Here is a 72089-nt window from a genome sequence, read left to right on the forward strand (position 1 = left end):
GAGACAGTTGTCTCAAAAGTGCTACGGGCTCAATGGGGACAATACTGCCCTCTAGGGAGCATTTTGGAAGTTTGTGGGTACTTTTTTTTTTTTTGACACATTGGGGTGAAACTACAAAACAATGATAAAGAGAAAAAAATAAAATAAAAAATATATATTATATATGCATATATGTATATGTATATATGTATGTATGTATGTATCCATATATGTCTACATGTAGACATATATGGATACATACATACATATACACATACACATACACACACACAGTTGTGGAGGCTGGCAAGTCCAAACTCTCCAGGGCAGGTCAGCAGGCTAGAAAGCCAGGGAAAACTTGCAGTGTTGAGTCCAAAGGCAGTCTGGAGGCAGAAATCTTTCTTCCTCAGCGTAGGTCAGTTTTTTTCTCTTAAGTCCTCCAACTGACTGGATAAGGCCCACCCCATTACAGAGGATACTCTGCTTTACTCAAAGTCTATTGATTTAAATGTTAATCATATCTAAAAAATACCTTCCCAGCAATATCCAGACCAGTGATGGACCAAACACTGGGTATCATAACCTTGCCAAATTGACACATAAAATTAACCATCACAGATGACAGAGTAAAGAATCAGTGAGCTTGAAGATAGATGAATAGAAATTATCCAATCCTAAGAACGGAAAGAAAGATGGAAGAAATTTAACAGAACTTCAGGCCTGTGAAAAAAATATCAAAAGGTCTACCATTTATGACACTGGAATCTCAGGAGAGCAGAAAGAGATTAGTACAGAAAAAATATTTGAAGAAATAATAACTGAAAATTTCCCAAATTTGGAGAACGACGAGATTCAAGATCAGCAAACTCACAAGATACACTCACCAACAAGGAAAATTTATTCATTCTTCTCAGTTATATATGAATCATTTACTTTATAATGACCAGATATAAGTGACAAAGTAAGTCTCAACAAATTTCAAAAAACAAAACAATATTAAACAGATCTCACTCTCTGATAGAAAAGAACAATAATAAGATATTTTTTAAAAAATGTGTAGTCAGTTATACCTCAATAAAGCAGAAAAAGTGTTTGGAACACTAAAATGCTACTAACTCATGGGTTTAAGAGTAAATCATGATTTGGCAAAGGATTCTTAGATATGATACGAGAAGCACAAGCAACAAAAGAAAACATAGATAAATTAGATTTCATCAAAATGAAAAACGTTCATGCTTCACAGGACACTATCAAGACAATGCACAGAAAATCCATACATTGGGAGAACAAATTTGCAAATCATAAATCTGATAAGAGCTTTGCATCTGGAATATATAAAAAACTCTTACAACACAATAATAAAAAGGCGACCCAATTTTTAAAATGAGCAAAGGATCTGAATAGACATTTCTCCAAGGAAGATATACAAATGGCCAATAAGCACATGAAAAGATGTTCAACATCATTAGCCATCGGGGAATGCGAATCAAAACAATAATGAGATACCACTTCATACCCACTAGGATGGCTATAATAAACAAGTCATAATAAGCAACAGGAGTTCTCATTCAGTGCAGGTGAGAATGTAAAATGTACAGTCACTTTGGAAGACAGTTTGGCAGTTTCATACAAAACTAAACATACTCTTGTCATATGATCCAGCAATAGCGCTCCTTCATATTTACCCAATTGAAAATTTATGTCCACGTAAGAACTTGCACATGAATCTTTTTTTATAAATAAATTTTATTGGGGAATATTGGGGGACAGTGTATTACGCCAGAGCCCATCAGCTCCAAGTTGCCATCCCTCAATCTAGCCGTGGAGGGTGCAGCTCTACTCCAAGTCCAGTCGCCGTCGTCAATCTTTAGTTGCAGGGGACACAGCCCACCACCCCATGTGGGAACTGAACCAGCAACCTTGTTGCTGAGAGTCTGCACTCCAACCAACTGAGCCATCCGGCCGCCCTTGTACATGGATCTTTATAGCAGCGTATTCATAATTGCCAAAAATGTGGAAACAATCAAGATATCCTTCAACAGATGAATGGATAAACAAACAGTGGTATATTCATACAATGGAATGTGATTCAGTGATAAAAATGATATTCAGTGATATCAAGTCAGGAAGACGTGGAGGAACCTTAAATACATATTGCTGAGTGAAAGAAGCCAACCTGAAAAGGCTATGTACTGTGTTATTCCAAGTATGTGACATTGTGGAAAGGCAAAACTATGGAGACAGTAAAAAGATCAGTGGTTGCCAGGGACTCAAGAGGAGGGAGGAAAGGAGGTATGAGAGGTGGAGCACAAGGGAATTTTAGGGCAGTAAAACCATTCTGTATGATAGTGTAATGATGGATATATGTCATTATACAATGAGCAAAACCCATAGAATGTGTAACATAAAGATTGAATCCCAATGTAAACCATGGACTTTAGTTTTAAGAAAACCTGCTTTAGAGTAAACAATGTAAAATAAAAAGAACGTGGCTAAAGGAGAAAAAAAAGCCATAATAACAAGTGTTGGTGAGATGGGGAGAAATAGGGACCCTCACATATCGCTAGTGGGAATGCAAAATGGTGCAGCCACTTTGGAACACAGTCTGGCAGTTCTTCATATGACTAAATATAGAGTTACCATATGACTCAGCAATTCCACTCGTAGGTATATACTGAAGACAAATGAAAACATAGGTCCACAGAAAAACTTGTATATGAGTACAAATGTTTATAGCAGCATTATTCATAATAGCCCAAAGGTGGGAACCTAAATGTCCGTCAATGGACAAATGGATAAACAAAATGTGGTCTATCCATACAATAGGATATTATTCAGCAATAAAAAGGAATGAAGCACTGACACATGCAACAACATTGATGAACCTTGAAAACATTAAGCTAAGTGAAAGAAGTCAATCACAAAAGTCCACATATTACATGATTCTAGCCGTATGAAAGTCCAGAATATAGAAATCTATGGGAATAAAAAGTAGATTAGGGCTGGCCCCGTGGCTCAGGTGGTTGGAGCGCAGTGCTCCTAACACCAAGGTCGTGGGTTCGATTCCCACATGGACCAGTGAGCTGCGCCCTCTACAGGTAAGATTGTGAACAATGGCTCTCCAGTGAGCTGGGCTGCCTAGAGCAGCTGGAGGTTGGTAGGCTGCTGTGTGCTGCCCTGGGCTACTGTGTGCTGCCATGAGTGAATGGCGGCCAGCGTGGGTGGCGGGCAGTCAGCATGAGCGGCCGGCAGCTGGCCAGAGCTGCCGTGAGCGGCTGATTGATGACCAGCGACCGACTGCCACAGTCGGTGGGGAGCGCAAGGCTCATGATACCAGCATGGGCCAGGGAGTTGTGTCCTACACAGCTAGACTGAGAAACAACGGCTTGAACCGGAGTGGGGCGGGGGAGGCCCAAGAAAGGAGGGGGAATAAAAGGAAAAGAAAAAACTTCAGGAAGTCAGATCATCAGAAAGAGAGAGAAAGCGCGAGAAAATAAACAACTTTAGGAACAGAAAAGGAAATATAACAGACAATAAGAGTAGAGATTTTTAATAACATATGAGAATACTATGAATAACTTTATTTCAGTACATATGAAAACTAAGAAGACATGGAAAGGTTTCCAGAAAAATATAAATTACCAAACTAGAAACTGATAATCAAATGTCTCTCATGATAAGAAATACCAAGCCCACACAGTTTTACTAAAACGTTTCACCAAACCTTCAAAGAAAAGATAATCTCTCTTTATTAAACAATATAGTTCAGAAAATAGAAGTGGAAAAGTTACTTAGCCTATTTTATGGGCTAATATAAACTTGATGTCAAACACAAAACAATAAAAGAAAATGACATTTTAGATCAATCTCACTTATTAATATGCACACAAATCTTCTAAATAAAATAATAACAAACCAAATTTAAGCAGTGCATTAAAAAAGTAACATGAAGACAAACAAACAAACAAAAACTCATAGACACAGTCAACAGTTTAGTGGTTATCAGAGGGTAAGGGGGGAGGGAGGAGGTAGAAGAGGGAAAAGGGATAAAATATATGGTGATGGAAGGAGAACTGACTCTGGGTGATGAACACACAATGTGATATATAGATGGTATAATATAGAATTGTACACTCAAAACCTATGTAATTTTACTAACCAATGTCACCCCAATAGATTTAATAAAATTTTTTTAAAAAGTAATGTGCTACACGTAGAACTCTTTGAAGAATGCACTAAGAAGAATTCAACATCAAAAAATCTAGTAATGTAATATTTTATAGACTAAAGGAAAAATATAATCATCTCACGGGATACAGAAGAGACAATGAACATTTATTCATTATTTAAAACAAAACAAAATAAAAACCCCTAAGAGAATTAGAATTAAAAGGAAACTTCCTTAACCTGGAAAAAAAAAACTATTAAAAAAAAAACTATAGTAGAGGTGAGACTTTCAGGGAAGGTAGAAGGCAAATACTTTCCCAGAAAAGTAACTGTAAAGTTGGATAAAATTGACAAAAACAACCATTTCAGTGCTGTAGAAATCAACTAAAGGGGGGAGAGGGAAGGAAGGAGAGAGACAACACAAACTACCAATATCAGGAATGAAACAGGGGATATCACTACAGACCCTGTAGCCATAGAAAGGATAATAATAGACTACTACAAAGAAATCTAAACATGAAAACTTGACAACTAAGATGAAATGCACCAATTCCTTGAAAAACACAAACTACCACAATGCACCCAATATTAAATACATAATTTGGATAGTCCTATAACTCTAAGTAAACTGAATTTTTAATCTTAAAAATCCCCAAAAGAGAGATCTCCAGGTCCAAGTGGCTTCCACTGGAGAATTATAACAAACTTTTAAAGAATTAACATCACTTATGTACAATCTCTTCTGGGAAATAGAAGACAGAACACTTCCCAATTCATTTTATGATGCTAGTATTTCCCCAACTAAAACCAGAGAGACAATACAAAAAATGAAAACTACAGCCAATATTTCTCATGAGTATAGATGTAAAATCATTAACAATATTTGGCAAATAAAATTCAGAAACATATAAAAATAATTATATGGGTTCTAGTATCCAGAATACATAAAAACTCAGCAACAAAAAGACAAGCAACCTACTTTAAAAATGAGCAAAGGACTTGAATAGATATTTCTCCAAAGAAGATATACACATGGCTAACAAGCACACAAAAAGATGGCCAACATCATTAATCATTAGGGAAATGCAAATCTAAACCACAATGAGATACGACCTCACACCGACTATGATGGCCATAACAACAACAAAACATAAAATAAAAAGTATTGGGGGCGGCCGGATGGCTCAGTTGGTTGGAGTGCGAGCTCTGAACAACAGGGTTGCCGGTTCAATTCCCACATGGGTCAGTGAGCTGCGCCCTCCGCCACTAGATTGAAGGACAGCAACTTGGAGCTGATGGCTTCTGGAGAAAAACTCTGTTCCCCAATAAAAAAAGGTTTTTTAAATAAATAAATAAAATATAAAGTAAATAAACAAATAAATAAAAAGTGTTGATGAGGATGTTAAGAAAATGGAATCCTCATACATTCCTGGTGGGAATGTAAAATGGTGTAGCCACTTTGGAAAAGAGTTTGGCTGTTCCTCAAAAAGCTAAAACATTGAATTACCATATGACCCAGTAATATACCCAAAAGAATTGAAAACAGGTGTTCAAACAAAAACTTGTACATGAATGTTTATAGCACCACTATTCACAACAGCCAAAAGATGGAAGCAACCCAAATGTTCATCAACAGATGAATGGATAAACAAAATATGGCATATTATTCAGTCATAAAAGGAATGAAGTACTGACACATGCTATGACATGGATGAACCTTGAGAACATCACGCTAAGTGAAAGAAACCAGACACAAAAGGCCACACACTGTGTAATTCCATTTATATGAAATATGCAGAGTTGGCAAATCCATAGAAACAAAAAGCAGATTAGTGGTTGCCAGGGACTTGGGGGAATGGGAATGAGGAGTGATTGCTTAATGAGTATGAGGTTTCCTTTTAGGGTGATGAAAATGTTCTGGAAGTAGATAGTGGTGATGGTTGCACAACACCATGAATGTACATAGTGACAATTAATTGTACATCTTTTAAATGGTGAAAATGGTAAATTTAAATTATGTGTATTTTATCACAATAAAAATATATTTTTTTAAAGAATCACATACCACGACCAAGTGAGGTTTATTCCCTGGATGCAAATCTAGTTCAATATTCAAAAATCCCATCAACAAGCTAAAGAAGAAAAATCCCACAATCATATTAATTGATTCAGAAAAGGCATTTGACAAAATTCAACACTCATTCCTGATAAAAATTCTCAGAAAACTAGTGATAGAAGGTAACTTCAACTTGATAAAGAAAATCTATGAAAAAATTACAGCTAACGTTAGTTATACTTATTGGTGAAAGACTGACTGCTTTCCCCCTGAGAACTGGAACAAGACAAGGATATCTGCTCTCATCACCTTATTCATCAACTGGAAGTCCTAGCCAGTGCAACAAGGCAAAAACTAATAATAATAATAATAATAATAATAATAAACAATAATAATAATAAAAGGTACGTTGATTGAAAAGAAAGAAATAACTGTTCCTATTTGCAGATGATATGAATGTCTATGTAAAAAAATCTATGAAAGAACTCCTAGAACTAATAAGTAAACTCAGGAAGGTCACAGGATACAAGATAAACATAGAAAATCCATATTTCTCTATATTAACAATGAACACATGGACACGAAAATTTTAAATATAATACCATTTATAATTGGTAAAAAAATAAAATATATAGGTATAAATCTAAAAAGAAACATATAGGATTTGAATGCTGAAAACTATAAAACACTGATGAAAGAAATACAAGAAGATCTAAACAAATGGAGAGACTTTCTGTGTTCATGAATTGGAAGACAACATAAAAAAGATGTCAAATTTCTACACTGGCTTAATGCAAATTCTATCAAATTATTAGCAGTGTTTTTATAGAGACAGATCAGCTTGTCCTAAAATTTACATAGAAAGAAAAAGGAACTAGAATAGCTAAATTAATTTTGAAAAAAAGAGGAAAGTGGAAGAAATCAAGTCTACTTAATTTCATGATTTATTGTATAGCTACAGTAATCCAGATTGTGTGATATTCGCAGAGGTACAGACAGATCAATGAACAGAATAGAGAACCCAGAAACAGACACACACAAATATGCCCAACTGATTTTTAACAAAGGTGCAAAAAGTAATTCAATGGAGGAAGGAAAGCCTTTTCATAAAATGGTGCTGTATCAATTGAACATCCATGAGGCAAAAAAAATGAACCTCAACCTAAACCTCATCATCTTATACAAAAATTAACCCAAAATGGATCACGAACTTAAATGTAAAACATGAAGCTATAAAACTTTTAGAAAGAAAACCTTCAGGACCCAGGGCCAGGCAAAGTGTTCTTGGACTTAGCACCAAAAGCACCATAAAAGGAAAAATGGATAAGTTGAATTTCATCAAAATGTAAAATTTTGCTCTGTGAAAGACCTTATTTAGAGGATGAAAAGTCAAGCTACAGACTGGGAGAAAATATTTGCAAACCATGTATCTGACAAAGGATTAGTATCTCAAAACTTAACTGTAAAAAAGCAAATAATCCAATGACAAATTGAGGAAAAGACATGAACAGATATTTCACCAAAGAGGATATACAGAGGGCAAAAAGCCCATGAATATCATTAGCCATTAGAGATGCAAATTAAAACTACAATGAGATATCACTAGACACCTATCACAATGGCTAAAATAAAAAAACAGTGACAACATCAAATGCTGGCAAGAACATAGAAAAACTGATAAATTGCTAGTGGCAATGCAGCCATTCTGGAAAACAGTTTGGCAGTTTCTTGAAAAACTGAACATGCAACTACTACACAACTCAGCAACTGCACTCCTAGGCATTTATTTTGGTGAACTGAAAACAAGTTCACACAAAGACCTGTACATAAATGTTTATAACAGCTTTAATTATAATAGGCAATAACTAGAAACAACCAAGATGTCCTTCAATGGGTAAACGGTTAAACTATGGTACATCCATATCAAGGAATACTATTCAGTAATAACAGGGAATGAACTATTGAACTACTGATACAACTTGGATGAATCCCCAGAGAATTATGTTGAGTGAAAAAGTCAATCCCAAAAGGTATGATCCAATAACATTCTCGAAATTATAAAATTATGGAAGTGAAAGCATTTTAGTGGTTGCCAGGGGTTAAGGACTGAGGGGAGAGGGGAAACAGGAGGGCAACATGAGGGATCCTTGGTGATGGAAAAGTTCCGTATCTTGACTGTATCAATGTCAGTATCTTGGTTGTGACACGGGATTACAGTTTTGTAAGATGTTACCATTGGGGGATACTTCATAAAGGGTACATGGGATCTCTTTGTACAATTTCTTAGAACAGCATGTGAATTCACAATTATCGCATAATAAAAAGTTTACTTTAAAAAATAGGATGGATTGGGCCGGCCCGGTGGCTCAGGTGGTTGGAGCTCTGTGCTCCTAATGCTGAAAGCTGCCGGTTCGATTCCCACATGGGCCAGTGGGCTCTCAACCACAACGGTGCCGTTTTGACTCCCGCAAGGGATGGTGGGCTGCGCCCCCTGCAACTAACAACGGCAACTGGACCTGGAGCTGAACTGCGCCCTCCACAACTAAGACTGAAAGGACAACAACTTGACTTGGAAAAAACCCTGGAAGTACACACTGTTCCCCAATAAAGTCCTGTTCCCCTTACCCAATAAAATCTTTAAAAATAAAAATAGGATGGATTTCTCCTGGGGAGAAAAAGGAACCCTCATACACTTCTGGTGGGAATGTAAATTGGTACAGCCACTATGCAAAACAGTATGGACGTTCCTCAAAAAATTAAGAATAGAATTACCATATGACCCAGCAATCCCTCTTCTGAGTATCTGCCCAAAAAAATCTGAAAACGTTTATCTGTAAAGATATATGTACTCCTATGTTCATTGCAGCTTTATTTATGGTGGCCAAGACATGGAAACAACCAAAGCGTCCTTTGATAGGTGATTGGATAAAGAAGATGTGGTACATACACACAATGGAATATTATTTGGTCATAAGAAAAGATGAAATACTGCCATTTGCAACAAAGGATTTTGAGATTATCATGCTAAGCGAAATACGTCTGACAGAAAAAGTCAAGAACCATGTGACTTCACTCATATGTGGGATATAAAACTGAAAGCAACAAAGGAACAAGACAAACAAATAAAGAAAAAAAATCATAGACGTAGACAACAGTTTAGTGGTTACCAGAGGGTAAGGGGGGGGGAGGTAGAAGAAGCAAAAGGGGGTCAAATATATGTGATGAAAAGAGAACTGACTCTGGGTGGTGAACACACAATGCAATATATAGATGATGCATTATAGAAATGTACACTTGAAACTTATGTAATTTTATTAACCAATGTCACCCCAATAAATTTAATAAATAAAAAACAGGATGGAATACAGAGAAATGGTGCTTAGAGGGGAATTTATAGCTTTAAATTCCTATCTGAGAAAAGAAAATATCAAATCAATAACCTATGGTTCTACTTTAGGAAACTAGGGAAAGAAGACTTTCCCTAGTACACTTAAGCTTAAGTACACTTTAAGCAAGCTTAAGAAATAGTAAAGATTAGAGCTGAAGTCAATGAAGCAGAAAAACAACAGAGAAAAAAATTTTAAAACCCTAAAAGTTGGTTCTTTGAAAAGGTCAATAAAATTGACAAACCTTTAGCTAGATAGACCATGAATAAAAGAGAAAATACAAATTACCAAAATCAGGAATGAAAGAGGAGACATCACTACCCACATTACAGAAATTAAAAAGATTAAAAAGGGATTATATGAACAATTTAATGCCCATATATTAGACAACTTAGATGAAATGGACAAATTCCTAAAGAGACAAATTATCAAAATTAACCCAATAAGCAATAGAAAATCTGAATACACCTATAACCAGAAATCAAATTACTAACTTTAAATCTTCCCCAAAAGAACAACTAAAGTCCAGGTGGCTTTATTGGTAGACTGATAAATTCTAACAAATATTTAAAGAATAAATATCACCAATCCTTCACAAACTCTTTTAGAAAATAGAAAAGGACAGAACACTGCCCAATGAATTCTGTGAGGCTAGCATTACCCCATACCAATACCAGACAAAGCCATTATAAGAAAAGTAAACAAAATCAATATTCCTCATTAACGTAAATGCAAGGATCCTTAACAGAATTAAAAACCAAATGAATTAAGCAACATATAAAAAGGATCATGCACCATGACCATGTGGGATTTATCTTGGGAATACAAGGTTGATGTAACATCTAAAAATTAATTAATGTAGTACACTGTGTTTAAAAAGAATAAATGACAAAAATACATATTCATCTCAATAGATGAAGAAAAAAACATTTCACAAAATCCATCACCCATCCATGAGAAAAAACTCTCAAACAAGGAATTGAAGAAATCTTCCTCAACCTAAAAAACTCACAGCTAACATCATACTTAATTGGTGATAGACAAAATGCTTTCTTCCTCAAGATCAGGAACAAAACAAAGATGTCTGCTATTGCCACTTCTGTTCAACATTGTTCTGGAGGTTCTATCCAGTGTAATTAAAAAAAAAGGAAAAAGTTAAAGGCAGTCAAATCGGAAAGGAAGGTGTAAAACTGTCTTTATTTGCAGATGATATGATCCTATTTGTAGAAACTCCCAAGGAATTCACAAAAAAAAGAAAAGAACCAATAAACGAGTTTATCAAGGCCACAGGATATAAAATTTATATCTGAAAATCAACTATATTTTTACATACAAGCAACAAACAATCCAAAAATGAAATTAAGAGAACAATTCTATTCATAATAGTATCAAAAATAACTAAATAGGAATAAATTTAACAAAAGAAGTGCAAGACCTGTACAGTGAAAACTAACAAAACATTACTGAGAGAAATGAAAGAAAATCTAAATGAAGAGACAATCCATATTTATGAATTGGAAGAATCAATATTGTCAAGATAGTAATTCCCTCCAAACCGGATCCATCAATTTAATGCAATCCCTAACAAAATTCCAGCACGCTTTTTTGGAGAAACTGACAAGCTGAACCTAAAATTTATATGGAAATTCGAAGGACTTAGAAGAATCAAAGCAATTTTGAAAAAAAGAACATAGTTGGAGGATTTATACTACCCAACTTAAAATCTCACTTTAAAGCCACAGTAATCAAGACAATGTGGCTAACAGATCAATAGAAAAGAATTCAAGAAATCAACCTTTACACCTATGTAAACTGATTTTCGATAAAGGTGCCAAGACAATCCATTGGAGAAAGGATAGTCTTTTCAACAAATAGCTTGGGACAACTGGATATCCACACAGGAAAAAAATCCTTACCTTAACCTGTAAGAAAATTAACTCAAAATAGATCATAGACCTAAACGTAAAAGCTAAAATTATAAAGCTTCTAGAAGGAAATATAGGAAATTTATGACCTTTGGGTAGGCAAAGAGTTCTTAGATACAATACAAAAGCATAATACATAAAAGAAAAAAAGACAAATTGGACTTCATCAAAATTAAAAACGGTACTTTAAAATATACCATTGAGAAAATGAAAAGCCAAGCCACAGAATAGGAGAAAATATTTGCAAATCATGTATCTGATAAGGGACTTGTATTGAGAATACATAAAGAACTCTTACAACTCAATAATAAAACAAACAACCCAGTTTAAAAATGGGCATAAGATCTGAATACATATTTCACCAAAGAAATATGAATGGTTAACAAGCACATGAAAAGATGCTCAACATCATTAGTCACTAGGAAAATGCAAATTAAAACCGCAATGAGATACTACTACATATCTACTAAAATTGCTATAATAAAAATGACAGACAACAATAGTATCAAGTGTTGGAAAGGATGTGGAGAAACTAGAACCCTCGTATATTACTGATGGGCATATAAAACGGCACAGCCACTTTGGAAAATAGGTTATCAGTTTCTTAAAAAGTAAAACATAGACTTACATCCTAACATTCCACTCCTACCGTGTTTCCCCGAAAATAAGACCTAGCCGGACCATCAGCTCTAATGCGTCTTTTGGAGCCAAAATTAATATAAGACCCGGTATTACATTTTATGTATTATATTATATTATATATTTATTCTATTCTATTATTATATTATATTATATTATATTATATTATATTATATTATATTATATTATATTATATTATATTATATTATATTGAGACCCGGTCTTATATTATAGTAAAATAAGACCGGGTCTTATATAAATTTTTGCTCCAAAAGACGCATTAGAGCTGATGGTCCAGCTAGGTCTTATTTTCGGGGAAACACGGTAGGAATCTACTCAAGAGAAATGAAAACATATGCCTACACAGACTTGAACACCAATGTTCATAGCAGCACTATTCTTAATAGCCAAAAAGTGGAAACAATCTAAATGTCTATCAACTGGTGAATGGATTAACAGACTATGGTATGTCTTTACAGTGGAATACTATTCAGCAATGAAAACCAACAAACTATTGATACATGCTACAACATGGATGAATCTCAAAAACTTCTTATGTGGAAGAATTCAGATACCAGAAAACTACATATTATAGGAGCATGAGGGAATTTTCTGGGGTGATGGAAAGTTCTAGATCTTGTTTGAGATGACGGATACATGGGTATATAAAATAATCAAAACTTGTGAAACTGAACACTCGAGATTTGGGCATTTTATTAAATATAGGTTATACCTAAATAAATAAATGAATGAATAAAACTATGTTTGATTCTACTATAAAAATCCCAAGTGGGAAATGCTTGGCCTTCGATGTTTATATTAGAAAGAAGATAGTCTAAAAGAAAATTAATTAAGTACTTAGTTAAGTACTTGAGTTAAGTACTTAGTAAAAATTAACACAATAAACCCAAAGAAAGTAGAAGAAGAGAATAGTAAAGGTAAGAAAAAAAAATCAATGAAATAAACAATAGAGACACAACAAAGCCCAAAATTTGTCTTTTGAAAAGACTAGTATTTTGGAAAAAATAGGCCATGAGTCATAACAGTAGTTGATGAGAAACTTTGAGACAAACCAAAGATTGTTGAATTAGTGCTTTTGAGGATGCAAACCACTTCACTAACCAGTTTTGTTGCATTTTTACAACCCTTTGGAGAAGGTTGAGGATGATTTACAAATCATAAGTTCCCTAGGACTTAATTCGTAAAGGATAAAGGTCTTAGATTAACTCTTTTGAAGTATAATACCTAAAGTTGTGAGTCATGCTAACTCTATGTTTGTTGTTGGAAATATATTTCTCACTGTATGTTTGTGACAGGAAATTGTATTTGATAGAAAGTATTTATTGTAGAAATGTAGATTGTAATGAATATACCAGCCCAATAGTGATAAACTTTAATGTATAATTTCACTGCGATGTAAATGGCATGAATTCACTTGGCTTTCTCCCTATAAACCTGTTTGAGAAAATAAACTTGTGATTCCAACAGATTCCATGCTAGTAACACTGACATGGAGCTAGTTTGTTTGACACTCCTCTATTCTTTTTGCTGAGGTGAGAAACAACCAATACTGTATTATGAATTCTCAAGGCACTTTAAATCAAATAAATTATTTCCTCTCAGGGATTTTCATAAAATACTTTCAGGATCAATATTTTCACCTTTAATTTAACCAGGGCTGAAACAAAGATGGTTTATAGTTTTATTTCATAATAGAATGTACCACAAAATGTACTTAATCATTCCCTTTTGACTAACATTTAGGTATCTTACAATTGTTGCTATAATAAACAATGCTGGAATAAACATCCTTCTACGTAGATTTTTGTGAACATGAACAAATATTTCTTTATGATACATTCCCAGATATGGAATTCTAGGTTAAAAGGTGAGATATTTTAGATCTTGATAGATATAATCAAACTGTCCTCTTTCAAGAATGACCAGTTTAGGCCGGCCCGGTGGCTCAAGCAGTTGGAGCTCCGTGCTGCTAACTCCGAAGGCTGCCGGTTTGATTCCCACGTGGGCCAGTGGGCTCTCAACCACAAGGTTGCCAGTTCGATTCCTTGACTCCCGCAAGGAATGGTGGGCTGCGCCCCTGCAATTAGCAACGGCAACTGGACCTGGAGCTCAGCTGCGCCCTCCACAACTAAGACTGAAAAGACAAAAACTTTGAAGCTGAATGGCACCCTCCACAACAAAGATTGAAAGGACAACAACTTGACTTGGAAAAAAAAGTCCTGGAAGTACACGCTGTTCCCCAATAAAGTCCTGTTCCCCCTCCTCAATAAAATCTTTTTAAAAAAAAGAATGACCAGTTTAACTATTTGCAATAATATGGACGGATCTAGAGAGTATTGTTAAGTGAAATAAGTCTGATAAAGACAAATACCATATGATCTCACTTATATGTGGAATCTGAAAAACAAAATAAATGAACAAACAAAACAGAAACAGACTCAAAGATACAGAGAACAAACTAATGGTTGCCAGATGGGAGGGTGGTTGATGGATGGGTGAGTAAGGTGAAGGGATTAAGAAGTACAAATTGGTAGTTACAAAGTAGTCATGGGGGTGTAAAGTACAGCACAGGAGATATAGTCAATAATACTGTAATAACTGTGCATGGTGTCAGGGGGTACTAGACTTATTGGGGGATCACTTAAGATATAAATGTCTAACCATTATGCTGTACACCTGAAACTAATATAATATTGAATGTCAACTGTAATGAAAAATAAAAAAATTAAATGTACCAGTTTATACTTCTCACCAACAATATATCCTCACCAACACTGGCTGCTATAAATCATTTTAATTTTTGCCAATTTTAATGAGTGAAAATGAATCACATTGTTAGTTTTCACTTTCCTTATTACTAGATAGGCTGAGCACTTTACAAATGTGTATTGGGTGTTTGTATTTCTTCTACAAATACACTATATATACTTGTGAGATGGATTTTCCCTGTTGCCCAGAAGCTGAAGTCAGACATTGTTCAATAGTGGTGTCTTATCCTCTAGAATACAGAATGATTACTCTGATGTCAAATGTTTGTAAACATTCCCTTAAGTTCAACCATTAAGAGGAGTATTTGTGTCAATTCTTCCTGAACGGTGATATAATCCGAGTATAAAAGTACAATGGCCCAGCACAAAACCAATTTCCTTGGTCCAGTAAGACTCTACCTGTTGTAGAGTCTGAGACAAAGAAAAATCCACGGAGATGAGATGCCGCACCGGCTCCTGGCTGTAGGACTTCACAGCCACTAACTTCTGTCTTTGCCCAAATCAAATCACTGGCATTTGGTGGGCTCTTCCTGCCAGTCTTTAGCCACCTAAAGTGATGCAATATATACTTTGTCCCATTTCTATTTCTTTTCTCTTACTGATTTGTACTAGGAATATTAATTTTAATTAATACTAATTAATTAAATTAATATTAATCATGCAAGTTTTATGTATTTTTTTTCACAATCTTATCATCTTTTAAATCTGTAATATCTTTGGATGTGTTGAACTTTTATGTGTTAGATGTGCCAACTTTTCCTTCATGGCTTTTGGGTTTGTTTTGCCTTCCTCATCTGAATTATTAAAATAATCCCCTATGTATTTTTAGCTCATAATTTTGTCTCAATGAAATGAAATCTTAAGATTTTAAATAAGAGAATTTTTATCCCCAAATGGCTAGCCATTTGGACTAAAAATAGTCATTTTCTTCACTGACATAAAATACTACAGATAGCATGTATTATTAAAATTTTATATCTGGTTGTAGTTTCTTCCAATTATTGATCTATTTCTGCATTAATACCATACTTCTTATATTGTGGCTTTATATGTTCTACAACGTAGTATGTCAACTCTCCCATCATGATTCTTTTTTAAAAGTTTACTCTTGTGAATTCTTTTCCAAATCTTTAATATCAACTGGACAAGTTCTTTAAAGTCTTACTGAAATTTTTATTGATTGCACTGACTATAGAAAAACATGGCAGTCACATGTGTAATATTGAGTATTCCAAGAATATTGCTTAGTTTCTCATTATTCACCTTTTTTCTTTCAGCAAATGTTAGTTTTATTCATATATATCTTGCATAGTCTTGTTCAATTTATACCTGGATACTTTACACGCATTTCATTTTTTGATTTGTGTATTTGTATATTGTAAACTGATTAGTAAATCAGTTAACCAGTAATTTTGCATGTTTATCTTGAACTCTGTCACTTCACTGAACTCTCCTAGCAGTTCGTTTTATAGTTTCTGGGTTGTTTTTCAGTAGACAATCTTATCCCTTGTAAATAATGTTCTGTTGCTTCCATTCCCTATTATTTCTCTCTCGTATGCTAAGCCCCAGAAAACCATGTTGTAGAACTGAAGTGGAAGCTGACATTCTTGACTCATTCCAGACCTTAATGAGAATACAGAAACCAAACAATATGAATTCTGGTGTAATGCAATTGATAACTGTTTTGCACCCTCTGAATTTCATCCTTTTTATTTCATTAACCTCACAACCACCCATTTTACCCAACTGAAACTTTTTATCCCACCTATGGCGTTGTGGATGTTACTACTGTGCTCCGATGTTTCATTAAAAACGATTCTGATAGTTTTCTAAGTACACTACTAACAGTTTCCTTCTCTACATTACCTATGTTTTTAAAATTTTGAATTGCATCAAATACATCTTCAAGGTATGCTTTTTTCTCTCAATCTATAAAACATCCAGGTGTACACAAGAATGCATTATTCCTTTAATGTACTGCTGGATTTAATTTACTTTTAGTATGGATTTTATAACTTTGTGAGAATTGTCTCTAGTGGGTTTTGTTTTTGGTAGTCTTCTCTCCAGGTTTGAGCAATATATGCTTTTGGACAATTAGTATGTCTCTTTTTCCGTCCCTTTGCATTTCCTAATTTTCTGGAACAATTTAAGTAACAGAATCACCTATTTCTTGAAATTTAGAAGAATGTGTATTTTGAGTTTGTGAAAACATACACAGAGTAATTTTTTAACCTCAGTTTTTAATTATCAGTATTTTAAGGGTATCTGCTTAGTTTTTGGTAATTTAAATTTTTTAAATATATTTCCAGAAAAGCATCCATTTCACTGGAAGCTTCACCATATCAAGTTTTTTCTGGAAATGGGATTTCATAAGTTTTATGAGTACAGCTATTTGCACTCTTATTAGAAAAGTTTTTTCCTCTGCAAAAACCAAACACACACATCATCTTTGGAGTTTACATAATGAGATAGTGAACTTTCTACGTCAGCCTGGAAATCATTTGGATGTCACAGCTAAACTGTCCTTATGCTCTCCATTTCTGTGAGACTAACTTAACAATTTATTATCCAAGTTGTACATAGCATTGCCTTACAAAAAGGGTAACTCTGGCTATGTTGACAACAGACTGCAGTGGTTCAAGTATGGAATCAGGGAGTTACAGGGTTATTGCCACTGGTGGCTTTGACTAGGATGGTAGGAGTGGAGGTTGTAAGAACTGGCCCGATTCTGAAAATATCTTGACAGGAGAGCCAATAGGATTTACATATGCACTGTACTTTTATCAGCAACATCACATTCTAGGCAGATCCTGAACCAGATACATCTCTGGCTGACAATCACTGCACTGACTTCAAGTTCTATGAAAATAAGGCCCATTGTTTTGTGTATTCCCATTTACACTAAGCAGTGCTCTGCAAATTTGTTGAAATTCATGTGGATGTTTGAAATAGACAAGAGACTTGTGGTTTCAGTTTTGACATGAGATTAATTGCAATAAATTAATCAACTATTACAAAACTCTGGGTCTTAGGTTATTCCAGAATTTCTGCTAGAAGGTGCTTATAAAACACATGGGGACATGTTAAATATAAAATTGTTTGGATTAGAACCTAGCTTTATTTAAATGTGTTCTGCATGCTGTAACACAACCCTTCAAAGTCAATCAAGTATGTAACATTAATGTTTCCTCAAAATTTACAAACTTACTTACAAGTCAGCTACAGCTTCTAAATTTCTACAAGGCAGCAGCTTTAATCCCCAAAAGAGCACACACTTCTGAGTATGGCATCAAGTTCCACATTAAATGCAAATTTAAGAAAAGCAAACTAGAGAGTGTTAGCCGACTACCAAAGCTCAGTAAGATTCTGTTATCTGATATACCTACTTTTCAACTCTAAACTTGTTTCTCAACCCTGGGGAGTTTTTAAAAATATCAAGGGCTGGGCTCCACCCCAAGCCAATTAAATCATAATCTCTGTGAGGCATCTACTATCTTTTTTTTTTTTAAGCTTCTCCAGCATTCTAATGTCAGTGAGTTGAGAACCACTGCTCCCACAGAATCTTATAAAATAAGTAAAAATAAAAAAGCATAGGAAAAATGCAGGAACATGGAGAATAAGTAAAAAATCAAAGGGCTCATCCTTTGCTTTCTAGTATCTTTTACCTCTTTAAAGGTCCAAAGATTACTAATATTAGAATCTACATATCCTTGTCAATTAAGCAGTTAAGAAAAAAAAACATAAAGCCTGGACAGGTCTGTTACTTATCTAGGATCATCTCGTGTAACAGTATTTTCCAACAGGGGAAGGCTGTTGGATTTCAGGTGTAAACCAACGCATAAACAACTGCAGGGCATCAAAGGGAGAGGGTGAGAACTTCTGGCTGTAGTTTCCCGTGTTCCAGAACAGGAAAAGAGGGGCAGAAAAAGGTATGTTAATGGGAACAAGCACTCATGCTCTAAAGCAGGAGAGTCCAAACTTTTTTCAACGTTTTTCATCAAGGGCCATATGCGGTAAAACACACAAACAACTGGGCCACTCAATCGAGGTGAAGTACGTATTGCCTCACCTGGTTTATTTAAGTAAACTAAATATATTTTTGGAATTTGCTGCGGGCCAATGCAGGCCGCAGTTTGGACACCCCTGCTCTAAAGGATAATTTTATTTGAACCTATTCATTTCTTTTCACTCAAAATTGCAAAGATAAAGCAACATAAGATAGGCAAAAGGAAACTGGTCTTCAAGTATTTGTTTTCTGCCCGATCACTGCACTGTACACCTGAAGCTGAACAATAATGAATGTCAACTATAATTATATATATATACACACACACACATACATATATATATATGTGTATATATATATATTTACAAGAAGCGGAGTACAGCATTAGGAATAGAGACAGTGGAAATGTAATGGTTGTATGTGATGTCAGAGGGGTAGTGGATGGGGGAGGGGGGTTGTCACTGTGTGAGGGACATAAATGATAAATGTCTAACTATTACATTGTTTTGTGCACCTGAAACTAATTAAAAAATCTTAAAAAAAAAGAATTTGTTTTCAAGTTTTTACTGGTATAACAATCCTTTCAAGCCTAGAGCTACTGAAAGATAAAGCATGAAAATAAGAAAAACTTTATTTCAAATAGGTTTGGTAGCATGTGTGCTATAGCAAAGGCTGGCTGTAGCGAAGAGTTTCATTTCAAACCTACATTGATATATAAATTAGACATTACTTGGGAATGGTTAATTTCTGGTAAAATGTAGACTCCATCCAACATTATGCCAATTTTTAATTTTATTGTAGACTCTATTTTAGTACCAGAGGTTAAATTTTCATCACCAAAAAATGAGAATAACAGCTACTACTAAGGTAATGAGCTGTGAAATTCATTCTCCAGTATTGCTTTGAAAATACACCCCTAGGTGGTTAAGAGAAAAATCTGCCTTTATCCAAATGCATTATTTAACTGGAATTCTTCAGTCATCATCTACTGTTGGCTTGATTGTCACGCCTCTTCTTATTTGACCCCAACCAATTAAACTGCAAAATGAAAACAAAAGCAACTGTGAATTTTATGTCCATTTTATTATCATTACCACACAATCATTTGACATAACTGGTTTTACTTACCTATCTGCTGTATCTGAATTTGTTTCCAAAACCTGCTCCTGCATAAAGAAAGCTCACACTATCTTCTTAGAGTCTCAGGCCCAGAGAGACGGGCTCCAGCCAAAATGAATGACAGGGAAGCAAAACAATATTGCTACTATAAATATGCTCATCTTCACTGTTAAAATATACCTGCCCCTTCAGGACTGCCAAACAGCCTTCCCATCCACCTAAGGGACCATGCGACACAAAACCACCTGTCTGATTTGTTTAAAAAAATCTCATTCTCTATCCTTTTCTCCTTGACAAAGTGCTTCTTTTTAAACCATTTATAGCACCTAAACACATCACAATGGCTTTAGTATGACCTCAGCTGGTAAGGGAAACTAAGTACGAAAGGACTAGTCTACAGGCAGTTTACTCTCAACAGCAGAGGCACCTCTGCTCAGATTCCAATGTCTGCTCTAATCAGTGAACACCAGCCTGGAATGCTACCCCAACCGTAGCTTCTAGAACAAAACCTACCTAAACATGGATTAAAACCACAATTGTAAAGAATGTAAGGATCTTTCAGATGCTCTCATTTCTTTTAACAATTTTAACATACTTGCTAATTTTTAAGCAATGTCCTCTCTTGTTAGTGGAAAGACAAAACCAACCAACCAACCCTGTTTCAAAATCTGTTCTAATCTAGGAAATGTACCATTCAAACTAAGTGAGAATAATATATTCCATGTTGAGGTTTTGAAAGTGTGTATTACTTAAGCCTATTTTAAAATACACTGCAAATCAGTATGTCTATAAATGGCAAATAGCATAATTATACAAAAGAGTAAAATCAAGTGGACGTAAATCACCACGAAGCAGGATTACTTACTTAAAAGACAACAAAAAATTTAACTCTGTCTAAAGCAGAGGGTAGTAATTCAGAACTTCTGAACAATAAGTGATGACAGACCATCATGGGGCAGAGTATCAGAGAAGCCTTAATAAGGGAGGTTAGGTAGTGAGGAAAAAAACAAAGAGCCAAGGGCGATTTGAATAATTATAGGGACAATCAGGACACGGAATCATTAGAGGGTTTATGTGAGACAAAGCAGGAGGAAAGGTAAAATGCATTGAAGTAGGCTTCCAGAAAGGTCCTAAATATCAGAAAGTAGTGAGAAGCTACTAGAAATTAACTCAGCTCTTAAGTATCAAAGAGGCAAACTAGGAACCTTCTGCAATACCTTGTAAGTGTGAAGTGATGGTAGTACGGGCTATGAAGTCATCACACCGAATAGAAAAGAAAGGGTAGATTCAGTAACTAACCAGGGAAAGAGCGAAGAGTCAGGAGCCAAAGACTGTACGTTTCCTAGCTCTAGCCACTAAAAGGGACCAGAAGTAACAACACCTTAAATGATGAGCACACCTAGCACCCAGATCTTCATTTCTAAATAACATTTCCCACTAAAAGGAACCAGGGTTCCTCGGAGAAATGGCCAATTCTAAACTGGAGCAAGGGACGTACAAGATGACTCTGGAACATCTTGTGCCAGAAAGTAAGAAACTCTTCAAAAAAACTGATGGGGACATGTCAAAACGACACACAGGAGCCAGCTTGAAGGGTGTCTACTGGACAAATCCTGGACAATTTGGGCATCAAAATAATAAAAACAGTAAAGAATAATAACCTACTGAATAAAATAGGACTCCATGAGTCCATATAATAACTAGATAAGTAAATAATGTCCACTGATAAATAAGGAGTGGGAAGAAAGAATGTCCACTGATAAATAAGGAGTGGTGGAGTTGGAGGCGGGGTGATCACCATTTTACAATCACTAGAGTCAAGCTCAATTTAGACAAGAATCATCCATGGATGCTAAATTCAGCGGGGTGGGATTTATTGAGGAGCAAGCTATCTGCATAGTCTCAGAGTCTCCCCACAGAATGCTTATTAGCTGCAAAGGTTAAAAGGAGTAACTATAGAGTGGGGAAACTGGACAACACCTTGGATGCACGATCAAAATTAACCTCAAGGAGGAGGAGCAGTCAGGCATCATGGGCCTCTGGCTGTGATTCCCTGAGGAGACACCCCCACCTATGTAAATATTCCAGCCAAGAATACAAAACCTGAATCTAATCTTGGGAAACATTAGATAAACCCAAATTGAGGAACAATATAAAGAAACTAGCTTATATTCTTCAAAGCTGTCAATCTCAAGACAAAGAAAGGCTGAGGAAGTTACAGATTAGAGATCAAAGAGACATGAAAACTAAATTCAATACATGACCCTAGACTAGAGGGATATAGAGGACATTATGGGATGAGGGATAAAACTAGAATACGGACTGTAGATTTCAGTATTTTTATCCATGTTAAACTTCTTCCAGTGGTTATGTAAGAGAACACCCTTGTTTTTAGGAAATATACACTAGGGTACTAAAAGATCAAGGGGCATGATATATATAACCTACACTTCAAACGGTTCAAAAAAAGTTTATTACCTATAAAAAAGTATATGTACACACACAAATAAATTGTATATCTGGGAAAAGGGAATACAGGAGGTCTGTGTGTAATTCTTATAATTTTCCTGTTAAGTTTGAAATTATTTCCAAATAAAAAGTTTAATAAAGCCAAAAACAAGGGAAATACTGAACCAAATTCATTGGTTTTTGCAGAGGTGTGTCTATCACAAATCAGGGCTAGAAACAGATTTCAAAGTCATCCAAGGAAAAGTGTGTGTGTGTGTACACCACCAAGAACTTAAGGAAACTGACTGTGTCTTCTTTATCAGACAGTGACAAAGGCTAATAAACTTACCGCCAGTGTTTTTCAACTCTTCGGCTAAGGGCAATTTTTTCTCCTACTTCTGTGCACACAGGATTAGTCAAAACGATTTTGCCCAAATCGGCCTTGACTGCACTAACTCTTCCTCCTGTTGACAGGGATCCTATGTTCACCATGAGCACTTCATTCTTAGACAACTTTTGCACCTAGGGAAATAAATTGGGTAAAAAGAAACCTCCAAATTAAGAAAATGCTTTCCACAAAATGGCTGCTTATCTTCCTACATCCTTGCCAACAGATGTCAGCAATTTTCCATCTCTGCCAACCTGATCTTACTGAGACTTTTTTAAAAAATCACATGAATAATAGGAATATCATGTCATTGTCACATGTGATATTTTTCCTGGTTCGTTTCACTTTAAACTGATTGCCACATAGTTCTCAATTTTCAGAAAGTCAAACGTATTCACCTTTTCTTTTTTCTTAATCCCATGCTCACTATAAAAGAATGAACCTCAAAATTAGTCTTAATGTCACTGTCACTGTTTCTGAAACAGGAGTTACAGAAAGCACTTACCTTTGCTGCTTTCTTGTCTCCTTCAGTGCGTACACCGAGCAGCCGTCTAAGCAGGAAATAGGAGATTTCCAATTCTGTGAAGATCTCAGGTAAAGCTCCAACTGCACCGAGTACCTGCCCCACCATTCTGTCAGCCCGGCACAAAGTGGGGTCAATTTTTGTTCCAACTCCTAATGTAAAATAAGACATACACATATAGAGAGTCCAACTTTTTTCCCCCATAAAGCTGTTTACCCCAAAATTTAGTCAAACAAGGACAGCATATACCTATACATTTTAATACATACTTATATTTTCAGAGTCATGTAACAGCTACATAGGTGTGACAAGATACCTGTTTTATTTGAAGAAAAAGAATCGTAAACTCATGGGTTAGTTGGGCATTTGAGAACAGAAAGACTCTCTTGATTTAAATTCTAAACAAAGGGCAAACAGAGATAATATCCTAATTCAAAAATAAGTCTGAATATCCTTAATGAAGGTTGAAGAGATACAAAATTCATGAGTAGTTTGCAGAATATTTGCCTGCCATTTCTCCCATGGAAGGCTGATCAAAAAGATAGCTTAAAGATTCCATATATGATTCCTGGGATCCACTTCAAAATATTTTAGCAGTGTGTCTTCTGAGGAGAGCAGGGAAGAAGATATAAAGATGAAGACTGGGAAAGTATTGATAATTGTTGAAGCTGGGTGGTGGCTACACAAGAGTTATTGCACCACTCTCTCTACTTTTATGTGTGAAAAGTTCCATAGGCTAAATTGTAAAAAACTTGTTTATATATAAAAAAATCACACACAGTAAATTCCTAATTACCGGAAAAAGTAGAAAAATGAATTACATAGCCAAACACCAGAGAACGGAAAGACAAAATCCTTCACCAAACATTTTCTTCTTTAATCCAAAGGCACAAAACCTCTAATTCTGAATCTTGACTTCTTATGGATATCTGGTAATACACTAAATTGTAAGGGACCAGATAATCCATAAATTATCTCAGTAATTACTACACAGTTATCTTTTTTTATTTCCACCTCAGTAAATATGATCTGACATGATTCAACGGACATTTGTGGGTAACTTTCCATTTGTAAAACATACATAAAAATCAACTCTCTACCCCTCAAATCTGTGTAGAACAACAAAAAGTATAGCAATGTATTTTAAACACTAGGTCATAAAGTTTTTTTGTTGTTATTGCTAAAAAGGAGCTACTTTATATACTAAAGTGTATTTTTCTTTAAGTTTAAAAATAATTTTTACAAACACATGAAACCATCTTATGACCTAAAATCAACAGCTTAACCACATGTATATCGCCCTACCCAATTCAATTATTAAAATATCCAATTAAAAATCTCTATCTTTTGGGGTAATCCATTTCCCATGAAAAGTACTATAATATACACAAATGAAAAGACAGGGATAAGAGAAAAATCCTTACCAATAAGACCTCCTGGAGCAGCATACTGAAGATCATTATGTTCAGCAAACAGTGATACAATTTTGGAAAAGATTGGTTTACACATGAGTTTTCCTTCACTATCTTTGGAAACAATACCAGGTCTGACTTCTATCTCCTGGCCGACCTGTAAAAATATAAATTAGTAATTAGAATTACTATGGCACAACACAATTTCCATTTACATATAAAAAATACTAACAGGAAGACCACAAAACTGAAAAGGCAATCCTTTCTCTAGTTCAAAGATCACTATTTACAAAAAAAAGAGATGTGAAAGAAAGCTTCAACACCAGAACCATCCAACTGTTTCTAACCACCTACCACACAAGTCTATCCCCATATAAAATGTGCTCCAGACTCATGAGGAGTCTATAAAGTCAGAGGTCAGACACATAAAAGTATACAAAGACATCCATACCGAGTACTAGACACCATGAAAACAAATTTATTTTGCAATTTGGAGTATCCATACTATTTTCCTGATTAAGACAATGGAGAAACAAAGCAAAAACACAACCATCACTAGACTTTGGGTGGTGAGCACACAATGAGAATACAGATGTTGCATTATAAAGTTGTACATCTGAAATTTACATGTTATTAACCAATGTTAACCCCAATTAGGGTTTCCGGGTGGGAATTCCCGCCTGTTCTCAGGAATTTTTTCGCTTTCCCGTTCCCGAATCCTGAGATATAAACTGTTTTCTGTTCTCTATGATGAATCGTTTCCACAAAGCGACGGCCAATACTACCAGCCACCTGGGTTCAAGGAACCGATTTTCCCGATTTCCCGACCAATTTTTCTTAGGATTCGAGAATGGAAAAAGCAAAAAAATTCCCGAGAACTGGCGGGAATTCCCACCCGGAAACTCTAGCGATAAATAGGAAAAATGTCTAAGAGATACATTGTGAGTAGTACATTTATTTCCCATTGTGGGTATTACTGGGTTCAAGGAAACGATTTTCCCGATTTCCCGACCAACTTTTCTCGGGATTCAGGAATGGGAAAGCAATAAAATCCATGAGAACAGGTGGGAATTCCCACCTGGAAACCCTAACCCCAATTAAAACAAGAAAACCACAACAACCAAAACCCAGTTTACCTTTAACACTCCTTTCAGAATACTACCACCAGCTACACCCCCCTTAAGGTCATCAACTTCACAGCCAGGTTTGTTGACATCAAAGGACCTAATAACTAAAAGAAAGCAAAACCAATTAAAGGCCATTCTGCTCATTTTTACTTTAGAAGAAATATTATTTTCTAAGTTAACTTTCCTAAAATAGTAGACACAAGATTTACACCATAGGGGTGACTTTGTGTCAAAAATCTAATTTACTTATGATAGAAAAGTGGAAATAACTTAAAACTTCATTGATAGGAGGCATATTATGGTACATCAATACTATGGAGTATTATGCAGCTATTAAAAAAGAAACGTTAGAGCCATATGTAATGATCTGGAAGGATAACCCTCATATACTGTTAAGGAAAAAAAAGTTACCAAAATAACATGCATAGTATGATCCCACTTCCACAAGAAAAACTAAAACAAAAAACATGTATATGTTTACACATGATGATATGAAAAAAGAGAGGCATGGGGATAATACATAACAATTGCGAACTTTGGTTACTTCAGGGCTAAGGGGCTAAATGTGGGAGGTACCTCTTTATATACCTCTGTATTATGTGACTTCTGAAATAAAAATTTAGTTTTGAAACTACAAGACAACTCTAGGACTACGTGACCTGCACTTAGGTTCTGAGAGCAGTGACCCTTAACAAGGGGTACCCATCACAATCACCCAAGAGAACACTTCCCACAACACACAGGGGGACCCCCGGGTGAAGGCCCAGAGGGGCTCACATTTCTGTTCTGCAAAGGTACCTACATCTCTGTGTAGGAACCACAAGCTCAGATGATCAAATTATACCAATATTGGTACTCTGAATTTAAAGTGAAAGGGATATGAAAATCATCATTAATGGTACAAGGAAATCATTGGTATGGAAGTTCTAATATCCTGTTCCTGACTAAACCATTATCATTCCTTAGAGAATACTGTATTAACTCCATCTTGATCACATAACGTACCATATACTAAGCACAAAAAGGTTAAAAGTTCCTTCTGTATTCAGGACTCTGTCCCTTATCAAGTAATGCAATTTAGCATTGCCAAAAGAATCTCAGAATTCATTGATTTCAAAAAAAATTTTATGGAGCTTATAATTTATTCATACCTCTGCAGAAAGGGGAAATAGTAATAAACCCCCTTAAGGGGGAATCACCAATGTGGAAAAGATTTAATTAAGACTTAAAGAAAAATCCTATCACTTACCAATAAGTCGGGGTTCTGAAGTAAAGTCTCTTGGGGGTACAGGAATTTTCTTTACTATGTACTCACAGACAACCTCAATATTATATTTCAGCTGAGCAGAAATTGGAATAATAGGAGCTCCTTCTGCTACTGTACCTATACAACAAAATTCAGAAAAATCAAAATTCTTCCGTTTTACAAAACTTGTTCTACACATTACATGAAACAGTTAAGATTACTGAAACAGATGCCTAAACATCCCCACACAAATGTCAGCAACAGGTAGAAAGCGAGAATTTTGTTTGGAAAGGTGGCAGTATTCTATGTTTGCTTTTACTCCTGAAAATGAATACTATTCCCTTTAAGGAAAAAAATGTTAAAATATATTAATAGATATATTTAATACACTAAAATGATAAAACTGTTTAAAGGAATAAAATACTAATACTCCTGGGAAAGAGCATTTTACTAGTCGAAAGATTTCTAATAACATGTAATTAACCTCCCAATAAATGTTAAGATAAAATTACAGACTCTGCTAATCAAAGACTGCTGCGCATATAATATTTGCTTCTTGTTAATTATATGTCAAACAGACTGGTCAAAGAAGTAAAACAAAATAATCAATATAACTTATTCTTTTTCGTTATGATAGAACTGGGTTCATGAGAAGTCAGACTAATGAGAAAAACAAGGCTGAGAGAGAATCAAATGTCAGCAATAAGATGCATCACGTTTTCCCTGAAAGGAAAAACACTACGCTGTTAGAGAAAAGGACTATAAAAATTAAATAAATGATTGTCAGTTCCAATTCTCAAAGTACCTACTCAATGAGAATAAATAGTATAAGACTTAAGTTTTTTTTAAATTCTTTTGCTCATTTTACTATTACTGAGGTTTTTTTTTTAAATCTGATAGTTTCCAGAATACAACTTCAGTTCTAACTTTCAGTCAGCAAAAAATATACTTTAGTCTATACAATTCAGAAACACAGATTTCACTAGTTCTATCAGGTAGCTAACAAGAAGTACGTAGGTAGAGAAAAACAAGGCCTAATATCTGTACATTTACTCTGTTTTAATCTATACAGTTATTCTAACATCTGGTATCTGGATTAAATGCCTCTCAAAATGATTCATATATGTATTAGATATTACGGCTTCTTACCTTGTACAAATGCAAGGATCTGTTCATACTGTTCTTTAGCCTGGCTTTCTTTTACCAAATCAATTTTATTTTGTAGAATCAAAATATGCTTCAGTTTCATGATTTCTATAGCAGCCAGGTGTTCAGAAGTCTGAGGCTGAGGACAAGACTCATTACCAGCTAGATGATGAAGATGGAAAAAGATGCATGAGAATCAGCTAGAAATATCTGCCAAAGGAGGCAAACCCGTCATAGACAGAAAGCAGATTAAGGTTACCAAGGGCTTGGAAAGGGGGAATAGAGTGACTGCTTAATAGAGTGACAGGATTTCCTTTGTTTTTGGGGTAATAAAGATGGTCTGGAACTAGAGAGTGGTGATGCTTGTCCAACACTGTCAATGTACTTAATGTCACTGAATGGTACACTTTAAATGGGGTCAAGTGGCAAAACTTATTATGTGTATTTTACTACCAAAAAAAAAAAATTAGCTGGCATCTAATAAAAGAAATGTTTGAATGCCCTAGCCCTATTCAAGGCAAAAGTCCTAGACAGCACTGCCAAGTGTCCATCTTTTGCCCCTGCTTTCCCTCTGTGCGTGCATTCCCTGAGGCCTCCCGAACATTTGGCTCCCATTGCCCATTCTAAGCAAGAAGCTTGGAATCAACAAGTGTGGCATCTTGGGGTATGCTCTCAGCTTTTGCTCAGGCATAAGGCTCTATCCAGTATTAGAGATGTGCAAAGCCATCAAGCTCCTGAGAGGCAGCTCAGCAAGAGGGGAAGACACTTAATACAGTCTATGAATTTCAACTACTATCCGAGCCTACTCCCTAACAAAGGGAAGGAAGAACACTAAACGTGAAGATAACCAACAGTGTATTATAAACAAATAGGAACGTTTTGTCGGGTACTCCCCAAGCAGTGATGTTCAGGTATCCTACACTTGGCATACTTAAAAAATTATATCCCATAGCAACGAAATCTCTTGACAGCTCACGTAAGGAAGGTAGCACAACGCTAGCTTTGAAAACCCCAATTCAGGTCTAGATTTCAGCACTGATTATGAATGAGATTTGCATCTAAATAAAAACATTGCATTAGGTTGGTGCAAAAAATTGCAGTTTTTGCGATTTTTAACCTTTTAAACCGCAATCACTTTTGCACCAACTTAATATATGTGTTGCAGTGGACAGGTCAGAGATCAAAAACAACAACAACAAAAAACCGTACTTTTACATATAAATTTAAAATTAAATCAAATCACTTCATGTCATCTAAGCAGGAAAAAGGCTATATTTACTTTTTAAAATATATACTACAATAAGAATTCTCACAAGACATCTCCTCAAGGTCTATCTTGTTTAGTATTTTCTGATAGCTGGTAGGCAGGTATGTCATCCTGTTAGTTTCCATTCATGTCACACTTAGGTAATGGATATGGCCCTTAAAGGCCTTAGTTCCCCTTTAAATATTCCACCTTGGATTTGTTGCACACTGATTTGTCCAAACCAATTCTGATGTATTTACCTATCAACAGAAGAGCTGCATCCATCACTGCTGCACCGTTCAGCATAGTAGCCATCAAAATATCGTGGCCAGGACAGTCAACAAAGGAAACATGTCTAACAATGGAGAAATAACAATCGGTCCTAAGATCAATCAATACTTTAAGATACAACTTACAGATTTCCTAAAATTAAATCACTTTAGATGTGGGTTATGTTACATATGAATATGGAATAAAAATATGAAAATAATTCTTATTGCTGTAAAGTCAAGTGGTTACAGGACTTGGTGTTCCTAGACCTTGGAAATAAGATTACCTACTGGCTGAGAGTCCAAACACTGCATAGTATTATACGGCAAATGAAATTAGCTATGTATAGTAATAAATGAAGAGCCAGACACTCCCAGATTCAATGAAAGTGAATATGGTACAGAGTGTATATTGGGAACATCATCGATTTGAGAGCTAAAAGTGTTGACAAAATGGGCAATGCCATCTAAAAAAATAATTTGCCAAAAATTTCTCTAGCACTTTGAAAAGTTGGAATTGGCGATCTGAAATGTAGAAGGCAGCACTATTTTAACAAAACTATGCTACTCATTGATAATCATTATGTTTAAAAGTGTATGCTTACACTGTCATGATCTAAAACGGGTCAGCAAACTATAGCCCTTAGGCCAAATGTGGCCCACTGCCATACCCACTCATGCACATACTGTCTATGTCTGCTTTCAGCATACAAGAGCAGAGTAGCTAGAAGAGAGAATCTGTGGCCTGCAAAGCCAAAAATATTTACTATCTGGCCCTTTATAGAAAGTTTGCTCATCTCTGATCAGGGCCAAAACTAAGGTGAGGCAAGTAAAGCACTTGCTTTGGGTGCAAAATGTAAGGAGGCACCAAAAAACTCAGTAATAAAGATAAATAATATTTAGATTTAATATTTTAAAAAGCCAAAATTAATGCAAAAAAAAATCCAGGATAAACATCAACACTTTAAATGAAAAAAGGATCAGTAACATTGTCATGCTGAGCCAAAACCCAGCCAGAAAAAAGTGATATTGAAGCAAGAGGAAAAAAAAAAAGCACCAGTAATTTCGAGCCTGTCTTTATTTAAAAAATGGTATTCTGTTTATTACAATTTCTTTGCCTTAATTTCCAAAAACGTTTCCTGAAATACTACTTACCTTAACTACTAACGGTTTTTTTTAGCACCCATCCCCACCCCCTTAAATTTTGGGCCGAAGGCAGGGGGCTCATTCATCTCTCCCTAGTCCTAGCCCTGGTCCTGATTTAGAATTTCCTTGTGAAGTATTCCCAACCCCTATATACATCACTAGGTGGATATCAGTTCTCTCTGATAAAGAACCAGGATATGCAATTATATTTGGAAAATAGATGGATAACTAGCCCATTTACTTAAGAGAATTAAGAATGGCTTTGTTCCTCCCCTATCTAAGAAACAGAAAAAATACTGTTCAAAAGCAATTAGGAAGCCTGCCAAAAAGAATCCTTTAAACCCAATGAGCTGTGTTTCCCTCCATTCCATTACGCTTATGTGATACTTTTCCTTTGGAGACCTTGCATGTGAGTATCCTAACTTAGGTTTAAATACTTGACTCTTCAAATTACTGTCACTATAGACAATAAATACAAAATAATGGAAAAACAACAAAACCATTCAGCAATTAGGTTCATTGTTTAATATTTCAGTTAAGCATTTCAAAAAGCACCAATCACAACACAATAAATATGAAGTATAAAGTGTTTTTTTAGCACAAAAGAGATCACCTGACTAATTTGAAGTTCCCTTTGGTCCCTGGAATGTCTGTAGGAAACTCATCAGGTGTACTACTTCCACAGGATCTATAACATTCTGGCCGAGGACAACTTGGGTCATCAAGTTTATAAATCTAAAGGTTTCAAAGAAAAAAAGATTTGGATTTGTTATCTGCATATTCCAATTAAAGTTAATTTCTAGGTCCACAGTACACAGCTCACCTTAGCATTAGCATATCCAAGCTTGATTGTAATATTTCTTTCTAGTTCGTTTTTGAACCTGACAGTGTGAACTCCAGAAATAGCTTTTACAACTGTGGATTTCCCATGAGCTACATGACCAATTGTACCTACAGACAAAGAACAAAAATTGAATTCACGTGCACTCCAATTACACCAAATATTTTTTCAAATAATGTTAGAGTAGAAAACCCAAAGCCATAACTCACTATAAATATCAACGTAAAACCAACAGTGACTTCAATTTTTGCTCCTATTCTTTTCTACCAAAAACTTATTCTAATAGGGAACCGAAGAGTACGTTCCATGTAACTGACAACCTTGTTCAAAAACCATACTTAGCATACTATAAGCTATTCATCTTATGATTTTCATCATAGAAAAGACTGCCTTCATTTAAAATAAACACTCAATAAAAAAAATAAATATCTTGTATATTAAGAAATTTTCCAGCATAAAAGATATGATGAGCCCTGACCCAACCAAAAGAAATACATGAAAATAAGAAAACCCAGGTCTAATTACAGTAATGCTGTCAAGAGTAACATATCTTATAAGTTTTTAATAGGTCTGATGGTAGAGCCTTACTTTTAACTAGGTTTTACTGTGCTGTTTATACAGACTCTCAAATACCGAAAATTTACACTCAGTCAACATAACTTCTCCTCTCAAGTTCTAGGTGTCAATTAAGAAAAAAAAATACTCTACTTAATAACAGCTTATATATCAAATAAAACTTTCAAAAAGTCTGCTCTTGCAATAACCCTGTTTGGCAAATACAGCCGCATTTTTACCTGTTCCTTAAAGTGCTACATGACTACATATCACCTTATGCTATTAAACTTCTCATATGTCTGTATCTCTTCTTCTCACCTATTCTGTAAGCCAGGCATGGGCAACATGCCCTTCCCAAAAAAAATCTAGCAGGTGCTTTGCTTACAAGGGCTCAACGTCTATTTCTTTTTTTTTTTAACTTTTATTTATTTAAATGTATTTTTCCAGGACCCATCAGCTCCAAGTCAAGTAGTTGTTTCAATCTAGTCGTGGAGGGCGCAGCTCACAGTGGCCCAGGTGGGGATTCAACGGGGAACCGGCAACCTTGTTAAGAGCAACCTTGTTAAGAGCACCCGCTCTAACCAACTGAGCTAACCGGCCGCTCCCTCAACGTGTACTTCTTGAATATTTGAAACCTCATATAATTCAGGTAATCACACAAAGGTGATTAAAACTACTTGCCAGAGCTCAAGGAAGTCAGATCTCCAAGAAGTTATTCTTATCTTACCTATGTTAATTGTGGCTTGTCTGCTGATAACTTCGTGTGAAAGTGGCGTCAATTTGGTAACATCCTGCAATCAAACATTTTATTTTTATTTTAAATCGCTATACATAAGGCAAATCACAACTTTTCTTTGACTTTACATTTGACCTACAGCTCGCCACCATGTGAACAGCTCTCTCATACTTCTAAAGCGCTTTTCCTGTATAAGCAATCTTGTACTTTAATGACTGGGAAGCCCTAGAGTCCTTCATCATTACACGACTACACTTCCGATCTCTACGGGAGACGTGGAGGCCCGAGGCCACCCAACCTTGACAGCATTAGCACTGAGGAGAGTGTAGACACTCCCTTCCCAGATCTTCAAAAGTGAAAATCTTAATGACATTTAACATTATTTCGAGGTCCCACGATCTCACACCCCGCTGCCCAGCTCGCGGATTTGTCGAGGTGCAGACAGCGGCGGCGGCGCGGCTTAAGGCGCTCGGCTCCGGAGCTAACCATGCTCTCGACAACCCAGCACTGCCTCGTCTCAACTCCTCCCAGGAGGCCCTGTCATCCCCACTCCTGAGCTCACTCCGCATCTTCTCAGAGCGAAACCTTACCAAGGTGGCGAGATCCTGGCGAGAAAGATGCGGTTGTCCCAGAGTCACACCAGCCTCACCCCCCGCCATCTTGCTTGGAGAGGAAGGAAGACGCCCCAGCAACTGCCTGACAGTACGCAGGCTCCCGGTGCGGGGGAGGGGGGAGGAGCGAAGGCGGGAAGACCGACTAGAGCCCAGGCCTGGGAAAGAAGGATGACCGGTGCAGCAGGGCCTCGCTGCTTGCACTTCTTTCCGCTCGGGTGTATATAGTACCTGCTAGCAGGCTGACTAGAAAACACCAGGCAAAGTTTCGGGATCTATTTGTCGCAGATCTGTTGGTTATTTATGCAGGCAACGCTGCGGGCAGCCCCAGAAAAGACCCCCCTGCTTTCTAGGCGCGTGAAACTAACATCGCGCGCGCTGGCGCGGGAGAAGTCATTTCCGGTTCCCGCGGTGATGGCCGGAAGGGTTTCCCAGAACCTGGGAATTTTACCTAGGGTGTGAGGGACAGACAGTGGGAATGTCCTTTTTCACTGAGTTCCCTAATTTAATAAGGTGAAGTCGGCTCGGCGTCCGGCCCACCTGTGACGGGGCTCGTGGCCGGGAGGGGGCCATGCGCTGAGCTGGCCACGTTCTCGGCGCCTCGGGTCACCTGGCGGCGGACGGCGGGGAGGGCGCCCTCGCGCGGAGGCTCGGCGGCCCAAGCATGGCAAAAGCGAAGTCTAATTTGTTCTGGGCGAGGACAGGTTTCTAAAGCCCAGGAGGTGGTCCTTGGTAGCGCTAGACTGTACTCAGGGTGGAGTTAACAGAATTGAAGTTAGGTGTCGGTATGAACGGCCAAAGAGGTTTTTTTAAACATTTATCATTTATATCCTTCACACAGTGACCACCCCCTCCCCCCATCCACTGTCCCTCTGACATCGCACTATTACATTGTTTTGTGCATTAAAAAAGTTATTAAAACCAGGTTTTTTTTAAAAAAAAAACTGATCCAAGAAAACCCACTTCTTTAATGGAAAGGTTACCAATAAATCGATATTTTAAAACTTAAAGGGTGTTGAAACTTTCTTTTTTCATGGCGTGTTAAAAAGAACTCGAGTAAGTTTTGTTTCTCCCCATGCATTTCTATGCTTTACAAATTTTCTGCAATGAATAGGTATTCATTTCTAGTCAGAAAAAATGTAAGGATTTAGGTTAACCTGTGTTCATTGAATAATTAAAATGAAAATGAATGTTTTCTATCACGTTTCAAGTACAACAGCTTACTTAAAGTAGGATGTTTCAATAAATGTATTCACGGGTTCAGTGATGGAAGAAACTGTACAATATATTGTATTTGGGTGGAAGCATTTAGTTCTAAATTTAGGAACTTACAAGTTGATATAAATTTAGAATTTGTCTTACATTGTAAATAGTTGTACCAGCCAATTCAGAATACCCATTGAGGTGATAAAAGTGTTGTGGAATTGGTGGTGACGGTTGCATAACTTTGCGACTATAATAAAAAACCAGTGAATTGTACATTTAAAAGGGTGGATCTTCTGGTATGTGAATTACCTCAAAAATATAAAATTCATTGATAATAAATAGAATGTAATAATGCATCACTGTCAGAAACTTTTGGAAGTAGAAATGTCACAGGAAATAATATTAACTAAGAATAATAGTTAAACATTGGCACCGACTTAAGTATTAACTTTATTTAATCCTTACAACAATCTGATGAGGTATATACTATTACCATTTTACAGGTGAGGAAACTGAGTCCTAAAAAGATTAGATAACATGCTCATGATTCCACAGCGAGTGATTAGTACAGCTGGAATTCAATGGCAATTACAAGTACGCTTTTTTTTAAATAGCTTTATTGAGGTAAAATTGCATACCATAAAATTCACCCATTTTAAATATACAATTAAATGATTTTTAGTAAATTTACAGAATTGTGCAACCTTCACAACAATCCAGATTTTGAACACTTCTATCACCCCCAAAGAGATCCTGCATGTCCATTTGCAGTCAATCCCCATTTCTATCTCTGGCCTCAGGCAACCACTAAATGATCTTTCTGTGTCTATAGATTTGTCTTTTCTGGATATTTTATATAAATGGGATCATACATATGTGGTCTTCTGGCTTCCCTCACTTAGCATAATGGTTTTGAGGTTCATCCATTTTGTAGTATTTATCAGTAGTAGTTAATTCCTTTTTTATTGCTGAATATAATTCCATTTTATGGACATCACATTTTGTTAATTCATTCACCAGTTGATAGATATTTGGATTGTTTCCACTTTTTGGCTATTGTGAATTAATAGTGTTATAAACATCTATGTACACGTTTTATTATTTGTAAATAATGCTGCTATGAATATTTGTGTACAAGTTTTTATGGAAACATGTTTTCATTTCTCTTGGTAAATATCTAGTTGTTCAATTGCTGAGTCCTCTGGTAAATCTGTTTAATATTTTGAGGAACAGCGAAACTTTTCCAAAGTGGCTGTACCATTTTACATTACCACCAGCAATGTATGAAGGCTGCAGTTTCTCCACATCCTCACCAACTTGATATCACACTATCACAATATCACAGCTTGATATTCTCTTCTATTATAGACATTCTGGTAGATGTGGTTTTAATTTGTATTTCTCTAATGACTAATGATGTTAAGTAGCTTTTCATGTACTTATTAGCCATTCATACCTCTTCTTTGGTAAAATATTCAAACCCATTTTAATTAGGGTTGTTTATCTTATTGAGTTGCAAGCATTTTAAAATATTTTGGACAGTCTTTATCAGAAACATGATTTGCAAATGTTTTCTCCCAGTCTGTAGTTTGACTTTTCATTTTCTTAATGGTATCTTTGAAAAGCAAAAGTTTCTAACTTTGATGAAGTCCAATTTATTTCTTTTATGAATCATACTTTTGGTATCATATTTAAGAACACTTGCCTAACCCAAGGTCACAAAGATTTACTCCTATGTTTTCTTATTCAAAGGTTATAATTTTAGCTCTTACCATTTAGGTCTATGATCTAGTTTGAGTTAATTTTTGTGTATAGTGTGAGGTAAGGGTTTAAGTCCATCTTTTTGCATGTGTATATCCAATTGTCCCAGCACTATTTGTTGAAAAGAATCCTTACCCTATTGAATTGCCTTGGCACCTTTCTAATAAATTGACTATAAAAGGGTTTATTTCTGAACTCTGTTCCATTGATCTATATCTCTTTATGCCAGTACCATACTATCTTGATTTCTGTAGTTTTATAGTACATTTTGAAATGGGAAAGTTAAGTTCTTGAACTATATTCTTTTTCAAAATTATTTTGGCTCTTCTAGAGCCTTTGCATTTCCATATAAATTTTAGGATCAGCTTGTCAATTTCTGCATAAAAGCCTGCTTGGTTTTTGCTAGGGGTTGTTTTGAATCTGTAGATCAATTTGAGGAGAATCGCCGTCTTGAAAATATTGAGATTTCCAATCCCAGAGGGCCATTCTGCCTCACCTGTGCTTAGCATTCCAATGCCCCTCCCCAAGGCAGTGCTGCTCTTCTCTCAGGTCTCTGGAAAGGGTGAAGCTAAGCTGTCCTTGCAGCCAGGCCTGGGCCCTTGCTGTTCACGTGTGCTTCCCCTGCTTCCACTTCAGCTACTCAGCCCCAAGCTGAGGCAGCCAGAACTGACTTGCCTAAAGTCCCTCTCCGCCCTGTATCAGGACAAAGACATTTTGTCCTGAGAGCGATGCGATCACTGTTTTTTTAAGAACTTAGTTTTAGAACTAATAAATATCTTTTAGAGCCTAGATTCAATCCCGTCTCTATCCTTAACCACAGTCCCCAAACCCTAAAGCTGTGCTTCTGGCAGTGGGAATTACTGGAGGCTTTTTCTTCACTTCCTTCATCATGCAAATACCATATAGTAGCTCTTCATTGCTCCCACTCACCTCAACTCTGGCTCTCACACTTAGGATGTGTGTGTTTGCGTGCACATCTACTGAAATGCAGTACTTATGAATGTGTGGCTTGTATCTTCAGGCTTCTGAAGTATAGTGTTGCTTTTCATTGGTTCATAAAGAACATAAAAATGATTAACTTTGGGGTAAATCTGTTCTTTTTAACATTTTTAATTACAAGGGGGCATTGTCTACATTGTGTTTCAACACATGTTCCATTGAAATGGTGATATTAATTTCATCTTTGATTGATAGTGGATGTTTGACAGTGGAAAGAGCGTGAGGTGAGAGGCAACACGGGAGGAGAAGCCCTGACTGCCACCGGCTATACTTGGCAGCCTTCCTGATTCTTGCTTCTTTTCCCTCTCCTCTTTTTGTGTCCTACACTGTATGCCTCCTAAATTATCAGTTCTCTAAATTAAGGTGCCTTGCTGCCACTCCCAGGCCTGGAACGCACTGCCCTATGGGTATCCTTTACTCTTTTACTTTTTCCTTTCCTTATTCCGTTTGGACGGAACTTAGAGATCGCTGCCTCTGAGAAGCCATGCTTGACCCTCCCAAACCCAGATTACACCCCCCGCTTTGTGCTCGCTCACATAGCACCCCATGTTGTCTAAACCTGTCACAATGTGTTGGGGCCTCTGAGACCAAACCTGAATGTTTCTGAACCCTTGTTGTCTGGCCCCAGGCAGAAAGCAGTTATTCTAAGAACTGCCAGCAGGGCTTTAAGGATGGAAGTGGAATAGGAAGAAGCATTTGGTTCCAGGAAAAATCACATTGTTGAGTCCTCTTGACCATGTTACATTATCAATTCGTTTTCCTTGAGATAGCGCCCCACGTTAGTGAAATAACACAAATGTAAATACATTCATTAGACACACTTTGTGTCACGGGGGATGCCCTTTGAGGGGTTTTTGTTTGTTTTTGCATCCACATCACTTTCAGATGTTTTGGGATTTGGGATTCTAGTTGAGCCCACAGGATAAGTTTGGGGGTTCATGAGATTGGGGAAGATAGGAGATGGGAGAAACAAGTGATATGCTCAGGAAAGGGTTCCCACCAAATGACTACAGATCCGACTCAGAGATGATCAGGGAGGATATCCCTGTGTAGGAATCTCTAGAAGCCATGACCTGTTTAAAGAGATTGAAGTTTCCTTGTGATAGCTTTAGGTTTTTGCTTTTCTAAGAGGGCGGTGGAGGGAGGCTCAAGTTTGTAAGTTGGAAGTGTAGAGAGAAAGAGCTGGAGAAATGTGGAGAGGGGGTGACAGACCCTAATGCCAGCAGTAATAGGAGAGAAACTAAGAGGAGCCATTCGAAGTGACAGGTGACCAGCGATGCCCAAGATGTGTGAGCATTAGCCAGGAATCCGCCAATATTCATGAAGACACCAATTTCCTATTAGTCATGCAACGTAAAGGCTCAAGTTATTCTATTTGGCTGTTAAAACAAACTTGAAAGCCTGGAAAATTGGGGGACCCTCAGACTATATTTTGAAGGCGCCATCTGGGATAGGAGCCAGGAAATAATGCTTAGGACAACAGCCACCGTCCTACTGGAATGTGTCAGTGTACAGGTCTTGGTGTGAATCTGCAGAAGTTAGTACTGATTTGGGGGATACCGGTGGACCCTGAGGGGCTGAGATGGATTGGACCCCGTAAGATGCCTTAAAAACCCTAATGAGCTATAGAGCATTTAGCAAAACAGTTTTCCAAAGAAAAGAGAATGCATATGCAGCTTTATTAGAGTTTGCTGAAGATACAACTCTTCAATTCCCCGAGACTGGGGTGGGGGCTAATTACATGAAAAGTGATTACCAAGATAATTACCACAGACTCTGGATTTCTGAAAAGCCTTGTTTTAAAAAGAGGAGGGAGGGTATACAGTATCCTAAATCATAAGCCTGCTGGATAGGAATTTCCTTCCAACTCCACTACCACTCCCAGTCCCAAGCCTCTGGCCTGCCTCCGGACATCTGGGACTGCCAGATAGCGGATTTGAGGACTGTATTCTGAAATACTTAAGCTAGTGGGCTAAGAAAAGACAGCTTCCATCTGCCCCATGGGGCTCTACCAGTGTGAAAGCATGTCCTCAAGGTATTTAGGAACTCCCATTATTCCAGTAATTGGTGGGAAAAATAATTGAGGACAGGAATTATCTGGAGGAGTTCGTTTATTTAAATGATGTGGTTTTACTTTGCCTGGTCTTGAGGAAGCAGGATGTTTCTTACTATACCAGAGCCTTCTATAAAACACTTTTTTTTTTATGAGAGTGAAAGAGGCATCACTGATTAAACTTTTTTTCCCCCAAGGGTAGGCTCTACATAGTAGTAAATATATAGACTGGTGGAAAGACACAGCCCAGTTTCAGAAACAGTCAAGTATAAAAAAAAGCATATTTTGGACGGTAATGAAATGTCACATCTGTGACTATGTAAGATCATCAGGGGGTACTGATCACGACATCACTGTAGATATATTTATGATACACAGAACCCAGACATTTCAGTTCCTGCTGAATCAAGAACTGACTTGACGTCTCTCTCTAGACAGGTTAGTTCCACACTATGTGATAAATGTATAGCTCAAAATGTTACGTGTCAGCCAACGTGCAAAAATATAAAATCAGCGCTTTTAGACGTTCAGGGATAATGTATGAAAACTCAAATATTCAAAGTTGAATGCATGCCATTTTAAAGTTTATTTTATGGCTAATAGTTTTTTTAAAGCTTGTTTTATAGTTTAAATGGGAAAAGGGACGCTTATTTTCCTATTTCCAGAAGATTAAGGTGTTTCTCTACTTTTTTCCCACGAAGCAGTCTACTTCAGCAAAACAGTACACCATGTGCTGTTTTGGCCTCTTGGGAAACATGACATGTTCAAGTTTGCTAGAAAGAGATAATGATCGCTTTTAGCCACACATCTAACTGCAAATACATCGGGATATTGGTCTAGAAAGAAAATGGCGGCGGGGGTGAGGGTGGGGGTAGGGGTGGGTCGGATAAATTCCTCAATTTAGGATCAGAAATGGGCAATGGACTCAATTTAAGGTCAGTTGTAGAACCACTGGTCTCCAACTGTGTATTTCTGTCACCTACACTTTTCCCACAAAGAGATTTCACAACAATAAATTTACAAAATAGTCCTATAATGTAGGTTTATATTCTAAATCAAGAAGGTATTTATAAAGCATTAGCTAGAATTCCGCAGCAGGTTTGTTAGAAACGAATAACCCCCCCCCCCAAAAAAATCACTGCCCTCTGAGTATTAGTTCTTGCCATCTTATTTTGACGCAAGTAGAAACAGAACGGCGTTTTTAGATCCAGCATTTCTATATGCAGTGCATACGTGCCCGTTTTTATGAATTTTCCCGGCTCTGGGAAACGTATTTCTGAAACGTGTAATTGTTGTGCAATAAGCCAAGTGGAACTATGACGCAATAATACCCTGCAAGTTGCCTGACAAAAATGATGTCATTTGGCGCAGATGTAGTCACTTTTATAACACAGGTAGATACAGCAAAGCTCCCTCAATGTCGTCCCCGATCCCCCTACCCCCACCGAGTGCAAAACGGCAAAAGGCATTTTCCGGGCTTCCTAACCCTAAACTTGTTGAGGGGTGGGAGCACCGCAGTAGCTAGAGCCCACCGCTCGTGCAGACGAAGAGGGACGTCTGCGCGTGGACTGGCAGTCAAGCATTCCCAGCCCCGACGGCGAGGTAAGCCTCGTCCCGCCGGGCCCGGGGCCGCCTGAGCCCTCCCTGGGGCCCGCTGGCGTGGCCAGCCGGAACGTGGGGCCTCGCGGGCGTGGGACAGCCCTGCCCCCACCCCGCTCCCACACCCGCTCCCGCTCCCGCGGCGCCGGAAATGACGCGCGCTGGCTGAAAGATGGCGGCATTGGCGTTCGACCAGGGGGAAGGTAAACACCCTCTGGGCCGCCGCCCGCACGCGGGCCCCCTTGAGGCACCCGCGGGGGCCGAGGGCGCCTCCAGAGCCTGATCTGCAGCTTATGGCTTCCTACCCTTCGACCTCCCTACCCGCGTGGCAAGCTTCCGCGTTGAGACGACGGCGCACAGAGCCCCCTGCCGGCGGGCCCCGCCTCCCTGGGCGGGCCCCGGGCGGCTCCCGTGGCCCACAGGGGGCGCGCGGCCCGGAGCGGCCCCTGGCTCGTGGCCCCACACGCCCCGCCCCTTTCCCGCCCCTTTCCCGCCTTCCTCCACCCCCGGCGTGGGTGATCCCGAGGCTCGGCGCGCTTCGGGGCAGAAGCCCGGAGACGCAGTCGTCGACGCCTCCACTGCCGGCTTTTCTGCTGCTACCCGCGGCCCCCCAGCCCCTTTCCCCGCCCGCGGCCCCGAGTCGGCCCTCCAGCCGAACCCCGCCGGCCGCTGCGAGACCCCTGGCATTGGCAAGGTTGGGCCCGGCCCCGACGCCGCGCCGAGCCCGACTGTCTTGACTCGCGACTCAGCGCTGTCTTCTTTCCCAGGACTGGTTTCGAGGGGACCGCAGGCGCGCAGACTCGCCCCCCGCCGGAGCGCCCCAGCCCGGCCTCGGAGCGGCTCCTTGTAGACGTTCGAGAAGCCTGCCGAGTGCCGTCCCGGCGCCCGACCGCCCACCGCCCGGCCGCCGGCCCGCTTCTTCCTGATGCAGACTGCCGTCCACTAGAGGTTGGACAGACCCCCGAGGTGCGTAGCCGCCCCTGGCCCTCCGGCCTGCGGGAGCCCGGGCTTCGGCCGCGGGCCCGCGGTCGGAACCGATTCGGTTGCCCTTTCTGCTCAGATCCGAGTCAAACATTAGGAAGGCGCTGGGACCTAATTTGTCTTTGAGTTTACTTAAATTGTTTGAAATTTAATTTTTTTCAAGGTGGGGGGAAAAAAAGGAAGAAGCATAATTCAGCCATTTTTTGCAGCACACAGCTGCAGGTACCATGATTATTTTCTCCCTAACCCGTTCCTTCCCTTTAAAAATTCTATTTATGCCTGAAATAAAACTATGCGAAATACGAGGCATAAAACGTGGAATCAGAATGTCTGGGTTCGACCGGGGGACTCTTGAGAAAAATCCCTTACCGAGCCGTGGTTTCTTATCTATGAAATCTAGTCAGTAATAGCCACATCACAGGGTAGTGAGGACTATATGAAGCCATATATATGAAAATAATCTATAGCTGTAAAGTGTTAAAATGGAAGGCAATTTTTAAAGTAACCGTTGCCCGAGTGGTTAATGTTGTAGTGGCTAACTGTTGCTGCCTCTTTATTTCTATATTATGAGTATAAGCAATAAGTCCGGAATATCGAAGCAGTGCTGTGAATCGACTAGATAGATATATAATAGTCACATTGCTTGGCCTTCTTCCTACGAAATGCTAACTGCTTATTTAAATAACGGTATTCTTTAATTCAAATTTAACGTTACTGTAGTGCTTTGCTTTTCATTTTTCTAGGCCGCTTATGTCCCTGTTCTTACTCGCAATATTTATTTAGCACCTACCTTTGTTTAGACTTTTATATTTACCGAATTTATATTTTCTTTTGTTAATCTGATTAAATTGTAATTCAGAAAATGCTTTTAAGTTATATATCCTAATTTTAATGCCTATTTTTCATATCTTGGGAACAGGATGCCTGAATATCTCTACTAATATGAAAATTGTTTTTGAAGAGATTAGAAATGCATTCAGATTTCTATAATTCTTAATAGATCTAGAAATGTTTGCAAAATTTCAACTATTTGATAATGTAATAATATTTATGTAATTTAATTCTCTTAATCATCACAACATTTAGGTGCTTAGAACCAGTTTTTCAGTGTAAAGGATGTTAATTTGCACTCTTTATTGCTGATTAACTTGGAGGGATAGTAGGATAGTAAATATTTGTGGTTTGAAAATTGGACGTCAGAATTTATAATATGTGTAACATCAGTATAGGATGATTCTTACTCGATACATCAAAAATGTATGGTTTGACTTTAAAAATGGTCCACAAAAAGTGAAAAAGAAGCATTTTTTTAGTATATTATTTTTAGCTAACAAATGGTTTTTTGAAATGTTTTATTATTAAATTTATAATCCGATACCAGTTATCTTTCAGAGTATGCTTTTGTGTTTTCTAGAAAGGCAGAATAATATAAGGCGGGCAGGATTAAATTAGCAAAAGGAAGAGCCTACTTGAACAGGCTAGCTAGCTTTTATGCATTGGATTTATCGCTTGTCTTGAAGGCAGAATTTTGCTAAATCATTACTTTATTGGAAATTTTAAGGTTTGATCTCTCTGCCTTGGTTATATGGGGCTAAAATCTTGGAACCAGGGATAGTTTGGCTTCGTGGGTGTTCAAATGGGCTTCAAACTTGGTTTAATAATCTGCGTATAAAACTGGCATTGTACAATATAAAGGTGAATGGTAAAATTCATGCTAATAATTTAAATTTTTAATTTTTCTTTACTTAGAACGAATAAAACAGCAAATAAAAAAACACCACGACAAGTCAAGAGAGACCTCAGAAGAAAGGAGAAAGCTTTATGTTTTAGTACCTTTAATGATACTTTTTTCCTGCTTTTGAATGAGGGACCCCACATTTTCATTTTAAGGGGCCCTGCATTTTCATTTTGCCCTGGGCCCTGAAAATTATGTAGTTGTCCCATTGTCAAGGTTGCCCTTTCCCATCGTAAATGTTTTGAGAGTGAATAACGTTAACTGTGAGGAGAATGAATCTGTAGCTTATGAGGGGTTGGATTAATTTATTAGCACGTATTTCCTCTGAATTGGAATGTTGTACCTTGTGTGGGGTTTATTTTTCTTCAAAAAATGAAAGACAGTCATTGGTAGGATAGTTGGTTAAATGCGAAGGCTCTGAAGTCAGGCAGACGCCAACTCCACTTATTAAGAATCCTAGTTTTGGGCAATTTACTTAACCTCTGAGTTTTGATTTTTCTCATCTTTAAATCAGGGATGGTTACAGAACATGGAGGGTTGTGAGTATTAGATTTATTCATCCAACAAATATTTATTAAGCACTTATATGCCAAGCGCTATTCTTTCTAGGTTCTGGGGATACAATAGCCAATGAAACAAAACAACAACAAAAAAAGAAAAACCAAACAACAAAAAGTAAACTGAATAAGGAAAATAAGCCTATATCTCCATTTAATACACTACGGAGGAAAATTAAGCAGATAAAGAAAGTGGGGATTTTCTGGTTGATGGGGTGTATGGGGGGGGTTCGATTTTGAAGAGGGGATTTGGGGAAGACTTCATTGAGATGACACGAGTAAAGATCTGAAGGGAACCATATATGTCTGGGGATAGAGTGATCCAGGCAGAGGGAGTGAACTCGAAGTGCAGAGGCCTTAAGGTGGGCATGTGGCTGGTTTTCAAGAAACAGCAAAGAGGCTAGTGTATCTGGGGCAGGGGGAACAAGGGGGAGAGTAATAGGAGATAATTATGGACATTTTAGGACTCAGTGGAGGGGCTCTTATAATTCATCTTTGCCCTGGGTATATGTTGTACTGCTACTGGTCCGAAAGTGGAAGGCCTTTTCAGAATTAGAAATTTTAACTTTGGAATAAACTAGAAAAGACACTTTCTCAAATTTTTTCTTTTTAATATAAGACCTTTAAAGCTCATCTGACTGAATCACTGAAGCAAATAAGAATGGATAGAAAATGTATTCATTGTCTCTGATAAGATCATTGAATTTAGTTAATGATTCTGCATCATTTAAAGATTTGCAGGGAATCTGTATCATGACATTGAGACCTTCCAAAAGGTCTAATTCTTGGGGAAACTAAAGTGTTAACATTACAATATCGGTGATTTTAAGTTAGGATATGTAACTTACAAGATTTGGGGTTATTCCCCAATAGAAGTTTTTCCTAGAATTCTCACTGGATCCAATCTCTAAAGACTAGGGAAGCTGTTTTCCATGACATCACCCTTGGATTACTTCTACTTGTAGTGAGGAATGAGCAGAGGAGCATTAAATTAAAATCTTCTGATGAAAAAATAGCATTGAAGCAGGAGTGGGTTTTTTTCTTGCAAGGTTTTGTGTATTATAGGGCTCCTAAATGCTAAACATACCTGAAAAGTGAAGTAATTTGGATAATAGGTGCCAGCCTGGAGGCTGGAGGACCCAGAACCTTCCCAAAAGCTTAGTTAAACGGTCATTTGCAATTTGGTACTGAGTTATAAAACCATTTTGATGGACAAGGAAGAACTTCCAGTATTAAACAAATTAAAGTTAACTTACACAACCGTTTCTCCCATATTAAACAGATATTTCTCAATTTGAGTAGTGTATCTGAGGGTAAAATGAGTGCTAATCATTAGCCTAGTTTCAAATTTTTCTTTCCTTTTACATTGAGAAGTTGGCCGCTTTGAGATTGTTGAATTTAAAATTTTTACTTTATAGGTTACAGAAATTGTGAGAAATTTTATGACTCAGAAATTAATTCTATTTTTGTCTGTAGTAAGCCTTGCATTTTCTTTTTAGTATGCAAGTGTGGCATTTTCTGCATAGGCATCAACTTGGGTAGGCTAACAGTTCGAGGATGAAGGCAGTATGAAATAATTTAAAATTTTCTATGAAGATAAGTATATCAACCTCTGAGAATGTAGCTTTTGTACTGAATAACTTAGGATTTTGTATGAATTTTCAAGCAGCTGAGGGGGACTGTGAAAGCATTAAATTATTGCTTATGGTGTAAACATGGAAGTTAATTTTGAAACAACTTCTAGTTAATTGCCTAGAATTTTGCCTTCAAATCAGAATGGCGGCTTTCTAACTGAAAAGGAAGTATTTAATTTCTTTGCCTTTTATTTCCTGTCCAATTTTGCCCCCACCAGACTTCTTTCTTTACTAGTCACTAGAGAGTTTGAACTGTTAAAAATTTTTGTGATATAAATAGCAGTAATAGTCTTCCAAGGCAGAGGTAGGAAGAGGTAGTTTGGGGGGCGGGTGTGTGTGTTTTTTATCTTTTATCATTGTATTGTCAGTGGTACTCAGACTTTTTGGTCTCAGGACCTCATTATAGTCTTAAAAATTCTTGGGATCCCAAGGAGCTTTTGTATATGTGGGTTGTATCTATTTATATTTATCATAATAGAAATTTAAAGTGCCAATTTAAAGAAATACTTATTTGTAATTAATTTTAAAAAACCCATTACACGTTAATCTAAATAACATTTTTTATTAAAAATAATTTTTCTAAGAATGAAAAACTTGGTGAGAAGAGTGGCATTGTTTTACATTTTTGCAAATCTCTTTAATGTCAGGCTTATTTAATAAAAGACAGTGGGCTTCTTAGGGCTTTTAGATTCGGTCTGTTAAGGTATCACACATGTAGCCTCTGGAAAACGCTGAGAGAATAAGTGAAAAAGACAAATTACTTTTAAAATTATTATTATGAAAAGAGTTTTGACTTTGCAAAGTCCTTTTAGGGAACTAGGACCCCACTTGTCCCTGGACCACACTTTGAGAATTACTATATTAATCGTTCTTATGTATAGAAAATGTGAGACTTTTTTTCTTTAGTAAATGCCAAGTTTATGAAACAAGACAAATCCTTCAATATTTCGTTTCTTGTAGCATAAGTATGCCTTGTCATTTAGTTTAATTTGAGTTGGTTTCCCTTTTGAAAAAAACTACCACTTCAAATTCTGAAGGCCACGTGTAGAATATATACATGTACAGGTTTATAAACCATGATTTCCTTTAATGTGGTGTTTTGAAAAGTGAGAATATAGAATTTCTGTACATTGAACATTTTTATATCGTGAAGTATCTTTTCTCAAAGTCCCTTAACGGACTGCCCCCCCTCCCCAGCCAAGTCTTCATTAGTTTATAGAATTTTTATTTGAGGGTTTGTTTCGTTTTACAGTTTTTGTAATTATTTATTCCTTAAATTCTAAAATATAATTCTTTAGAGAATTCTTATGTGTAAGATTTTGTGTATTTTTCTTTTTGTATTCTTCTCACACTTTCCTTTTTCTAGCTATTTATTTTTATTTGGTTATATGTGTGTTTTTGTGTTGTTTTTGTTTTATTTTAACTTAAGCCTCACTTTTTTTCCTTTGTAGCTTCCAGGGTATGGATTATGAACAAGTTGGTTTTGTTTCACGTGTCCATTTGTAAGTTTGGTTGTTTGATATCTTACACATTGATGTTATAGATCCATGCTGTCCAACAGAATATACAAGCCACGTATGTAATTTTAATTTTTCTCATGGCCACAGTTTAAAAGTAAAAAACAGGTGAGGTTAATTTTAATATGTTTAACCCAGTATATCCAAAATATTTTTCCAATATGTATTCAATATAAATATTTGTATAATGAGATATTTTACATTTTTTTTGTACTAAGTCTTCAGAATCTGGTGTCCATTTTACACTCACAGCACATTTCAATTGGGACTAACCACATTTGCAGTGCTCAGTAGCCCCATGGCTGGTGGCTTCCATATTGAACAGTACAGATAGAGAGAATAGCTATTCTGGTTAGGGTAGAAAAGCATAAGGAGCCCAGAAAAGTTAGAAAATTATACTTGTGTGATGAGATGAAATGGAAAACAATGTCACTGCAAAATGAGGTCATGTTTTGACTACCAGTACATCTCCTGATCGCTTATAGACTTGCATTGTAATCAACCCTAGGGAGCTGTGGGGTCTACAGAGGGGTGCTGGAGGAGTGTCAGGTTCCTATGGTCTGAGGTGATTGGGAACATGAGGCAAAAGTTGGAGGAGGGAAGCCAGCGTTGATTGACCTCTGGTGGGGTGCCTTGCTCTGGTCTAGACATTTAACTTATGTTAATTTATTTAATGACCACCCCAACTCAGTAGGATGATTATTATTCCTAATATGTGGATGGAAGCTGAGGTCAGGAAGTTTACTAAATTTCTCCAGGTCACATGGGTGGTAAGTACTAGTAAGCTCTCTGATTGCAAAGGTTTTGCTCTTTCTAAAAACACGCTTTTTTTTTTTTTTTTTTTTGCAAATCAGATTCTAGTCTTAACTTTCTAACTAGTTATATGACCTTGAAAAAAAATTTCACCTGTGGACCTGTCTTCATCTATCTAGTTATAGTTGAACTGGGTCCTGAGAGGCTTTACTGAGAAGGTGGGCTGGGGTTCTAAGTGCTGTTGCTAGGGAGAAGGGTTTCTCCAGAATTAACTGTTAGAGGGTCTGGTTTATTATATTGGTTCTAGTAGCACCAAGTGAAGGGGTATAATAATAAGCCTTAACGTTATGGTATACTTAAGGACTGTATACTTTTGTAACTCTTTACACGTATTAACTCATTTCATTCTCACAGCAATCTATGAGGTAGGTTTTATTAATACTAGTATTCCCTTTTTTTTTTTTTAACAAATGAGGACAGTAGAGCTCAGAGAGACTACTAAGTAGCTTGACCCACGATCACAGAGCTAATAAGAGGTAGAATCAGGATTCAAATGTATGTATCTGACTCCAGACCTGTACTCTTAGCTCACTACTTCCATTTAGAGAGTTGTATCATTGTTGGTCAGTTAACCGCTGAGTGTTTTATCACTTTTTACTTATATACATGCTTCCCATAAAAGTGTAAAATACTGCTGCTGCTCCAAAGCTGTTAGTCTTATTGATAGATGCACCAAGCTTTTTCATGTAGAAAAGAAGTAACTGTGTATGTCCCAGCTATCACAAATTAGTTTTAGAAGTCAATTTAGATTAGATAAACTTCACAAATGCATTAAGACTTGAAAAATAGCAGTAGTTTATTTTGCATATCTATATAAGTGCATTAAACATCTGTAAAATCATATAAAAATAGAATAAATGAGAATTTAAAAATTTTTTCAGAGATCATCATGTTGAGTGCTTTCATTTTACATGCAGAGATAAGACCAAGAAAGTTTGAGTAACTTATACAAAGTATAGCTATTTCTGTTCTAAAACTATTAAGGATCTTGGTTATACATAGGGAAAACCCACCTCAGGTAGTAAAAAAGGAGAATTTATTCTAAGAATGTAAAGATTTCTCTCAGAACCCAAGGGCAGAGATAGAGCTGGACCTAGGAACTTGAAAAATGAAGGTGTTCTGGAGCGCTCCCTGTCCCCTCGGCTTGGCTTTCTTCTTCTTTCTCAGTTGACTGGCTTTCTCTGCTACTCAGCCCACAGAGCAGGCAGAAGTTGGTGCGCACAGCTGCTCTTTGATATGTTCCAGTTCCAGTCATACACAGTCGGTGCACGTCTCTTTCTCTCTTTCGTCTCTTTTCTAAATTCTTGACAAAAGAGTGTTCGTCGTGGCTCATGTTTCCCACCCGGGTCTGACCACATGTGATTGGGGACGGGATCACAGAGTGGAAGCCTGCCTGCTGGGAATCTCTCTTGGTGGGCTGTGGGTGCCCAGCGGAGAGTCTTTACATACTTATGTCTGTTGCCTCACAGCTTATCAGTCCTCCTCTTCTTTTTTCTTCTTTGCCCTGTGATGTTTTCCATCATAGTGAGTATCTAGAAAGTATCTAGAACCGTGATTGCGTTTTTTGAGAAAGCATAGTATCTCATTTTTTAAATTTAATTTTTTAAAGTTTTAATTTAATTAAAAATATATTGTTTAATTTAGTTAAAAAATTTTTTTTAATTGGGGAATATTGGGGAACAGCATGTTTTTCCAGGACCCATCAGCTCCAAGTCAAGTCGTTTTCAATCTCATTTTGGAAGCGCAGCTCAGTTCCAGGTCAAGCCGTTATTTTTTCACTCTAGTTGTGGAGGGCGCAGTTCACTGGCGCATGTGGGAATCGATGCGGTGACCTGGGTGTGTGAGCACTGCGCTCTAACCAGCTGAGCCAACCGGCCGCCCCTAGTATCTCTTTTTTTAAAAATTTCCGTTAGATGGAATCTTTTTTAGAAAAGTGAGTATTAGCTGTTTGAAACCTTATTCAGACAGTGATAACTGTTGAATAGAGAGGGTTACTTTGACAGGAAGTGAAATATGTGGTATTTTAGGCACTGTCAAAATAACAGATTAATGAACACAAAGCAGTCTACTTTCAAGTATATGAACGCTGATGTGCAGCCTTCTATTAAATCTTCATTGAATGTGACCGATGTGCCTTGACGAGTCAGTGATAATTGGTGTCCATAATGATCCTGAGAAAGATAATGAAATATCAAATTTTTCATCCAGTTTTAATTCATTACTTTTTTCTAATTATTTTGAAAATTGATAGTGTGATGTTGATAGCCCTCTACTAACCAGAATGTTTAATTATTCAGACACCATACTGTATGCTGTTCCTTTTGTTCCCAGTATGCATTTGTGTACATATGCCTCATATCACTTGGAAAATTCTAAGCTCATTAATTTTACCTTTAAAAATAATTCAGGAAAAAAGCCTGATCGCTTACTTTAATCTGGAGTGTGTTAGTAAAGTAGTTCTGGCAAGCATTGATTACAGTGTCTAAAATATGTTATATCGATTTTCCAAATTACAGCTAGCTCTCTTGTGCTCCGCCTTTACAAAATGAAAGTATATAGCTTTTGGATTAATGGAGTACTAAAAAAAATTTGATATTAATTTCATCTTGTGCATACTTTGTTGTCTTAGGTAAGTGAATATATGGTGTACAATCAATAAGACTTAAAGGTAAGTTAGGGACAACTGGGGAGAAAGGCTCCTAGGATGCCTCTTGATAAGATCGGGACTACAAAGGAAGGAACTGATGGGGGGAGGGTAGAATTCGGATTCTGTTTATATGTGATGATTTTGAGATCCCCTGGGGCGCCCAGAAGTGTGTAATAGGCGATTCACTATATAGAGTGCTGGTGGAAGGATAGAGATTTGCACAGAGATTGTCAAGATAATGGTAAAGGTAGGTATTAAGGAAAACCATGGGTTTAGATGAGATCATTTGGGGGACACAGTGCTTAGATGAGATGAGAAAAGGTGCAAGAACAGAATCCTACAGAACACCAATGTTTAAGGGATAGCTCGAGAAAAATGAGCCCAGGAAATAGAGAAATAGATTGAGAAATAAGCCACCCAAGAATAGGAAGAGAATCAGGAAAACCGTGTCATGAAGCTGAGAAAGTGATGAGCCAAGGGAGGACGTCATGCTGTGCTGCAGAAGGATCCTGAGAAATGGGGACTAGGATGTAATCAGGGGTTTTGGCAATTAGGGGTTTTTTGTTGTTATTTTTAAAAAATGAACTTTTAAAAAACAATAACATACTGTCATTCCAGATAGATTAGAAAACACAGGTTGGTAAAAAGGGAAAAATAGTAGAAGTGCCTGATACTCTATCACCTAAGATAACCATTTTTAACATTTTGTTATATTATCCTTTCGGACTTTCATTTGTTAATAAAGGGGGTTTTTTGAGTTGACCTCAGACTGGGGTAACTACTGAATACATGGGTTAATATGTCAACTTAAATACAGGGTGTCATAGATAATATATTGATGAAATAAAACAGTAAAATCTAGTGGTAGCCTTCTCACAAGCGTGGAGAAGTAGTGCCTTTAGCGTGTCCCTAGAAGCAGCCTTTTCACTCTCAGCACCCGGAGGCTCTGCCAAATCCAGGGTGCAGAGGAGATTCCTGAAAGGCACACACCTCTGTACCTACATAGCGCCTGGCACGCACAGATGCTCTTTCAGTAAATCAAGGGAGAGGCGTTGATAATAGAGTGGTGAGATTGGCAGTGCCAGCTTCCCTGAAGAAGGAGGTCGAGGAAGGGACTGGTGCCGGTTGCTTCGCTGGAGGGCTCATGAGCCATCCAAACACCCAGCCGGGGAAAAGAAAGAGCTTAGGAATTGAGTCACACCATGAGGTCTAAGCTGGAGAAGGACACAGGTGAAGTTCAGAGATGACTGACAAAGTGAAAGAGCCAGAGAGTGGTAAGTGGACAGTTAAGATTTCAGATGTGGACCAGTTCTGGATTGTGGCGAAGTCCAACGGGTTTGGGAATAAGGTTTTAAAATGGAGGAAGACGGGAGGTTATAGGAGTTGAGGTTGTTAGAGAACGTCAATTCTTGATTTTTGGATGAGTGATCTTATGTGAGCACCGAGAGGTGGAGAAGAAGACACTTAGCCAGGTGCCAAAGTCGCAGGGAATGCGGGACAGAGATTGATCAGGATGTGTGTATATAGCAAGAAGGAGAAATAGATGATGGGTTTTTAACTGAGTGAAAGGCCATGTTTTAGAAAAAGGACAGTAGAAAGAAGGTTTAGAAGGTAGGTTTGTACGCTATAGGAGAGCATTTTGTTCTATGAAGAGTATAGAAGAGTGTTTTCCTAATTTAAATCAGACTGGAGAAAACTTTCTGTGACCAGCGTGAGCCTGTAGGGGAGTTTGTTTACACTGAAGTGCAGGGTTCCACTGGGCACAGTGGAAAGGGTTGGGAGGGAATTTAGGGATGGGAGGATGTGTTCCTGGCGAGGAAGCACGAGCTGTGTGAGGATGACAGTCGAGGAGAGGATAGACGGCCTGGGATGGGGTTGAGTGAAAAGGAGAAAATTACTTCAGAAACAGTCCAATAAACTGATTACTATGTTCTACTTTACTTAACTCTTTCACTGCATTTATTGATTTCAAGTTTTTTCCCCCAAAATGTGTCAAAAATCCACAGAAAATAAAAAGTTGATATTTTGACTATTTTATGCATTTAATAACATTTTGAGCTGCTTTGTACATAAATGACTTTATTTTAAACCTTTGTTGTATGGTAATTTACTGTTATATTGAATTTTAGCAAAAAATACTCAAAACGTATTAAGTGGCATCAATCAGATAGTGCAGGCCACAGGAAAACATATCCGAACGTCGCAGCAAGAGTTAAGAGATCTAATTATAATTGCATTATCTTGGCTTCATTTTTCTGATATGCAAAAACAGGGTTTAATTTCCTTTAAAGTGCATATTTATATTTTAAATATATAAGCAATACATGGTCATTTTTAAAAATAAGGTAAGTAGGTAAAAAGGAAAAGATAAACCTCAAAATGTCTTGAAATCTGACTACCCAGGGACATCATTTTTTTTTTTTTTTTGGTATATATTTCTCTAGACTTTTTCTCATCTAAACTATGCATGTGTATTTAATTTTTGAAAATATACTGAGTATACTATAGTTGCCTGCTTTTTTTACATAACAATGCCTAATATCCTTTGTCAGAATAGGTAGATTGCTGCCATCATTTTTAGTTATTACAGTAATCCATTATAGGACTGTACCATATTTATTTAATCTATTATTGGGCTTTTGAATACTTGCCATTTTTTTATTATAAGTAAGGATTGAAAGAAAAACCTTGTGTGTACAACTTGGCATATTTAATTCTTTGGGTACGTTTCTAAGAGTTTTCAAGGTCAGTGGTGCTTTTGGTTTAATTTCTGTTTTGTTTTTTTCTCATAATTTAGTATTTGGCTGAGAAATCCTTTTTGTTTGATAAGTCGGGGACATGTTTAAATATATTTGGTGAACAGTGTAAAATCAAAGGGATAGGCATATGTTGTTTGTAAGTTAACAATTTGCCATTTTTTGATAGGTATTTAATAGATTTTTCTCCCCCGGGTAGGGAAGCCAAAAACATTGGTCTTCAAATCTTTAGGTTGTCTTCTCCCAAAGGGCTTGTACATTTAGGACTTAGACAGTAGAATTGAGATAATTATAAAAATTGTTTAAGCTCTAAGTTAATAATGTCTTCAGAATGCATGGAAATGATTAACACAGTTTTCTTTGATTACTTTTTTTCCAGGTGATTCATGGCAGGGGACATGGAAGGATTCTGTTCCTCCATCCATGACACCAGTGTCTCTGCTGGGTTCAGAGCACTGTATGAGGAGGGATTGCTTCTTGATGTCACTCTGGTTATTGAAGATCATCAGTTCCAGGCCCATAAAGCACTCTTGGCCACCCAGAGTGATTACTTCAGAATTATGTTTACTGCAGACATGAGGGAGCGAGATCAGGACAAAATTCATTTAAAAGGTCTAACTGCTACTGGTTTCAGCCACGTTCTTCAGTTTATGTACTATGGAACTATAGAACTGAGTATGAATACTGTTCATGAGATTCTTCAGGCTGCCATGTATGTTCAACTTATAGAAGTGGTGAAGTTCTGCTGCTCCTTTCTGTTAGCGAAAATCTGCTTAGGGAACTGTGCCGAAATTATGAGACTCTTAGATGATTTCGGTGTAAACATCGAGGGAGTCAGGGAGAAGCTGGACGCCTTTCTGCTAGACAACTTTGTTCCACTCATGTCCAGGCCTGACTTCCTGTCTTATCTGAGCTTTGAGAAGCTCATGTCTTATTTGGATAATGATCATCTGAACAGGTTCCCAGAGATAGAGCTGTACGAGGCTGTGCAGTCTTGGCTGCGGCATGATAGAAGACGCTGGAGACATACCGATACCATCATTCAGAACATCAGGTTTTGTTTGATGACCCCATCCAGTGTTTTTGAGAAGGTTAGTGCATTTGAAAACAATGGACAGGACTCCTCATTTAGTTAAGGCAGTGTGTCTTTATAAATAAGATTCCTAGGTTGGTCAGGAGTCAAAAAGAGTGAATAGTTTATAAGAATATGTGTAAGAAGTCTAATTTGTTGTAGCTTGTGCATTTAGATTGTTTAAAACACATTTTGTGGGTGAAAGATAAACCAGGTAGGTAGTTTAAGATGAGTAGTCTCATCTTAAAAGTACGTTTAATGTTGAAGCGTAATTAACCCAAAATAATACAGGTTTGCTTTAGCTTTTCGTTCTGTTCACAAAGTAATTAAATCTGAACTGGGTCAGGCCGGTTCTCTTTTTAAAAAATTAAGTAATACATACTGAAATTAGAGTTGAGGAGTTTTACAGTTCTGAATGCTATGCATTAATACAGTTTCATATTCCTCTAAAATGTAGTAAGGAAACATAAAATAGCTCTTGAAAACCAATAGGCCCTAGTGGTGATTTTCTTCCCTGCTCTTACCTAGTTCTTTTTCCCCCCGTTTCACTGTGCACACTAGCTAACCATGAAAACTATGTTTATGTCTAAAACTGGGCATTTCTAAACAAATAGACTGTAAATCCTCTGTCTGTGTTGATCAAATATCCCTGTGCACGTTTTACCATGTAACAGTTCTGCTATCTTAAAAATAGTCTTTCTCCAAAACAGCCTTGGCCTTTTTACATGTAAGCATTTTTCATTTTTATATCAAGAGTCTCACTTGTGATCCTTTCTTGCCCAAAGGAGAGAAAGCAGTTTCAGTAATTGCTTAACTTAATTGGTTTCTAATCACATGGTTACCTTTGGGGCTCTGTTTACCCCTTGCATCTTTTCTTCTTTCTAGAAAGCACACTTAAAGCTTTGGTCGACACCCTTCATGTTAAATAGTTGTTCAGTTTTAGTTACCTGGTGATAAACATAAAATATTTGCAAAGGAGGGCTATTTACACCATTTGAAAAATAAACAAATTTGCGCCGTCGAATAACACTTAGCAACCTGGCATGTTTTTTTCCCCCTTCTGAAATGCTTTGAAATATTAATTTACACATTTACTAGAACTCAGTTTTATGGGATTTTAGTTTTATTCCCAAAATGTACTGATAAGGCAGAAATAATTGAAACTAAGGAATACATTTCTTAATTCTTTTTGTTCAGTGAAAATCAGCCCCACACTAACTATGTAAATCACTTGTCTGTTTTGATTTTTTTCCTTCTGTTTTTATTGCTCTCTTTCCCTGGGGAATCCTGTTTTGTCTTTATACATTAAATGCAAATGTTTTTCCACTACTAAAACAAACAAAAACCCTCCAACTAGAAGGAAGTACTTGTGAAATAGAAAATAAAATTTCCCCTCTAGTGGGACAAGGAGATGGATAATTGATAGCAGTAAATGAGTTTTAAGTGCTGAGCTGCAGAGCCTTTGTATTCCAGTTATCAGTTCAGGGTAGTTAATAGTGATAGTGGCTGCTAGTTAATATCATCGGGTAGTTTTGTAAATCGTATAAAAGCATCAGTTGTACCTTCTGATGGATTGTTTGCTTGCACAGCATGGGGGCTGGTTATTACCCATTGGCCAGGTATTGTGAATCTCATCAGAATGAAAATGTTAAGGCTTCCTTCTTGAGTTAATTTCTTAGGAAAACTTAAATAAGGCCCTGAAGATAGATGGAAGGTAGTCAGTGATTCTTGTCTTGGTGTGTGAGAGTTAATATTTATCAAAGGAATCTATGGCTTTCTAAATGTTGAGCAACACTAAGGTAGTCAGATCTGAGCGCTTATCTCTAGAAATAAAACTTCAGAAACCAAACTAAATGGAAAATTTGGTTGAGAAACAAGAATTTGGACTATTTTGCACCATACTATTTTGAGCTCCTTGGAAATGAGGCCCATCTATTTTTCCTGTGCTCGGTACATTGCAGGTCTCAAACAAGGCCGTTTTTATGTCCATCATGTATGCTTGGTTCTAGAAAGGCCCAGAAGTAAAGACATTTACATCGGTGCTGATCCTTTTCTAGTACGAGAATCTGGGGGGAAAAACGTGGGTGGTTTTGATTTGAGGTTTTGATTTGAGGTTCCTATTTGCTGAAATTTAGAAAAATGGAATATTGATATGCACTTTTTGTTTTTAGCTTTATTTTTTTTAAAGCTTTGTATTATGAGACTTTCTAGACATAACAAAAAAGCTGAAAGAATAGTAAAATGATCACCCGTAAACATATCTTGTAGGTTAATAGTTGTTATCGTTCTGCCAAATTAGCTTTAGCTAGATAGATAGGTAGAGGGTGTGTGTGCCTTTATGTAACATTTTTTTTTTATTAAACTATTTCAATGAAAGTTGTAGACATTATGATGCTTCATTCCTAACTACTTTAGCAAGCATCTCATCTCCCAAGAATGAGGATATTCTCTACATAACCATAATAACCATTGTTGAAATTAAGTCATTCCGTAATGTCCTATAATATCCACTCCATTTTCTGATTTTCTCAGTTGTCTCCAAATGTCTTCTAAAGCTATTTTTAAGGATTTAATCAAGGTTCATGTACAGCATATTTGGTCATGTCTCTTAATCTAGAATTCTTTCTTCTTTTTCTCGTTTATGATGAAAATGTTCAAACATGCAAAAAGATGAAAGAGTAGTATAATAAATGCCTGAATAGCTTATCACCTAGATCCAAAAACTGTTAACGTTTTGCCATATTTGCTATATGTAGGTTTTTTTCTTTGCTGAACCTTTGAAAATAGGTTGCAACATCATGACATCTCATCCCTAAATACTTAACATGCCTTTCCTCAGAATAAGGACTTTTCTACCCAAGTTCAATACCACTTCACTAGGAAAATGAACAGTAAGACCCTAATATCATCTAAGAGCCAGACTAGTCCATTTTCCCATTTTCCCAGTGGTCCCCAGATTGGCCTAGAATCCAGTTATGGTTTATGCATTGCTTTTGGTTATCATGTCTGTCTAATCTTTCCTAATCTGAAACAGTCCCTCACCTTTTTTTGGGGGGGGCAAGATCAGATCCCCTTGTCTTAGTGTGTTCCACATTCTGAATTTATCAGGTTATTTCTTTGTGTTGGTGTTAACTTAGTTCCTCTAGTCCTTATATTTCCTGTTAACAGATCCACTTTTTAGCATCATGTTTTTTCAGGAACAATCACAGGAAAATACTGTTGCAGTGCCAGAGAAAGTCTTAGAGAACCATTTAGTAACCCTGATCAAACTTAGAATTTACCATTGTTTTTTGTATTAGGAGGCTAGATAGCCCAATCCAAGAATTTTATTCACACTATTCTGTGTTGTTTCTTTTAGACTCATAAAATTTCCCTCCCTTAAAAAAAGTTTAGATCCCTTCCATTCAATTTATTGGGATTAAAACTAGCTAAAGTGTCAAAATTAAAAGATTCATTCTTATACAAAAATTAGTGTATATCTCTGACTCTAGAACTACACTGTTCAATATGGTCGCCACTTGTGGCTATTGAATACTTGAAATGTGACAAGTCTGAATTGAGATTTCAAAGATTACCATGACAAGATAGATGTAAATTACCTTATTACTAATTTTTATATCGATTACATGTTCAAATGATATTTTGGATATATTGGGTTAAATAAAATATTAAAATCAGTTTCACCCTTTTACTTTTTAAAATGTGGTTAGTAGAATGCGACCCATCTTTGGCTCGCATTTGTGGCTCAGATTATATTTCTGTTGCACAGCGCTGCTCTAGACGTTCAAGGAGTGAGTTGTTCATTAGGAACTGTCTGAGTATACAATAAACAGCCTTTCTCACATGTTTAACCCCTCTCCTGGAGTCCCAGCCTGTAGAAATCTTCTGGACAGCATAGTGTTAGATGAACTTCACCTGTTCCTGTGGAGTAGCTGACGAAGGTAACTTGAGCATAGCATCTCTTTGTCAGGATCCTTTCCCTGGCCTCAGGAAAACGGAAAGTGATTGAACAAAGCTTGGTGAAGGAACCCGTGGAGATTTTAATTCTTCCTTTGATAGTAACCGGCAGACCTGAGTAGTGGCTTCCTGGTGAGGGGAGGGGACGTCCTGCCTTTCCCCAAGGAATAGACCTCCTGATTCCAGGGACCTGAATCATGCCCTCTAACTGTGCTTAAATATTTGGGTTTATTCTTCCGCAGTATCTTTTCCCCTAGTCCTCTTCTGGATTTTCTACCCAGCTGAAAATAGACTGTCTTAACTTTTGTACTGAATACTCTGTGGAACCATCACAAAAGCGACCAAGACTTCCCCATTTCCTCACCGAGTTCCTTAGAAGCAGTGATGCTGCTTATGTGAACACTATACATGCCAGGCCGTGCACCGAGTGCCCTACACGTAGGCAGACTCTACAGGCCACCTCCATTTTATAGATAAGAAAACAGGCTTGGAAAAGTTCGGAATCTTAGCCCAGAACAGCTGCACTGCCCAGACTGGAACCTGGGTCTGTTTGCCTCTCAGTCCCCGGGGCTTCCAATTAACAGCTGCCAGAGGAGAGAGAGGACCCTGAGGCGCAGGAAGTATACAGTTAGCCCTGTGGCTCAGGTGGGTTGTTTTAGAAGTTGTTATAGAGTTGTGAAAATTCTGAGGTGTTTGCATGAACGAAATATAGCCTAAGAAATTCAGTGGCACTGTAAAAGTACAAGATGTGGGGAAAAGATGTGAAAGCACAATTCTAGGGTTTTCACTGTATAATCAAAGCTGAAAATAAATGTAAGAGTCTTGTCCTTTTAGCATAGTTGTTTAAGAGTTTTTATGATTCATTTTATCTGTAGTGGATTCCCAGTTTTAAAACTAGACTTCAATTTCAGTTTTTACTTATGCAGATGTCTGTGGCATGTATTTTTATTAGCTCTGATGGTCTTTGCCAACAGAGATAAGGCCTGACATTTGTTATTCTGCATTTCAGTGATGTGAAGATTTAAATCGTTTAAACTTCGCTCTCTTTGTTTGGTCTTTTGGTTTTTTAAAAAACAGTTGCTTTATTAAAAGCATTTTATGAAGTAAATGTATATTTGACAAAATGCATTACATACTTGAGTTTTTGGACAGAAAAGTTTTTTTTTTAGCAAAATTTAGTTATTCATTAAAATAACTATATGTTGATTCTTTAGTGCAGTGACATTTTAATATTTTTGAACCTAGGGCATCTTCAGTATCATCAATATGCATAAGGTAAGAGTCAGGGTACCCATGATCCCTTTAGAAATTATATTAATCACAACCATAAAAGCTTTTCAATTTTTCAAAAGGAAAGAAAATCTATTCTAAATCTTGTAAGGGTAAAACAGTGCATTTATTCAGCTTGTATTTAGGATTTTACAGTTGATTTTTCATTGGCTGTTTATTAAGGAAGCAGATTATACAGATGTATTCTGCTTTATTCCAAATATTTTGTATTACAAACTAGCTCATGGTATTTGGACTCACTAGTGTGATTTTTTCCCCCCTAATCTGTTAACTATAATTCACCATATCCCCCCAAATTGGATTTACATAACTTTTAAAGAGCAAAGCTAATGTTTTAATGAGAAAAGAATGTTAATTCTCTTTCACTGAGGATATATTTGGATTTAACAAATCATATATGCCTTTTATAAAAGTTATTGTTATAAGAATATTTAAAACTTTGAGATAATTTTCATAGTCTGCTGAAAAAAGATAACTCCATTACTAGTGAAAATTAATCCTAGGATCAGAGTAAAAATGCTTCAGAAAAGCTTTCTAACACTTAAAAAAAAATAAGAAGCAGAATTTGTGGCCTTAAAAACTGCCTTTTAAAATGGGAATGAGGTGTTCTGGACTCACCTTGAAACTGATGGAATTCAAGGATTACAAATTAAGTACCCAAATATACCTTGGATACCTTACTAAGAACGTAGTAGCTGTCAGAACGGTCTTCACAAATCACTGATAATCTTCCAAATATTTTCTGTATCAACATTGTTGATTTATATAGCATTAACAATGGATTATGACCCATAAGAAAATTCATTGTTTTTAATATAATGTCATGCTTGGGTGGTGTGATAGTCTGGTTAATTGAGGCACAACCCACTTGGTAATGAAATTTGCCTGCGCAAGGACACATCTATGGAAAGTGTAGGTGCTGTATACTCTCCAGAATTTCTCCACTTAGGCACTGTAACATGTTTTAAATAATCTAGCACTTGATTGATCCACAAATGTCTAACAACCAAACTATTACCTGTACTGTTACCACAGTTTAGCCAAAAGCTCGAAAACAGTTTATTTCTAATGACTTCAGCAACCGCCAGACAAATCTAGGGGAAAAACCAGAAATTTCCCTCTAAACTTCACAGTTTTAGAAGTACATGAGAAATGTAAGCAGTGCTGTATTTGACAAAAATATTTTTTAAAAGGCAAGTAACCTGGAGTTCAAATGTGAAAGTTGATTAGAATTTCTAATAAGCTTGAGTTGTTTTTGAAAAAGTTTAAAATCCCCTTCATACATTAAATAGCATTGGTACAGCTATAAACTTGAAATTGGTTAAATTAACAATCAGCTCACTTGCCCCTTGGCATGAAGGCACAGATTAGCAGGTTTTCTGTTGGAAACTAGGTCAGTGGGTTAAGCATACTTCCTCAGTTAACTTAATGTCTTTTTCTGCATCAGTCTCCCTTTTGCCAACCCCTCCCCAGCCCCATGGACTTGGATGATTATAATTAACACGTGTGCAGTTCCTTAAAAATCATCAAGCTGTTTTTCTCCTCTCCAGTCTTCTGCCTTTTATGTATAGATGTAGAGGGCTTTTATTTTCTACTTTGAACTTGCATTCACTCTTGCATTCACACAAGAGTGCAGGTAATCTAGGGTGTGGACTGCTGTTAGATCCCCTGGGAAAGATTATCTCAGAGGGTGTATTAAGCAGGTAGGAACCTATTGAAAATGGGAGTAGAGAAATTCAATCTTACTTGCTGATTTTTCCTTTTAAAGAAAAGAAATGAAAACAAAAGCGTAGAATTAGAAATTAACTATGGAGTAAAACAAAGACTTGGAATGGAGACAGCTATATTGACTTGTAAAAGGAGAAAACCTTTTTAATAAATTGGAAAAAGAGGGAAACCAAATGATAGGCAGAAATTGGAAAGGACCAGAGAAGTCAGAAAATGACTGGAGAAAGGTTAGGAGCAGGGAAGGAACAAGGGAAAATAATTAAGATTTTAGGCTTTAGAGTTTTAATGCTCAAGTTAAAAACTTACCCAGAAAATATTACGTGTGTCATAGGTAAGCCTTGGTCATTCAGAAGTTAGTTTTAGGATTACGTCTTTGATTTGGCTTTCTTTCTGCCCTACTATATTTATAGATAAAATATTTACATGGTTGAGAGTATTTCCATAAATAGAAAAAATTCCTCCTAAGTTATGAATTCTAAAATTTAGTTGTACTAGCTAAATATTAGTATAATCAGGTAATAAGATGGTCTTAAAATTTTTGAAAATTACATCATTTTCTACCTTTTAGGGTTGTGTACTCTTTAATTTCCAGTGGTACTTTATTACTGTTGCACCAAGATTGGAAGGAAATTAGACTTTCTAAGCACATTTATTTTGAATTAAGTATTTTTCACTCTATAGAAAAGTTGAAGGGATAGAGGACTAATCCAATTGTGCTGAAACTCTGTTTAGAATATTGTTCTGAGGGGGCTTCTCCCTCGCCCCCATTTACTCTGGTCATTTGACTTGTGAAGTTTTTAGACACTGGCCTGCTAGGAGAAGAGAGGATGGGTAAGTCCTTATTAAAATTTGTGTCGACCATTTGGTATTTGACTGCAATTAGAGTATTACTGAGAGGATTTGTGCTTAACAGGAACTGATTTTTTTATTTATAACCTTATCCCTGGTCATTAACTCAGTTTTTCAGGACAAAGGGATTAATTAAAGGCATTTTGCACCTAGCTTTTTTTGTGATTTTGTTTCACATAAATCAATATAAGCTTCAGTTCTGAGCATGGTTTTACAAATAGACTTTTTATACCAGGGTAGATGCTTTTGCAATACAACATGTAAAGACTGCTGTATGTTTTACTGAATATCAGAATTTTAGCAAGTGTAGCTGTAGTTCCCAAAGATAATTTGTTTTTGCACTAAAGCCCCATGATAGTAATTGCTTTGTTTCTGGATATTTCTTTTGAGGAGGTTGGATCATGGGGAAGGGATGATAAAACTGACAGCCAGGACTCAGTCTTCCTTTCACAGACAACTTATACTCGTCATTCCGAAAATGAGGTTAGCATTTTGGATGTAGCAAGGGCCAGAGAGCTGTCTCTTCGTGCAGCTAACTCCTTTCATGAAGGGAAACCTCTAAACTGGACGCTTGTCCGGGGCCTGACACCTGGGATCTTGAGCGCAGGGATTACTCTCGCCCCATGTCCCCCCCTGCCCCCCACTGATGGCTAAACTTGTGAAAGGCATTTTGGTTTTTTTGGTTTAATATAAGTATATTGAGCATTTATAAATCATTTTGAAAGGTGAAACAGCTGATGATATCTTGAATTGGCTGACTAGAAAGCCTAAAATAATTTTAGACTAGGTAGTTTTAGTAGATATTTAAAATTGCAGATTTTTAGTCAAACAAAGGTAGTAAGCTCTGTGGAAATGCCTATTTTAATTAACTGCCAGTTCCACTTTCAAAATTCTCTCCAAATTAAGAGTGTATTTACAAATTACCTTTAAAGGTTAAAAATTTACTAAATGGGTTATGTAACATTTTGACAATGAGGGGAGAAACATGGAATTTTTGCTCAATGGTAATGTCTAGCTATTATTTCTTTGACTTAATATGTATTTACAGGAACCACATTCAAGATTAATTTCTCACATTTTCTCCTTTAACTACATGCATATGTGCATGCACACAATTACATTAAAAGAAGATTAAAGGAGGAAATGGCCAATTTAAAATGTTCAGATCGCTGTTTTTAAGAGGCAATCCATGCTTTCATTTTGTATTCAGGATAAGACCAAATGTCTTTCATAATACAATTTTTTAAAGTACCAAAGCAAGAAAAGTGATAAAGAATGAATATATTCTTTCCAAGTTTAAAACAAGACAGCTTTTTTAATCCTATGAAAGGATAAGGAAAGTAGTTGAGAACATGAAAGAAATGTTATTCTTTCCATATCTGTCTTTTGAGAGCAACTGATATACACAGATAGTTAAACTGTTACATGAGGAGCGAATGATGGGAAAAATGGTTCCTCTATGAAAAGATGAGCCACGTTTCTTTCTGGACAGCTCCCTTCATTAATGCACTTTAAATGATTGCATTCACCTGGAAGGTTTTCAGTCCTCCACCTTTTGTTTTAAAGCAGAGTATATCTGGATTACTTTGTCCAGGATTATCAGAGAGGCATTCATTCCTCGTTTCTATAATGAAAGGAGAAACTAGTTAATGCTTATTGATATTGTGTGGTTTTAGAGGAAAATTGCAGCGGTGAATAGCTCTGGGAAAAGGGCAAGGTAGATCTAGAACTTTGGTCTTGGCAGAAAAGTAGGAGCTAAATTTCTTTGGTTAGATATTTTCTGGTATGACCAGCTATCTCAAGAGGCACAACTTCCACTGTCGGGGGCTCAGAGGTAGAACAGTCTGGATACAGATATGTAGCTTTGTTTGGACTTTAACAGAGTTGAGATGGGTCTTGGAAACTCTTTGGAACCCAGGTTTCAAGAGAGCACAATAGAATGGAGAAGAGGACAAAGGGACCCGAAGATGGGGTATGAAATGAAAGACAGGAAAATGACTGAAAAACAGGCTGGCCCAGTTTGATGGGATCTGTAAGAACCTGCGGTTGGAAGGTGGAAGGTCATTACAGGCTGTTCTTGTGGTTCACGTGTGACGCTGGAGTCCCTCTCCCGTGCTTGTGATAGGTGGTTACACCTGGACTACCTCCAGTGGCAGGCTGTTCAGTGACTCGAGGAAGACAGTCCTTGACTTGGGAAAATAGTACCTTTACCTTTTTTACTGTGGTCCCTGTAAATACAGACCTATGTGGAACCTAAGGAGCAAGTCCCCCAGCAGCTCGCTGATAACCGTTTTCCCCTGCATCTCCTGCCGACTGTGAAGTGGTTCAGTTTTAGTTTTTGAGAATATTATATAGACTGCTCTGCAGTTTTTGTCATTTGACATTTTGAATGTCTGCTAGTGCATATGGATTACCCTCATTCTTTTTAATGACTATTGCATAGGATACATACCAGCGTTTATTCAAGCCATGTCCTATTGATAGGTACTTGAGTTGTTCCCAGTTTTTGTGGTCTTACGCGTAATGAATAAACGTCCAGTATCTTGACAGTTCTAATTACAAAGCTTTGTTTGCTTTATATTGGCCTAAAATCTTCCTCCCAGCTTCCCCTTACTGGTCCTGAAAACAGTGGCCGTGTTTCTGCAGACGTGGTTCGCTGTGTCGATGTCTGAAGGACAGCGATCGAACCGAACACGGACACGGTCTTAGTTGCAGTCTCAGCCGGCTGGAAATTGGGGGCTTGTCTATTCTTTTAATTCAACCCATGATTTTATTATCCCTTCGGGCTGTCATACCACAGAGTTTATAGTGAGGACAGAGTCACTTAAAGCCTTTGGAGTTCTTGGCTCCCTGGAGCATCTGGTCAAAGCTGTGGACTTCCCACCACCTCACCCTACCCCCCAAACGCATTAACACGATTATTGCTGCAATTTCAGGTGGTTCATGCGTCCTCAGTGTTTCTCATTTATGATTAGACTTTGTTGATTACTTTGCTGACATCATAGGTTCTCTCGTTCTCCACCCGTGCTTTGACATTGTCAAAAATTAAACCGAAAATGGGCAGTCTTGGCATTACTTGGTGAATCTGTGCTGCCTCCTAGTGTGTGGCGCTTTTTTATTTGTGAGAGCTATTGTAACAATCTGGGATCATCCTCGAGCTGACCAGTCTGTAGTTGGGAAATCGGTCTGGCTTCTAGTCCTCTCCCATTCTTCACGATTCCACACAGATTACAGAAAGCAATTAAGCAGCCTTATCTGGGAAGCCTCTCAGGATCCTAGGATGTGATTTGTGAGATCAAATGACTTGAACCCGGTGAGAATATCTAGCTGGGTTTTCTTGTTTTTCTTAGCCATCTTGGATTTAAGTTTCTTCTTAGTCATTGTATTTGATCTTCAGATTGGAAAGAATAAAACATTCTTAGCTGAGAATGGAAATAAAATAGGAGTAAGGTTGTTTCTCTTTGTCTTTGTCAGTATTAACATTAAACCCCATGGGGGGGAGGGGCTTCACTTTTCCCTCTACTTTTTTTACTTTAACCTCTAAAATGCCATTTATTCAATATCTGGCACTTTGTAAAGTCACAGTTCATCCTGGGGCTTTAGCCTTGTTCACAGTATTCTTACAGCTCCATTCCACTAATACTTGTTTTATGTGCCTGTTTTTTTGTTGTTGTTTTTGGGTTTTTTTTTACCATCTGTTGTAAGTGGTTTTTTTAACATCTGAATTCCAGAAAAGCTCTGTGCAGCACATCAGATTTTTAAGATGCTTTCCCTTTTTCTTCCCCTCATCAGTGTGTGTTGCAATTATGCAGTCAGCATTATGCTTTTGAGAGCCTCCAAGCTTTCTCAAGCTTCTTTATACAGTTTATGGTCTTGGAATTGATCCTAATTTTCCTTTGGAAAACTTGAAATCTGCCCATCCAATATGTGCAGCATTTCCTTTCTTTTCTTTCTTGATCTCCAAACAACACGGGTGCTTTCTCTAAGGCTTCTTCCTGCTTGCATGTTACCAGTCATGTTTTACTGGTGAGTCTTAGGTCCAAAGTAACAGTTTCTCTCATTTCTCCTGTACTTTCTGAAAGACTGAATTTTTACACAGACTGAAAACACATCATCAGATGCATTGACTTAAGCCGAGTGGCACTTCCACAGATGTCCCCTGGTCGGTAATAATAGCTAGTAACTGCTGTGGTTTTTGTACACTGCCACATGACAGGCACCATACTGAGTCCTTGCACGTAGACTGTCTTGCTCGTCTCCTGCCTTAGGGTTTTGAGGTATAGGTGCTGCTGTTACCCGGTAACACAGACGAGGAAACGGGCTTGAGGATGTTGAGTTACTTGCCCAAGATCGCAGGGCTCGTGAGTGCCATAGTCGGCTATTTCCTAAGTCAGATTCTTAATCACCAGACTGGGCTGCGTGACGTGGTGCTTAATTACTACGCTGGACAAGATTCTATTACTTCAAAACCTGTGTAGCTCTCAGACCACTGGCCGTGCACAGTAGGCACTTAAATATTTAATTTGAGGTCTGTTTCTTGTGGATTTCGAGGGTATTGCCTTTTAGCTCTTACAAATCAATAAGGAAAAGATGAGAAAATGGGTGAGTCACACTAGTAGTCAATTAGTACAAGAAATGAATGGAAAATGAAAAAAAATGCTCATTTTTACTAATCAGATCTATTTTTGATGGTTTTAGAAGACCCATTTTTAAAATGGCAAGCCTCTTTATAAATATGATACATGAAAAACAAAAAATGCAAAAATGGGTGAAATTTTCTATTGTTTCTCATAAGAGATTGAAGCTCAGTTTGTTTCCTTTGTTCTTTAACTTTTTATATGTGAAGTAAAAGTAGTAAAGGATAAGACCTCAGATCTTATATTTTTTCTTTACCTTTATTACCTTTATTGAAATTAATTGTTTACCATTATTATCTGCTGTGATTTCTTCCACTTATTGTTTTGCTAGGAAGAATTGGGTTGGATGCCCATTCATTGTGATCCGTATGATTGATTCTTTGTACTGACAACAATTATCCTACCTTTTCTTTGAAAGGAGTCATTAGGCTAATTCATTGAACATGTTAAGTGTTTTTATAAATGAGTATGTCATTTAAAGAGTTTTCTAAACAGTAATGGAAGCTGTGTTCTAACATACTGGAAATTGATTCAGCTTTGGAGTGAGACTATCCTGGTTCAGGCGATCCCAGGTCTACTAGTTTCGGTCATGTAAACAATTTGGGCAAGTTACTTAACATTCTAAGCCTCGGTTTTCTCATCAGGAAAACAGGGATGGTTGTTGCTCTCATGGAATAGTTTAACATGAGATATTACACTTAAAGCACCCAATGCGGTAATGTCAGTTTTCACTCTTTTATGTGGTTAGACAAGGAATTCTCAACCTTTTTTGTGCCGTTTACCCCTGTGCTAGTCTGATGAAACCCACAGAAGGACTCCTTCTCAGAACAATGATTTCAAATGCATAAAAAAATACTGGGGATTATGAAGGGAACCAATTATATTGAAATACAGTTAGCAAAATATTTTTAAAATGTGGCGCTTTCTTTATCAAACACTTCTTTGGACTTAAGGTGGGGAGTGAATGAGAAAGATAAGGAGGGAAGGAGGAGGAGGAGAGGGACGAAAGACAGTTCATAAATACATGCGCCTGGTCGGGCTCCCTCCCAAGCTGTCATCCCAGATTTCCAGCAGGCTCCTAGACGTTTCCACCGCAGCATCCCGCCAGCTTCTTTGATTGGACGCCACCGGTGGAGGGCGAGCGTGCCCCTCCCAAACCGGCTCTTTCCTGTTCCCTTGTTAATACCCTCTCCTGTATCACCTCGTCGGCATCCTCGCATCACATTGGAGTCCCCACTTTCTTTCGCCCTAGCCCTAACTTCAAATCAGTCATGTACTTCTGTCGCTTTTCTCTCGACGAGACCTAATTCCTACCATCAGACTCTTATCCTCATCATTACGATACAGGCATTTCCCGCTTGGTCTTCAACTTCCTACCTTCTCCACAAAGTGTCCTTTGAGTGGTTCGGGCCAGTTTGCTATGCTCTCTGTCTAAAGTTCTACAGCACTCACAGATGCGCTGTACAGCTTCACAGCTACAAGCGTCAAGTGCCTCATTTACTTACTGGTAAATGTGTATCTGTTCTCATTTCCCCAAATAGATTCTAAGTTCTTTGAGGAAACAGACAGCTTACATTTCTTTTTATCTCCCCATAGCATTAGCACAATACTTAAAAGTGCTTCATAAGTTCTTAGCAATCATCTTGATTAGGTAGGTCCAGCTCCAAAAACAAACAGGAAAAAAAAATTGACCTTTTCTTGTCAGTTGAATTATTATGATAGGAGTTTATGATAACAGACCAAGTCCTTATGTCAAAAACCTACTGAGAATTTTGTGTATATTTAAATTTTTACTAACTCACTAACGGAATTCCCTAAGTTATTCAGTCATGGTTGTTCTTACAGTGTTCCTTGTGGTTAAGAAAACCATAGTCATGGTTTTCTCCACTGTGACACTTCTGTTTGTCCTCAGAGCCACCACTTACAGCCCGGGGCCTGACATACAATAGGTGATTAATACATTTTGTTAGAGGAATGTAGCTTGTGCCTGGAAAGCAGCTTGTTTACTTTAAAAAGCTTGGGAATGTGCATAGGTTATTACAAATACAGATTACAAAAACAAATACGATAAAAGCTTTGTAAAAAAAAATAAAAGCAGTTTTAGTAAAGTAAGCTGAAAATCTTTCACCGATCATGTTAGTGAGCTCTGATGTTTTGTGTGCCAGTGCTGTGCTTTTGGTTAAATTCTTTTACTTGTCTTCTTAGGTTAAGACGTCAGAATTCTACAGATACTCCCGCCAGCTGCGCTATGAAGTTGACCAAGCGCTGCATTACTTTCAGAACGTTCACCAGCAGCCTTTGTTGGATATGAAATCAAGCCGCATCCGCTCTGCCAAGCCGCAAACTACAGTATTCCGAGGCATGATTGGACACAGCATGGTCAACAGTAAAATACTTCTCTTAAAGAAGCCGAGAGTCTGGTGGGAACTGGAGGGCCCCCAGGTACCTCTGCGCCCGGACTGCCTTGCTATTGTCAATAACTTCGTGTTCTTGTTGGGCGGGGAAGAACTGGGCCCAGATGGCGAGTTCCATGCTTCTTCCAAAGTGTTCAGGTATGACCCAAGACAAAACTCTTGGCTGCGGATGGCAGACATGTCTGTACCGCGTTCAGAATTTGCAGTTGGTGTTATTGGGAAGTTTATTTATGCCGTAGCAGGCAGAACCAGAGATGAGACTTTCTATTCAACAGAGAGATATGATATCACCAATGATAAGTGGGAATTTGTGGATCCTTATCCAGTTAACAAGTATGGACATGAGGGGACAGTGCTCAATAACAAGTTGTTTATCACCGGTGGAATCACCTCATCTTCCACCTCCAAACAAGTGTGCGTTTTTGACCCCAGTAAAGAAGGAACCATCGAACAACGGACCAGGAGAACCCAAGTAGTTACCAACTGCTGGGAGAATAAAAGCAAAATGAATTACGCAAGATGCTTTCACAAGATGATTTCTTACAACGGCAAGCTTTATGTCTTTGGTGGTGTCTGTGTGATCTTGAGGGCCTCTTTCGAATCTCAGGGCTGCCCTTCCACAGAAGTGTACAACCCAGAGACTGATCAGTGGACTATCTTGGCGTCCATGCCAATTGGTAGAAGTGGCCATGGTGTGACCGTGCTGGACAAACAAATAATGGTTCTTGGAGGCCTTTGCTACAACGGTCATTACAGCGATTCCATTCTCACTTTTGATCCAGAAGAAAACAAGTGGAAGGAAGATGAGTACCCGCGGATGCCCTGCAAGCTGGATGGTTTACAAGTATGCAACCTGCATTTTCCAGAATATATACTGGATGAAGTCAGACGTTGCAACCAGTGACATCTTTCTCCTTTAAAAAAAGCCAAACAAAAAGTTTGTTTGTGACAAAGTAGTTAACTAAAAAACATAAAGAAAAACCTCACCAGTTTTACTATCAAAGCCATTGGTCTAATAGTATACAAATTTTTCATTCTGTGCTAGCATCCTTTTTTTTCTTTTTAGTGGCCTCAAACTCATGCAATAAGTTAATTCTAAGCGCTAGCTCTTGAAACTACTTCCAGAAGCAGTTTAATAGAATGATCCACTTATCTGGGAAGTTGATTTTATGCTTTAAACATTTCTTTCAGATGTCAGCGTAGGAGTCATGCATCTTCTAAGAGCAGACCTGATAAGTGTCACTTGATGTAATTTCAGAATAACCAGGGAATGGCTCGTTCAAATTGATGCCATTTTTTCCTGAAGTAGAGTCTATATCTGAAATCTTTTTGAACATTTATTTCAGTGTATTTCAGTCCGTTAGACCTTTTGGTTTTATTGTTTAAAACTCTTGACCTTTTTTGCATGGCTTTTTGCTGAAAATGCAAAAATATAAATTTTCTACAAAATTAACTTTTTATATTCAAAACACTATTTCTAAGCTGCCTTCTCTTATCTGCATTGTGTTAGTGAAAGCATATCCATACTTGCATACATCTTATGACTATATAAGGCACATCCCCTTTTGTGCGTGGTTAGGATTCTATATTTTTAAGCTAGTGCACTTGCACACACGGTTTGCCATACTTGTTGAATTTTAGATGTAATGTCTTTTCATGTATTAACGTTTTTAGAAAGTTATAATAACTGGAGTCCTCATTTGGTATCAGAGTAGCCTATCTTTAGTCCATACTGATTCAGTAATATTTGAACTCCTTATATTCCTGAAACATGTATGGATTTATGAAAACTAACATTTTATATTTTCTTTTCAAAAGTTAACGTTAGTGTTCCTTATCGATGTATGTCTTGTTGAAAATGTTTTTCTTTGCAGTTTGTTTAACGTTGCCCTGTTTTTAGTGAGAATCGGAGTGGTATATGACAAGCCCTGGCCCCTGCAGCGTGCAAGCACTTTTAAAGAGAATTTAGGTAATACCAGACTCCTAAGTAAAGGCCCCTAAAAGTAAGTGCAACTCCCGTTCTTGACATTCAATAAAGCTGCTGCATCTGTTATTGAATGGAAAGTAGCAACTTGTGGAAAATTGGAGCTCAGTTTTGATTTAGAGGTAAGGAGTAGGAGGTTA

General features: G+C 37.4%; 2 protein-coding genes across 3 annotated transcripts in view; one reads left to right on the plus strand and one right to left on the minus strand.

Annotated features, from left to right (window-relative positions):
* Nucleotides 1-19560: 19560 nt before the first annotated feature.
* On the minus strand, nucleotides 19561-33896 carry EIF2S3 (eukaryotic translation initiation factor 2 subunit gamma). Its single transcript, XM_033105220.1, has 12 exons — nucleotides 33740-33896; nucleotides 33141-33204; nucleotides 31841-31968; nucleotides 31631-31752; nucleotides 29863-29957; nucleotides 28360-28518; nucleotides 27214-27348; nucleotides 25974-26068; nucleotides 24850-24994; nucleotides 23408-23577; nucleotides 22864-23036; nucleotides 19561-19985 (listed from the first exon to the last, which is right to left on the minus strand). Exons 1-12 carry the CDS (start codon nucleotides 33806-33808, stop codon nucleotides 19922-19924), a joined length of 1419 nt encoding a protein of 472 aa, XP_032961111.1. The 5' UTR covers nucleotides 33809-33896; the 3' UTR covers nucleotides 19561-19921.
* A 7643-nt stretch (nucleotides 33897-41539) lies between these two features.
* Nucleotides 41540-72089, plus strand: part of KLHL15 (kelch like family member 15) — a 32774-nt gene continuing 2224 nt past the window's right edge. Inside the window, exons 1-4 of one of the 2 annotated variants that reach the window (XM_033105206.1) lie at nucleotides 41540-41581; nucleotides 42146-42344; nucleotides 54398-55109; nucleotides 69757-72089. The exon at nucleotides 69757-72089 is cut by the window's right edge and continues 2224 nt beyond it. In XM_033105206.1, coding sequence (XP_032961097.1) covers nucleotides 54405-55109; nucleotides 69757-70869 — 1818 coding nt within the window. In that variant the 5' untranslated portion in view covers nucleotides 41540-41581; nucleotides 42146-42344; nucleotides 54398-54404 and the 3' untranslated portion in view covers nucleotides 70870-72089. Of the gene's footprint in view, nucleotides 41582-41894; nucleotides 42073-42145; nucleotides 42345-54397; nucleotides 55110-69756 lie in introns of those variants that run through there. The other variant, XM_033105198.1, reaches the window with a different exon arrangement.

This window comes from Rhinolophus ferrumequinum, chromosome X (assembly GCF_004115265.2).
Source record: "Rhinolophus ferrumequinum isolate MPI-CBG mRhiFer1 chromosome X, mRhiFer1_v1.p, whole genome shotgun sequence".
Classification (NCBI taxonomy): domain Eukaryota; kingdom Metazoa; phylum Chordata; class Mammalia; order Chiroptera; family Rhinolophidae; genus Rhinolophus; species Rhinolophus ferrumequinum.

Coding starts and splice junctions, on each gene's coding strand:
- EIF2S3 (XM_033105220.1), bottom strand. CDS start 33,808: ATGGCGGGGGGTGAGGCTGGTGTGACTCTGGGACAACCGCATCTTTCT. Junction 31,753..31,840: donor TTGGATATGCTAATGCTAAG/GTGAGCTGTGTA, acceptor TGAAACCTTTAG/ATTTATAAACTTGATGACCC. Junction 19,986..22,863: donor AGAGTTGAAAAACACTGGCG/GTAAGTTTATTA, acceptor TTCATTTTGCAG/TTTAATTGGTTGGGGTCAAA.